Here is a 72,089-nt window from a genome sequence, read left to right as displayed (position 1 = left end):
ATAAGCCACAGTCTCTGCATAGAAAATCAAAAGGTAACGAACAGTCCAGCCGGGCTTACCACATACTGTATCCAAGGAAGGGAGCTGAAATACCATTCCTCACATCTCCTTAAACTGTAATTGCTTCACATACTGCTGGGCTTCCTCAGCAACTCAGAAGTCATGCCGTTTTCCTTGATACCATATTCGAAGTTGAGCAGGGTAGTGCAAAGGAAACTGGATATTATATTGAGCCAGACAGGAACAAAAGGAGGAGAATTTGCATCGTTGCAGCATCACACAGTTAGAAAATCTTGGAAGATCAGCACTTTGTGTTCCTTGTAAAACAATAGTTTGTTTTGTTTTTTTTATAAAAGGCAAGAACAATCAATCCGTTATTTGAGAATTGAGACAATTTAGCGATGACAATTCTGGGCCTGGATCTCCCTGGCACCTTAGGCCCCATACGGTGAGCTCTTTCAAAAATCATTTTACCTTGAAGTTCAGAAAGGCCCAAATCTGTTAATAGTCAGTTTTCCGATAACTTTGCCACATCAATAGTGGAATCATCCTCCACTATACTAACAAAAGGTAGATTCTTCCTGCGTGCTCAGTTTCAAAATCATCCAGCTTCACGTTTTTTTCTTGCATGTCTTTTTCAAGGCTGTGCACCCGTTTTTCTAACTGCAGGACAGCATCTTCCACATTAGAAATTCTGCCCTCGGCATGATCCAAACGAGGATCTAGCTCTGAAAGAGAGGACTTTAATTCCTCTATTCGTGTGGAAATTTGAGCGAAACGATCATCTAAGGCCGACACAACAGCCTCTATTAGCTTTGTCACAAGTATGGCATCCAAATCCTCTGTTGACACAGTTCCCATGCCATCGGCCATTTTGAGAGATGTGGGTTTTAGCCTCCCTTTTTCCCGTTTCACGGAGTGAAAAGCCATTCCCGCTGAAAAACTGTCCAAAAACATACCAGCATGTACTGTACCGTGTCCCACAGCAGTAACCCACAAAGGAGCGGATTGCACTCTAAAAAAGTGAAAAAAGGCTCAAATGAGGGAGGCGGCACCCGGCGCTGTGTGATGTATCTTACCAAGCCCAATACATCATGTGACCACACTCATGCTGGGGTTTTAATTATTTTTCTTTTTTTTTTTTTTTATTTCACACAAATACCAAGATAGGTTCACGAGTTTATGCTAAGGAAAGATACACAATTTGCTAAATAAAGCTTGGCATACAATTCTTATCATGTCCTATAGAGTTGTGTCTTATAATGAGTGTCCTGGGTTTGGGAATTCTAATCTCGAGGGATAATTCCAACAATATGATCACCCCCAGATTCAGCTCTTATTTTGCGCACAGAAGAACTTCATCCCCTGGATTATATTCTCCCTTGCAAGAAAATTTTAAAAGGAGCGTGCATGCACCCATAAAGCGAGCATTGAGCATGCAAGGAAAAATACACTCAGTTTTATATCGTGCAAGCATATCATTTAAAATATCCCTACCACGCGTATATGTTGGAGCCTTTATGCGAGTCCTCACAAGTGACCAGGGAAGGGAGAGGGAGAAGGTGAGAGAGAAAGAAAGGGAGAGACTCTGACACTCTATAAATCTTCCACTGTAAGAGGGGCACTTTCAACTCAGGGTTGGTTTTGGGGAGGGGCAGTGTTACAAGGGTCTACATACCCTTGTGCATTATGCAGGCAATGTAACACCACCCTCCCAAAACCCATCCTGAGTTGAAAGTGCCCCTCTTACAATGGGAGATATATAGAGTGTCAGATTGTTTCTCTCTCTCTCCCTCTCCTCTCTTTCCGTCCCCCAGTCAATTATGAAGACGCACATAAAGGTTCCAACACATACTCTCTCCAAGATCCATCTGGCCCAAAGTCTCCAGACTTGTTCCTCATCAGGACCAGTAGTAAAGTGATGTAGGTAACATGGCACACATTGCCTGGCCAGCCTTGAAAAATTTGTGGGTTATGCATGTAAGTCTTGGCCCCACCCTTTTCTGCCTTCTTATTCTTGACACATGTACTTCCCACCTTCTTAAAATACATGTGTATGGGGCCGTTTTTGCGTGAGCAACACTTTTAAAATCTACCGAGGAGTCACGTGATGTGGTGAGCCGAGAAGGAGGGTTTCTTGTCGGCTCCAAGTGCCTGCTCCCACAATCAGATAAAATCCTCACCGATTCCTCGGACTCCAGCGGAAAGCTTTACAAATCTGAGTTAAGCATATGTCAATAGTGCATTATATACAAAGAACCTCCCTAACGATGACAACTAAAGGAGGTAAGAAAGAAAAGGAAAAACCTCATGGCCCAGATCCCAAAATGGCAGTCGGCAATGATATTATGAGTGATAACCCTCCTTCAACGGTAACTATTGCTGACATAAGAGACAATCCTAGCAGCGTAAGACAAAAAAATTGGCTGGAATCGCAGCCCAACTCTCTGAAGTAAATGCTACACTTACCAAGTTAGCTCCGTGACTGGATCAAGTCGAAGACCGCATATCTGTCCTTGAAGATGATTCTCTAGCATCTGCCAGTAAGATGGTGGCCCAGGAAAAAAAGATTACAGAGTTCAGTGATAAACTAGACGACTTGGAGAACAGAGACAGGCGTTCGAACTTGTGTTTTCTGGGCATTCCAGAATCTGTTGAGGAGAAATGAAATACTTAGGTATTAAAATCCCAATCAATGTAGATAAGGTTTATAAAGCAAATATATTGTTGCGTTCATGCCTCTTCTCGCCCCTCACTCCACCCTCTCTACCTTGGGAGCGACTCCATTCGGCTCTGACGGACAGATGCAGCGGTGGCTTCTCCCTGCCTCTTGGTCCCGGTGTCCCCGGGCTGGCTTGACGCTATAGATCCATGTTCCCGATGACGTAAGGGCGCACGCACTCCAGACTTTGTACTAGCAAGGGCACGAACCTCGGGGGCATCCCCCCGTAGTGACATCATCCAATTTCACTTTAAAAGGTCTTTGTTTGCTAATCTCTAACGAGTTAGCAAGGAACTCCAACAGGACTTGCTTCGGCAGTCCATGATACTTGCAACAACTATCAGAGTCAGCGAGGGGAATCCTTCTCCACTGCTCGGCCTTTTCAAACTTACCAGGAGTACCTGCTCCACGGGGGCTCCACTCTCTCTTCTTGATTTCAGATTGCCGGAATACTCAGAAGACTCCTCATTGCCTGGAAGCAATCGCAGACGAGAACTCAGTGAGTTCTATTGTAGATAGGAATTGGTACTCGCTCCACGAGGGCCTACATTCCTATAGCTCTGAAGACGCCCTTCCATCCAAGACGTTATCACAGGTACGGAGATCGAGAGTTATATTGGCAAGATTGCAGATAGGAACTGGTACTCGCTCCACGAGGGCCCATGTTCCTAGAATCCTTTACAGACTCTCTTCTACTCTAGAAGCCATTTCATATACAACTATTGTGAGTTCTTATTACAGACTGTTTATAGGAACCAGTGCTCGCCTACGGCTCCTGTTCCTAAATGTATTGAAGACTCTTTGTGGCATAGAGACCATTGCAGACATCTACTATTGTGAATGTACCGTCTTGTATCCAGTATATCCTGTCTACTCACTATTCTAGTCTCTCTCTACAGCTCAGCGACCCAGAGACTATATTCCAGTATCAGAAGGACTTCAGCCCCACTGGACACATCGACTCACTACTGCCACCACTGGTGGTTCAGCTTCCAGCCTAATAAAGAACTATTGTGTTTATTTCATATTCTAGCCTAGCCAGTGGTTCCTCTCAGGATCTCCTCCTGGGGGTGCTGTCATCTGCCATTGGCCCAGGGATTCACCATTTCCTCCAAGTGGTTATTCCTTACACTACTGTCACTCTGTGGGAGCCAACCACTACTGACCACTACCACCGCTTACGGAAGCATTATATAGATAGCTACCTTCTCTTTTCTATGGGACTTGCCAGCAGCCTATATACAACAGATTGCTTCTCCGTAGCGGAGGCATGATAGATTGCTATCTCAGTAGTAAAGTACAATATATCTATTGTTAGCTCCTCTTCTCAGAAGAGTATCATCGAACAGACTGCCAACTCCTCTTCCCTGGGGAGTTGACCCATAACAGATTGCTACATTCTTCCCTTACAGAAGCATCTAAAAGAAAATTAGGTCCTTACCTTTTGCTAATTTTCGTTCCTGTAGTACCGAGGATCAGTCCAGACTCCTGGGTTTTGCCCCCCCCCCCCCCCCTCTAGCAGATGGAGACAGAAGTTTACAAACCAAACTCCACCTATATCTAGGCTGGTGCCACCTACAGTCTGGCAGTATTACTTAATGTCAAAGCAGAAAACACCGCCAATCTACGAAACTCCATAACAATTCACCTCAACCGCAACGTTAACCCCCCCAACTGGGGAACCGAACTCGAGGTATGAACAGTAACACATCAGAAATGAAACATATACGGACTAGACAGGCCCTCCGGCACCACCTGAAACTTGGGCGGGACTCTGGACTGATCCTCGGTACTACAAGAATGAAAATTAGCAAAAGGTAAGGACCTAATTTTCTTTTCCCTGTACGTACCGGGATCAGTCCAGACTCCTGGGATGTACCAGAGCTTACCTTACTTGGGTCGGGAGCCGGAGAGGCCTGCTCTAAGCACCCCTTCTCCAAACCCCGTCGACCCTGGAGCGTGAACATCCAAACGATAGTGCCGTGCAAACGTGTGGACCGACTTCCATGTGGCCGCTCTACGGATCTCTTCTGTAGGAATGTGATGGCATTCCGCCCATGATGCGGCCTGAGCGCGAGTAGAATGAGCTCGCAACCCAGCTGGCAACGGCCTACCGTGCAAAAGGTACGCCGACCGAATGGCCTCCTTCAGCTACCGAGCAATTGTCATCTTGGAGGCTGCCTTCCCACGCCTCGGACCCCCATAGAGAACGAAAAGGTGGTCCGACATTCTGAATGCATTGGTGACTTCTAAATACTGCATCAAAGCACGTCTGACATCCAACTTACGGAGATCTTTAGCCATAGGATCCGAAACCTGCGCCTGCCCAACCGCTGGCAGCTCAACCGTCTGATTCATGTGAAACGACGAAACCACTTTGGGCAAAAAGGAAGGCACCGTCCACAACGAAATGCCCGAGTCTGAAATCCTCAAAAACGGCTCCCGACATGACAGAGCCTGCAATTCAGAAATCTGTCGCGCCGAAACCATGGCCACCAAGAAAACCACTTTCAGTGTTAGATCCTTGGGCGTCACCCTACGAAGAGGCTCGAAAGGCGCTGTACACAAAGCTTTAAGGACCACATTCAAGCTCCAGGACGGACAAGGCTGCCTAAACGGAGGCCGCAATTGTCTCGCCCCTCTAAGAAAACGCACAACATCCGGATGCGCAGCTAATGTTGTACCATGAATCCGTCCCCTTAGGGACCCCAGCGCTGCCACCTGTACTCGCAGCGAACTACAGGAAAGACCTTTGGACAAACCTTCCTGTAGGAAAAGAAGTATGTCCGGAATGGCCGCACGAGTGGGCCCCACTCCGTGCTCAATACACCAGGACTCAAAAACTCTCCATACCTGGACATAAGCCAAGGACGTGGACTTTTTACGGGAACGTAGTAGAGTAGCGACCACCGGCTCTGCGTATCCCTTCGACCTCAACCGTTTCCTCTCAAAAGCCATGCCGCTAGACAAAAGCGATCCACCAGGTCGAAACAAACGGGCCCCTGATGCAAGAGATCCGGTAGAAACGGAAAACGAAGTGGCCCCTCGATCGCTAGATTTAGAAGATCCGCGAACCATGACCTTCTTGGCCATTCCGGAGCGACCACTATCACTTCCGCTGGGTGCTGCTCGATCCGACGCAACACCCTGCCGATGAGAGGCAATGGAGGAAACACATAGAGGAGCACATCTGTTGGCCACGGTACCGCCAGGGCGTCCACTCCTTCCGCCGCCGTCTCCCGACGACGCGCAAAAAACCTTGTAGCCTTGGCATTCTGAAAGGTAGCCATCAGATCTACCGCCGGTGTGCCCCACCGAGCGCAAACGAGTTGGAAGGCTTCGTCCGCGAGCTCCCACTCTCCGGGATCCAGCCAGTGGCGACTGAGAAAATCCGCCTGGACATTCTGTACCCCGGCTATGTGAGAAGCCGCAATATTGGCCAGGTGGGACTCTGCCCACTTCATCAACACCCAGGCTTCGGTCGCCACTGCCCGACTCCTGGTTCCCCCCTGCCGATTGATGTAAGCTACCGTGGTCGCATTGTCCGACAGGATCCTGACCGATCGACCTCGGAGCACCAGAAGGAACCGTAAAAGAGCCAGTCTCACCGCTCGAGTTTCTAACCGATTGATGGTCCATGACGCCTCCCGCAGCGACCACTGGCCCTGGACTAACTGTCCGCCACATACAGCTCCCCATCCGGACAGACTGGCGTCTGTTGTGACCACCGTCCACGCTGGTGTCTCCAACGAGACCCCCCGACTCAAGTTGTCCGGACAGAGCCACCAGGTCAAGCTGTCCCTGGCATCCTGGGTCAGTGGCAATGGGAGGAAGAAATCCTCCGATACCGGTCGCCAACGGGAGAGCAACGCTGACTGTAACGGACGCATATGAGCGAATGCCCATGGAACCAATTCCAGAGTGGAGTTCATAGACCCCAATACTTGTAAGTAGTCCCACACTACTGGCATCGGTAGGCCCAACAACCTTCGAATCTGTCCTTGCAACCTCACCATGCGCTCCTGCGTAAGTGACACCGTGCCTTGACACGTGTCGAACGACGCTCCCAAATAATCCAGGGATTGTGACGGCTTCAGATGGCTCTTGGCCACATTGACCACCCAACCGAGTGATCTCAGCAGCTGGAGGACTCGCTGAACCACCGCCTGACAAAGTACTTCGGTCTTGGCCCGAATCAACCAGTCGTCCAAGTATGGATGCACCAACAGCCCTTCCTCGCGAAGTCTCGCCGCCACCACCACCATAATCTTGGTGAACGTGCGAGGGGCCGTCGCCAGACCAAATGGCAACGCCTGAAACTGGAAATGCTGACCCAGTACCGCAAACCGAAGAAACTGCTGGTGGTCCGGCCGTATGGCAATGTGGAGGTATGCTTCCGTGAGATCCAGGGAAGCCAAGAACTCCCCCTTCCTTACTGACGCGATCACCGACCTCAATATTTCCATTCGGAACCGAGGAATCCTGAGACACTTGTTGACCGCTTTGAGATTGAGAATGGGACGGAACGTTCCTTCTTTCTTGGGCACTACGAAGTAAATGGAATACCGACCTTGTCGGAGCTTGTCGGGAGGTACCGGAACAATTGCCCCGAGATCTCGTAGCCGAACTAGGGTTGACCGCACCGCCTGATGCTTTTCTGAAAAACCGCAAGGCGACACCAGAAAACCTCGGGGTGGCCGGTGTGAAAAATCTAACGCGTAACCGTGTCTTATCACTTCGAGCACCCACTGATCGGATGTGATTCTGGTCCATTCCTCGTAAAACCGGCATAGCCTGCCGCCAATCTTGAGTACGACGGAACGGACCGGCTTCACATCATTGTGCAGGCTTCCCACCTTGCACATTCGGACTGGCTCCCAGACGACCGAACCGGCGCCCACGAAAGGACTGAGAATACGACTGTTGCCGGGTAGCACTATGTCGAAACGAGGAGGCCGAACCTCGAGCTGTCCGTGGTCGGCGACCACCACGAAAACGCGGACGAGAGGCTGGTGCCCCACGGTACCTGGGCCTATCCTCTGGCAAGCGATGCACCTTATTCTCTCCTAAGGATTCAATCAGATCCTCCAACTCCTTGCCAAATAACAACTTTCCCTTAAAGGGTAAGGAGCCCAACCGTGCTTTGGACGTCCCGTCCGCCGCCCAATGACAGAGCCATAGCAGCCGACGCGCCGCTACCGCCGACACCATGGTTCTGGCCGAAGTGCGCAACAGATCATAAAAGGCATCCGCACTATAGGCAATGACGGCCTCCAAACGACTTGCCTGTCTTACCTCATCCGACAACAAGGACTCATTGGCCAAAAGCCCTGCTCTCAGAGAAAAATTACTGCAAATCGCCGCACGAATACCCAGCGCCGAAACCTCAAAAATTAGTTTAAGCTGAACCTCTAACTTTCTATCCTGCAGATCCTTAAGCGCAGTACTGCCAGTCACCGGGATAGTAGTCTTTTTTGTTACCGCTGCCACCGCCGAATCAATTTTCGGTAAGCGTAACAGCTCCAGCACGTCCTCCGGTAGAGGATATAATTTATCCATGGCCTTAGCCACTTTCAGACCCAACTCTGGAGTATCCCACTCCTTAAATAGTAAATCCGACGCCGAGAAATGTAATGGAAACGCTGAGGAAGGACCCCTGAGCCCCAACACAACCGGATCCGTCTGCCCAAGACAAGATTCCACCTGCGGAAGCGGTATTCCCAGCTCCCCCAGTATTTCCGGAATGAGGGGCCCCAGTTCATCTTTCCGAAACAACCGGACAACCTTTGGATCATCCCCCTCAGCTCCGTGAGGTACTGCCGAGTCTTTGGACCCTGTGTCACCGTCACCTCCCACCCCCCTCGGGGGTTGGGACGGGAAATCCTGGTCCTCCATTGGCTCTTCCGGATCTTCGGAGTCCATAGAGGAGTCTTGTTGGCCCCCTGCCCCCCGGGAGCGAAGGGGCCGGACCCTGGCCTGGCCCTCCATCCCCGGCCCAGACCGAGCTCTTTTCTCTGTCGTGGGTCCCAGGTCCGAGGGCGAATTCCCCTGGGTCCGCTTTCGGGCCATGCGACGGGCCTTAAAGGCTTTGTGCATAAGCAGCACAAAGTGGGAATTAAAGGAGGAGTCAGAGGACCCCTCCTCTTCTTCCTCTTCCAGGGAGGAATCACATCCGGTGGGCCTCGCAGGCCTCCTCCCCCCAGCAGGTCCCTGCTGGGGTGACAAACGCGGCGGGGCATCCCCGACCCCGCTCTCCCTCCGGCCCGCGCTTTTCTCGGCTCCCCGAGGTGTCAATATGGCCGCCGTTCCCGCCAAAAAATCATTCAAAATGGCCGCCGCCGCCAATCCCCCCGATCCTGCTGAGGAAGTCGGCGTGGACCAGGGACGATATTGCCTACCGGCCCGGACCCCCGACGCCGACGCCGATCCTCCCTCACCCCCTCCTAGGCACCCGGAGCCCAGGCTGTCCCTGGACAGCCGCACCGCCGCGGACCCGCAGGCCCGGCAAGCTGATTGCCGAGGCATGATCGCGATCACCATGAAGAGAAGAGCCGCGCGCTCCAACGAGCCCCGAACAGCCCCCCTCCCCGCCGCGATCGGAGAAGAGAGCAAGAGAGAGAGCACCACGGCGGAACGGAAAAGAAAAACACAAAACAGAAATTTTAATTTTTTTTTTTTTTTTTACCTTTACATCGGGTCCGGAGTCAGCTGGGGGGAGTGAGCCGGCACCACCGGTATCACCCCCAGCCCTGCAATGCCGGTATGGGGCTCCCCCACTCCTCGGCTGCCTCAACCAGGGGGAACGGTCCCCTCAGGACCTACCCTCCCCTGGGAGGCGGGGGCAGGGACCAGCAGGCAAGCCTCTGTGGACCTCCCCCTCTATTCCTAACACCTACCTTTTTTTTTTTTACTCAAAAATTGTCTTTCTTCCTATTTCTTTTTCTTTTTTTTTTTTACAATTTCCTAAGCCCTAGGCCGAAAAAAACACACAGACTGTAGGTTTTGCACCCTCTCCACCTGCTAGGAGACAGAAGAATACTGCCAGACTGTAGGTGGCACCAGTTTGGTTTGTAAACTTCTGTCTCCATCTGCTAGAGGGGGGGCAAAACCCAGGAGTCTGGACTGATCCCGGTACGTACAGGGAACAGCAGTTCACTAACAGATTACTAACTCTGCTCTTCTGGCGGGGTAAGCACTATAGATAGCTAACTCCTCCCCTCTGGAGGAGCAGATCATGACAGATTGATACGCCTCCCCCTTTCAGGAGAAAAGTAGAACAGATTGCTAACTCTGCCCTCCTGGCGGGGTGAGCGATAACAGATTGCTAATTCCCCCCCCCCCCCCCCCTCTAGAGGAGGAGAGCGTAACATATACAACCATTACTCACTCACACAACAGAAACACTAGAATGATGGCAATCGTTACCCCTCTCCCTGATTGGAAGAATTCAACTTTTTAAAATGGTGCTTCTCCCTAAATGGCTGTACATACCACAGATGATGCCCCTCTGGATCACCAAACGGGACCATAAATTATTCCTCAGAGCTCTCCGTTCTTTTCTTTGGCGGGGGAAGCGAGTTAGAATATCTATGGAAATCCTCATGAGACCTACAAATGTGGGCGGACTTGGCTGCCCCAATTTACAACTTTATAATTCAGCGTGCAGCCTGAGATATGTGAGAGATTGGCTCTTTACTATCTCTAACTTTATTCCCTGTCAAAACCTCTTGAAGTGGTATGGAGTCTCCTTGCTAAATTCCCTTCTACAAGTGGAACGTCATCTAACCCCTTCAAATATCCAACATATCTCATTTAGTACATGTAGGAATGCATGGAGATAACTTTGTAAAATTCACCATCACCCAAATAGGTTAACATCCCTAATAACAATAGCCAATTATTCACTTTTCCTACCAGGCCTGAATGAAATGCCTTTTAGCAGATGGTGTTGACAAGGACTCATATACATTTACCAATTGTTTGATATGTCCTCCGAACGATTTCTCTCTTTCGTTGACCTATGCCAAAAATTTGCATTTAATTGAATATAAACAAAAGCTGGGTCAATGGTCCTTGGCTAAGATGGAACTTTTCAAGATTAGATCTAGGGGTATAGCTATGGGGAGGGGGGTGTCTTAGGGGCCTGTGCTCCCTCACATTTGGCTCAGGACTCCTTCCCTACAAGCAGGATCATGTCATATCCGAGTTAGTCCTTAAAGATGTAGCAGTTATAGGGCCTGGAGGCAATGGAATCACTGTCAGCTCATGATCCTCTGCAGCTTTAAAAAGGCTAACTTGAACAGAGAAACACTGTCCTTCGGGCTAGTCCTATAAAAATTTGATGCCTTTTGTCAGGTAATTATCCATCCTCCTCTCAGCACCTTAAAAGTTCAAGAATGCCGGGTGTGGCTGGAAGTCAGTTTACATAGAAACATATAAAATGACGGCAGAAGAAGACCAACTGGTCCATCCAGTCTGCCCAGCAAGCTTCACACATTTTTTCTCATACTTAACTGTTTCTCTTGGCTCTTAGTAACCTTATGTTCTAATTCCCTTTTCACCCCCACCATTAATGTAGAGAGCAGTGCTGGAGCTGCTTCCAAGTGAAATATTAAGTTTGATTAGTTGGGTAAGCGGCAGCATAGCTCTCTGCCATGAAGCAGAGGGCAATGCTGGAAATGTGTGAAGTATCAGTTTTTCTTTTCCCCTGTCATTGAAGCAAGGAGTCATGCCGGACATGCACCGAAAGTGAAGCATGCCTTGAAAGTCACATTAACTATCATCAAATATTGAAAAGCCTAATAATTGGTAATACCTATAGCCCATGAACCCATCCCTGTTTTTTTTTTCTTTTTTTTTTTTTAATTGGGAGATGGATGCCCTTCATCCTACTCTGTGAAGGTGGACACCTACCACCGGCCACTGGCATCCCGCTCCGTTAATGCCTCTGTGGCCACTGCCGCTCCATGCAGTGTTTTACTACCTGCTCTTTATATGCGTCCTCTAGAACTGATGGATCCCATCCCTGGGTTTTTTTATTATTTATTTAATTGGGAGATGACAGCCCTCCATCCTTCCGCTCCGTGAAGGTGGACACCTACCACTGGCCACTGGCATCCCGCTCCGTGAATGCCTCTGTGGCTACTGCCGCTCTGTGCAGTATTTTACTACCTGCTCTTTATATGGACACCTACCACTGGCCACTGGCATCCCGCTCCGTGAATGCCTCTGTGGCTACTGCCGCTCCGTGCAGTATTTTACTACCTGCTCTTTATATGTGTCCTCTAGACCTGATGGATCCCATCCCTGTTTTGTTTTTTTTTTTTATTTAATTGGGAGATGACAGCCCTACATCCTTCCGCTCCATGAAGGTGGACACCTACCACTGGCCACTGGCATCCCGCTCCGTGAATGCCTCTGTGGCTACTGCCGCTCCGTGCAGTATTTTACTACCTGCTCTTTATATGCGTCCTCTGGACCTGATGGATCCACAATGTTTATCCCATGCCCCTTTGAAGTGCTTCACAGTTTTGGACTTCACCACTTCCTCCGGAAGGGCATTCCAGGCATCCACCACTCTCTCCGTGAAGAAATTCTTCCTGACATTGGTTCTTAGTCTTCCTCCTTGGAGCCTCAGCTCGTGACCTCTGGTTCTGCTGATTTTTTCTGTTGGAAAAGGTTTGTCATTGTCTTTGGATCGTTAAAGTTTTTCAAGTATCTGAAAGTTTGAATCATATCACCCCTGCTCCTCCTTTCCTCCAGGGTGTACATATTTAGATTCTTCAATCTCTCCTCGTATGTCAACCGATGAAGACCCTCCACCTTCCTGGTCGCCCTTCTCTGTACCGCCTCCAACTTGTCCTTGTCTCTTTGTAGATACGGTCTCCAGAACTGAACACAGTACTCCAGGTGAGGCCTCACCAAGGACCTGTACAAGGGGATGATCACTTCCCTTTTCTTACTCGATATTCCTCTCTCTATGCATTCCAGCATTCTTCTGGCTTTTGCAATCGCCTTGTCGCATTGTTTCGCCGACTTCATATCATTAGACACTATCACCCCAAGGTCTCTCTCCTGCTCCGTGCACATCAGCCTTTCCCCCCCCATCGAATACAGTTCATTCGGATTTCCACTCCCCAAATGCATGACTTTGCACTTCTTGGCATTGAATTTCAGCTGCCATATCTTCGACCACTCTTCCAGCTTCCTTAAATCCCGTCTCATTCTCTCCACTCCTTCCGGCGTGTCCACTCTGTTGCAGATCTTAGTGTCGTCCGCAAAAAGACAAACCTTACCTTCTATCCCGTCCGCAATGTCGCTCACAAAGATATTGAACAGGACCGGTCCCAACACCGATCCTTGCGGTACACCACTTAAAACCGCTCTCTCTTCAGAGAAAGTTCCATTTACCATCACGCATTGTCTTCTGTCCGTCAACCAGTTTGCAATCCAGGTCACCACTTCGGCACTCACTCCCAAGCTTTTTGTTTTATTCACCAGTCTCCTGTGCGGAACCGTATCAAAAGCTTTGCTGAAATCCAAGTAGATGACATCTAGCGCTCTTCCTTGATCCAATTCCTTGGTTACCCAGTCGAAAAAGTCAATCAGATTTGTCTGACAGGATCTTCCCCTGGTGAATCCATGCTGCCTCTGGTCCATCAATTCTCCGGACTGTAGATAGTTCACTATTCTCTCTTTCAACAGTGACTCCATTACTTTTCCCAAGGGATTTGTAGCCACTGCTTTGAAGATCCACAAAGAATTGGGTAAAGGATTGGGGAGGCTAGAAACAGTGCCCTCCTCACATTTTAACCTTGAGACACCCCCCCCCCCCCAAAAAAAAAAAATAATTCAGTTCTGGCTATGCCCGATTGGCACTACTGATTAAAAACTTGCTAATTTAACCCAGTGTTTCATCAGTTTTTCAAGCCCAAGGCACCACTCCATTAACAAAACTGTTGTGTGTCATACCAGCTTCCACAGGGCAAGCCATGCAGACATGGAGAGGACTCAGGTGGTCAAAAGAAGAGCTAGGGAAGCACTAAAAGATCTACAAGTCTCTCTTTTAAATTTTAAAACAAGGGGGAGAGAGGGCAGAAACACACATTAACCCATCACAATGGAGCAGTTCCCTCTATATACAACTGCACAAGAATGGAGGAGTCGGTGTGATGGAGGCAGCCGGCTCGCAGGCCAATGCAGAAAGCTGAGTGTTCAAATTGTGCCCATAGTTTCCTAGTGCATAAGCTACTTTATTTTTTAAATTCCCTATGCAGTATGCTAATGTTATGCTAATGCATCAGGAATTAAAATGTGCGCATACACAGAAGCTGAATGCACATTTTAAATGTGTTTGGCATTTTGGGTACAGGGAGGGAGGGGGGGGGATAGCATAGTAATGACAACAGAAAAAAAAATAGTCCATCCAGTCTGCCCAGCAAGCTTTTTATTGTAGTAACTGCCGCTCTGTACAGATTACTCCTATGTTTCTGTTAAGAGTAGTAACTGCCGCTCCATGCAGGTTAACCCAAGCCTTTTGATAAGGGTAATAACTGCCACTCCGTGCCAGTTACACCTAAGCCTTATGTTAAGGTTAGTAACTGCCACTCTATGCAGGTTACCTCCAAGCCTTATGTTAAGGGTAGTAATATTTACATTCAAAACCAAACAACGGTCAAATCCATAACAAAATTACTGCTAGAACCATTTTTATGGGGTATAGAGTCTTCTTGATAATTCAAACAATGCTGCTTGATCATGCTTTGCTTTTGGACTTGCCCATAGAAGCAGTCCTGTGCTTTTTTCCTTAATGTCTGCATATCAGTAGTCCAGACCATAAAAGTCAGGGCCCAGTGTTGGCTATCGTCTGAATCCAATTCCCCCCCCCCCACCCCCCCCCCCCCCCCCCCCCCCCCATCCATTGAAATGGACAACGATGTTGCAGTTGCATCAAAAGCATTAAGGCTGATTGGTTAAGGGTAGTAATTGCCACTCCATGCAGGTTACACCCATGCACCCTTTTCTTCATTTCCACCTCTAGCCTTTAGGGATATGCAGTGTTTATCCCACGACCTTTTGAATTTATTTATTATTTTCATCCTCACCATCTCTTCCAGAAGTGCATTCCAGGCATCCACCACCCTCTCCATAAAGAAATATTTCCTGATATTGGTTCTGAATCACTCCCCCTGGAGTTTCATATTGTGACCCCTAGTTGTACAGTTTCCTTTCCAAAGGAAAAGGTTCAAAGTTCATGCTTCATTAAAACCTTTCAGGTATCTGTACCTCCTTTCTTCCTTCAGCCTCTCTTCAGAAGTCTTCCAATACAGACCCCCACATAAATTTGGTCGCCCTTCTGTGGTCTGCCTCCATACTGTCTCAAACCTTTTTGAGATACGGGCTCCAGAACTGAATACAGTACTCCAGGTAAGGGCTCATCAAGGACCTGTACAAGGGCATGATCACCTATTTTTTACTGGTTATTCCTCTCTCTATGCAGCCCAACATTCTTCTGGCTTTAGCTATCACGTTGTCACATTGCTTCACTTGCTTCAGATCACCAGACACTATTACCCCAAGGTCTATCTCCCAGTCTGTGCACATTAGTCTGTCACTCCCCATCGCATACAGCTCTTTTGGATTACTGCACCCCAAATGTATGACTCAGCACTTCTTGGCTGACAAATCTTCAACCACTCTTCAAACTTTCTTAAATCACTCTTCATTCTCTCTACTACTTCAGGAGTGTCCACTCTGTTACAGATCTTAGTATCATCCACAAATAGACTAACTTTACCTTCTATCCCTTCCACAATGTCCCTCACAAAGATATTGAACAGAACCGGTCCCAAAATAGATCCTTGTGGCACTCCACTTAACACCATTCTCTCTTCAGAGTAGGTTCCATTTATCATTACACACTGTCTCCTGTCAGTCAACCAGTTTGTAATCTACTCTACCACCTTGGTGCCCACTCCCAAGGTTCTCATTTTATCCATGAGCCTCTTATGGAGGACCTTTGAGTCTGAGGGAAACCGAGAGGCTGATAATTCGAAAATATTGATTTCACAGTACTGGCACCATCTAAAAAGATTTACTGAAACTGATCTCTGGACAGCTTTGGCCCTGAGTGTTTCTGACTCACTAGTTCTTCTAGTTGCAAAAGAGGCTCCCTCAGACCGAGTAAAATTTCCATTGCTCTGCATTGGGGAGTGATACTTAATGCCTTCATTTGCATGGGATTTCCATGTGAGGGCACTAATTAGAACTTACAGTTTTATATGCACATTTTATGTGTATAAAACTCCTTGCTGGATTGGCAATAAGGTTTATGCACACAAAGGGTTTGATTTTAAAAGGAGCGCGCACGCGTCCATGTACACACCGTTCCTGGTGCGTGCACATGGCCGTGCCGATTTTATAACATGCGTGCGCACAAGTTATAAAATCCGATGGCTGCATGCACATGCTAGTCCTGGGGGAATTCTGTGCTACTGCGTAATGCAGAATTTGCGCAGAATGCTCCCCCTCCCCCCCGCGCAGAATTGCCAAATTCTGTGCAGAAAATGGCAGAGGAGACCCCGGCATGCCGCGAATGGAGCACACGCCGTTTGCGGCGAATATGAAGGCCCCGGCATGCCGCGAACGGAGCGCGCCATTTGCGGCAAAGGTGAAGGCTCCCATGTGCCTTGGGACCCGCTCCACTCACAGTGAAGATGAAGGCCTGATGACAGTGAATGTGTGTAGAGAGGTGTGTGTGTGAGGAGGGGGAGGGGTGTGAGAGCGGGGAGGGGATGTGAGAGGAGGGGATGGGGTGTGAGGGAGGGGAGGGAAGGGTTGGTAGAGAGGAGGGGGAGGTAAAGGGGGAGGGTAACAGAGAGCAGGGGGAGGGAGTGGGAGGAGAGGAGAACAGGGGGGTGAGAGAAGAGGGGTGTGAGAAAGCAGGGGGGGTGAGCAGGAGGGTGTGAAAGAGAGCAGGGGAGGTGAGAGAGAGCAGGGGGGGGGGATGCTTGAGTATGGGTGCCAGAGAGAGGGAGCCTATATGAGGAGATTGTGAAGGAGTGTGTATGTGTGTGAGAGATTGGGAGCTGGTGTGTATGAAAAAGGGATCGTGTATATGTGAGGGTACTAGCCTGTGTAAAGGGATTGTGTATGTGTGAGAGAGAGCCTATGTGAAAGAGTGCATGAGAGAGAGACATAGGTAGCCTGAGTGAGGGTGTATGCGTAAGAGAGAAAGGGAGCTTGGTGGGTGTGTATGCAAGAGAGAGGGACCCTGTTTGAGGGGATGTGTGTGTATGAGAGAGTGAGGAAGACTGTATGAGGGTGTGTGTAAGTGCACTAAAGAAGAGGGAGCATGTGTGTGAGAGAGGAAGGGACAGAGGGCGCCTGTATGACAGGCTGTACTGAGAACGGGGTCAAACTCTGGGAGTGGCAATAGAGTGGAAGGGGTTGAGCTTAGAGGCGGAGGGGAGAGATACTGGCAGGTGGAGGAGTTGCGGCCTGAGAGAGCAAAGTGGCCAGGGGAGTAGGGAGAGCGAGTGGAAGGGACACTCTTACAGTGACTTTCTAGGAAAATTCTGCTCAAAATATTTAAAATTCTGCATCTTTAAATAATAACTCATTTCTGTATTAATTTAAAATCTAATTACTTAAAGACTGTCATCTAAATTGTGTTATTTTAACCAATATAAAGTTTGCAGAATTTTAAGTTTTTGTGCACAGAATTCCTCCAAGAGTAACATGTGCGCTGGATTTTAAAATCTGCGTGTGCATGTGCGGGTGGCCCACGACTCATGCATGCGCAAGGGGGGGGCGGGGATTTTGCAATCTATGCGCAATGACGCAATCGGGCCTTTACCCAATTCCCTCTCAGTGCACTCCAATTAAGGAGTGGACTGGGAGGGACCTTTCCTTTACCCTCGTTTACCCTTCCTCCCTTTTCCTCTCTCCTCCCCGCCCGATATACTAACTATAACTAGGATTTGGTTTTTTTTTGTTTCGTAACTTACCTGCTCCTTTGGAGCAGAAGTTACGCATGCTCGCCAGCTGCCGGCGTGTGCTTGCCCAGGACAGGGCCTAATGGCCACTGTCCCGGCCAGCTCCTGCCCTGCCCCCTTTTTTAGGCTCGGCACTTCTGCGCATATTGGTGGTTCTGCGCATGGTTGGGCCTTTTAGAAAATGCACGCAGCGCGCAGGGCCCAGCCACACCCATAACCCCCACTTTTTATGCGCGTGGCCTTTTTAAAATTGGTCCAAAAATGTGCACACAACTAAAGGTAAAACTGTGCATTCTGCTGTATGCACCTTATTGAATCAGTCTGTCAGTTACTTACCTGGGCTGCCACAGCTCCTCCATTGCTGCTGCTCCCAACACTCACTGAGTTATATCTTTTGCTCAGTGCACACTCAGGCGGGGGGGGGGGGGGATAAGAAAGGCTGGAAGAATTCAAAGGAGGAAGTTCAGGCAGTGTTGTATGCACTGCATATGCCACAGAAAATGGGGCCTGGCTATCCATGTCCTGAATGCTGTTCATTAATTACTAAACTCCAAGGCTCATGCTATAAATAGGGAAAGAGGTATGCAAGATTTCATATATTCTCAAAAGAAGCTCCTACACGTTAAGAGCCACCACTGGTAACTCCAGTTGCTGAGTGCAGAGCCTAACTGCCGGTCTAGATCTGCGCATTTAGGAAGTGGCACACCTAATCAGGTCTAAAGGCACACTGGTTGGAAACACTCATTTAATTCTTTTTCTTGCATGTGCAGAAGCAAAGCAATTTAACAACCTTTCTTTTATAGTATTGTTTACTCTCTCCTTCCCCCCCCCCCCCCCCCCGTTCAACACATAGTGTTATCTGTTTACCCCGAAGTGTTTTCTGTTAAAACCATACTAGAAAATCAGTATCAAAACTTCCATAGACACGAAGCTATCAACCAATAGCGACCAGCGTCCAGCGCCCAGCTACTCAGCGTCAGCCACGCAGGCGCAATGCAGATACTCAAACATTATTCGCGAAAGAGAGGCGCGGAGAGGCAGGCACTGGTTGGCGGGGGCGCGCACGTATAAGCGGACGGCGGCGGGGAGCGGCACGTCAGTTGCGTAAAGCGAGGTGGACTGCAGGATGGAGGAGGACGTATTGACAACGCTAAAGATTTTAATCATCGGGGAGAGCGGGGTGGGCAAGTCCAGGTGAGGGGTGCTGAGGAAGGGCTGGGACGCGGAGGCGGGGTAGGGCCCTGGTCATTGGGTCTTCGCCTCCTTGGCACGGTTTCAGCCTTGTTTGTCCCTATCGCGTCTTGGTCTCTTGCCTGCTCTGAGCCTTGCAGGCCGATGGGCATGGTGGGGTGGTGGTGGTTCTGTGAGGCCGGCAATGTTTTCTTTGCTTTACTATTCCAGTGACGAGGAGGTGGTTAATGCTGCTGCACGAGGACTGTGACCCGAGCTAATAGTCTGTCTTATTCACAAAGCATTCTATTAGCTACAGAAGTCCGCTTAGATCAAAATGGCTGTGTGGACAAATGCTTGTAAACATACCTCAGTACTGCAAGTCATTTCCTGTAATCTGGATAGTTTAGAGTTTTATGGTGAGGGGGATGGTGGGAGTTGAAATAGTTTTCCTTATCTTTAAATAAGTCCTTTATGTGGGTCAAGTATTGTCTCGGGCTCGTTTTTCGAGTTGCGATGTTGCTGTGTATGCATGTTAGTTTTTAGTACAGTCATTTGACTTTGAGAAACCCGAGATGAGGCAGAGCTTATAGTGGCTATCTTAAATAGACGGAGTAGCACCTATTATCTTAATGATAAAACATCTACAAGCCTTGTGCTTGTGATTCTTTTCAGAGTTACTGTAGGTAAAAGTTCCCTGATGCTTCACTGTGAATGCTGACTGAATAAAATTTAGACATGGGGACTTGTTAGTCAATTGATTGTCTAAATGCTTTCTGCTACTTTAATCTTGTCCTAAGTTTAATAATTTTGGGATTTGTGGGTGCCTTTTTGACGTTCATCTAGTAGGTGTACATAGCATTAGTGTTATACATAATATTGTTAATGTGATCCAGCAGCTGGAAATAAAACTTTATTAGTATTTTGTATTCCATGCTCTTAGGTAATTTTCAAAGCAGGTATGATGGTAAAAGCATATCACAGTAATTTTCAAAAGCCCATTTATGCATGTAAAACCTTTGACAATTCAACCCTATAGAATGATTTTTAGAGGGATTGTGCATGTAAAAGCAGTTTTTAAAAGCCTCTTTATATGCATAAAATTCTTAATCTTGTGTATGCCACAGTTTATTATTGGAGTATTAAGTAATTTTCTAAGAGGTGCAAAATAGATGAAATTCTTTATTTAGCATATCAAACCCCAAATTAGCCCCTTTTTTCTTTAATATAAAAGTGTGTCCAGAAACAAGCAAAAATGTTTTATTTTTTTATCTGATGCCCCACAGTGAATTTGTGTTAGGTTCCTCAGGCAGCTGATGTTGACAGGGAGGTGATATTGCCCCTTTATAAGTCCCTGGTGAGACCTAATTTGGAATACAGTTCTGGAGAACCCCTTCAAAAGGATATAAATTGCTTAGTTGGTCTAGAGGATGGCTGCTAAAATGATCAGTGGTCTCTTTCTATTCTCATATGCTTTAGAACACTTAAATATCTAAACGTATACTCTAGAGAAAAGGGTGGATATGTTAGACATTTAAATATTTCAAGTGTTTTCATGCTAAGGAGACTAGCCTCTTTTTTTCAACAGAAAGGATGCTCTAGAACAGGGGTTCATGGTATGAGGGTAAAAGGGGAGAGTCACGAGTAATCTTAAAAAATATTTTTATATAGAGAGAGCAGTGGATGCATGGAATGGCCTCCCAGGGAGGTGGTGGAGACTAAAATGGTATCTGAATTCAAGAAAGCATGGGATAAAATACAGGGGATCTCTGGAGTGATGGGAATTGAAAGGGTTACGTAAATTGGAATGGTAGGTTAAATGGGCTATATGGTCTCTTTCTTTCTGCCATCATGTTTCTATGTACTGTTATAGCTCAGTTTCCACAGTGTCTTGGTGCTTATTTTGTAAGGTTATGTTGAATGTGTGAGATGGTGCAATAGTCTTGTGATAACATTCCAGAGCTGAACATTCTTCAGTAACTAGGTCATGTATTGGTCTAAGTGCCAGATCAAAGTTGACAACAGGCAAACAATACTTCATAAAATGGTACTGCAGCTGGTCAAGAGTTTCCAGAGAAAAATTACACTTCTGGAAATTGTATATAACATAGTATGTGGTGAGCAAACATTTTCAGCCATGACCTGCTTCATTCATGGAATTGGTTAGGGCCTTTTCATGATGGGTAGGGTGTGTGTGTGCCCAAAAACCCCATTCTGTCCAGGTCAGATGAATACATATACATGAAGGGTATTAACCTGACCTGGACAGAATGCTTTTTGCAAGTGTGTGAAAAATAAGGTTGTCTAATAAAATAAAATTCACCAGGCAGCCATACAGTGGCTCAAAGCCCCCATTTTTTGTTTTTTTAAGTTGTTGAAAGGAGTAATTTTATACACTCATATAGTACAGAGGCACCTGTACCCAGAAGGAAAGGCATAGGCAGACAGATTACAACACACTCTCCACGCTATATCCAGACACACAGGCTATGACTTACTCTGAGGTGTAGTTAAGTTCTTGCCTCACTGGTGGGTTAACAGAAATTGTAGAACTTTATATGGTTTGCATTAATTCCATTTAATACTGAACTGTTGTGTATGCATTTGCATACAAAGCAACTCAGTAGCATGAACTAATGTGATAAAATTAACTCAGACTATTACATACAAACAAGTATGTAAAGCCTAGTTCAGTGTCTTAAACTCGGGTTTAATGCATGTTAATACACTTTTTTTTAGGCTCATTGCACTTTAATACATTGGCCTCTGTCATATAAGTTTAAGAAAAGTAACAGAATATCAGGAATGGGTAACAAGTGTGACATACTAATGAGATCATTCAAGTTCAAGCAAACATTTTGTGTATCTTTTACAGTCTTCTTCTAAGATTCACAGATGATACATTTGATCCAGAACTTGCAGCAACAATTGGTAAGTCAATCTGTATTAGATACAAAGATATGTATACTATAAATGATTTTGACACAGTCTGAGTAGCTCACTTAATGGGGGGTGAATCAAGCAGTGGTAGTGCTAATGCGCATGATATTTTGTATCTCCCTGCCCAGGTTTCCTCTTGCAATGACCTTCTTTTCATGCATGAATAATGCAAATGCTTGCAAAGAAGATCATTACTAGTCAATTCAATATAAATATTTTATTGTGGGTTGACCAAGAAGGTGGTCAGCTGTGGTAAAATAAGTACACCTATTTGAAATGTGTTAAATATGCAGTGGGAGGCCTGGGAGTCTAATGCAGATCCTGAGGCTCCCACCCACATTTAAAGTGGCAGGAAAAAAACAAAACATAGTGGTGAATGAGGAGTTTGAGTGGGGGGTCAGTGCTGACCTCTGTATAAACCTGCAAGGGAGTCTGTTGGATGTTAGATGATTGAGGGGTTAAAGGGCCACTTTGGGAAGATAAGGCCATTGCGGAAAGATTAAAGGATTTTTTTGCTTTGGTGTTTACTGAAGAGGAGGTTGGGGGGGGGGGGGGGAATACCCTTTCCGAGACGTTTTTTAGAGGGTGGTGATTTGGTTCATTTCTTCTGAATCATGGTGAACCTGGAAGATGTGGTAGGCCACATTGACAAACTGAAGAGAAGTAAATCAGTTGGACCGGATAGTATACACACCAGGGTTCTAAAAGAAGTAAAAAATGAAACTTCAGATCTATTTTACATTAATTTATAACCTAGTATTAAATCATCCGTTGTACCTGAAGACTAGAAGATGGCCAATGTTATCCCGATTTATTTAAAAAGGGATCCAGAGGTGATCTAGGAAACTATAGACTGAGAGGCTGACTTCAGTCCCGGGAAAAACAGTGGAAACAATTATAAAGAATAAAATCACAAAACATTTAGATAAGTTCTAGGACACAGCCAGCATGGATTTACCCAAGGGAGGAAGTCTTGCCTCACAAATCTTACACTTCTTTTTGAAGGGGTGAATAAACGTGTGGATAAAAGTGAACCTGTTGATGTGTGGTGTATTTGGATTTTCAGAAGGTGTTTGACAAAGTCCCACATGAGAGGCTTCTAAGAAAACTAAAAAGTCATGGGATAGGCATTTTGTAGACTACAAGCTGGTTAAGACAGGGATCAGAATAGGATTAAATGGTCAATTTTCTCAGTGGAAAAGGGTAAACAGTAGAGTGCCTTAGGGACCTGTACTTGGACTGGTGCTTTTTAATATATTTATAAATGATCTGGAAAGGGGTACGACAAGTGAGGTGTTCATATTTGCGGATGACACAAAATTATGCAGAGTGGTTAAATCTCATGCGGAATGAGATAAATTGCAGGAGGGCCTTGTGAGACTGGAAGATTGAGCATCCAAATGGCAGATGAAATTTAACGTGGACAAGTTCAAAGTGATGCTTATAGGGAAAAATAACCCATGCTGTAGTTACACAATGTTAGGTTCTATCTTAGGAGTTACCATCCAGGAAAGAGATATAGACATCGTAGTGGATATAACTGAGAGATACAAGAATCACTACAGGTTTCACCACCCCTATTTCTTTCTTCTTGTCGCTCTCCCTATACATCCTCACTATTCATTGCTATTGACTTTCACATATAACACACAAACAACTTTGTTTGGTAATAAAAAGGCTGCAGTTTATTGTAATACCCAAGCCCTCAAACTTTTAACACAATACAACAATACCCCATTCTTCTGGTCACCTGATGGTGCACCCCACCTCTTCCAGTGGTAGCGCTCCTGGTGCCATAACCCCCCGAGCATCGGCCCCCCTCTTGCTCGTTGTCCATCTAGTGCAACAGCCCCCCCGCGTTGCACGAGATCCCCCCTTATTTTTCAATTTTACCAGTACAACCAAAGCAATAACATTTCTGGGCTCGGGTTTTCCGCCATAGAACAATCGACAACACCGTTGTCATTGTCCCCCCCCCCCCCCCCCCCCCACTGCGGCCCTTAATTTCCTTAATAACTCGTTCCAAACCTTCTTGCAGTGTATTATTGAACAAATCAATACCCACTGCAGATAAATGTATGCCATCAGACCTGAAGTATCCTGGAATGACCACCCTCGCCCAATCATGTGGCACCCAAAACCCCCCTTCTTTCACTAACCACTTTCCTATTTGCCTGTTTAACTTTTTCACTCCTCTATACCATAGCGGACATCCCAGGAATTTTAACCTTATTATGATATCAGACCACCCCAACCGAGTGACTGGCATCACATTCAACAGTTGGCTAAAGTCTTTCTTGATTTTTACCAACAACTCTTTACAAGAGCCCTTTTCCACATCATTCCCACCCAAGTGAATCAGCAAAATTGCTGGAAGATCATATGCCAAAACGCATATTTGCAAGAAAGGTAACAGTCCGTCCCAGTTCATTCCTCAGTGACTCAGCCATCTGATCTTCCAGTTATGCTTGTCCAATTCCAAATTCACTCCATACGGCCTCATCTCTGCTCGGCTTGCCGCCCAGTGTATGAAAGAATGGCCCACCACCCATACACATTCTTGTTCCCCTTGCCACTTTCGACTTTCTGTAAAAAACAAACAACAATTAATAACTGTGTCCCCCAACTCCAATCCCCCAAAAGCTGCAACCGCTACAGCTCGCTTGCTCTTCCCTCCGTCATTGATTGATTTTTATTTTATTTTTTATCTCCTCACATACGACAGGAATGCCTTGGACTTCCATCTTCCTATATTTTGTATTGCTCTGCTTGATAAACCGCTCTCTGCTGCCGAAGTCGCAGCCCCGATCCGAAAAGAGTGCGAGGTAAAACGATATGCATCCCACCCTAATAATCGCACTACTTTTTTCAAAATCTGCCCGAACTGAAACACTGTCAACGGCGACCCATCGTTATGCAACAAAAATAAACCGCCCAACTGAGGTCTCCATTCCACGAAACGCCGCACATTCAAAACAGGACACACCTCCGTATCCAAGGCTGGCACTAAAGTGACAAACTGTCCCCTTCCGTATTGATCCGTCTTGGAACGATGAATACAAATAGTGACTGCCTTATTGCTGACCCATACGTTTTTTGCTTTTAAACCAGAACCCTCCACGTTTATTCTAGAAGAAGCAACCAGCTCCCTCACCCTCATTGCCTCGAAAAATGCCAACATAAATGCAGTTTGAAACAAAACCACTTCATAATCGGACCAGCATACCTCATGCAAACAACTGACTATCGTCCGCAAGTCATCATACCTGATTGGCAACCTCTTATCTGGCAAAACGCCATTATCCCTTCTCCATCCTGCTAGAATTCTTTTAACCAGGAAACTAGATACCGGAGACCCCCATCCCTTCAATTTCTGAAAGAAGGAAAACCCCGCTAGATAAGAACGCACCGCAGTTAACGAGTATCCCATATTCCTGGCCCACAAAATAAAGCGCACGATACAGTCCACTTTCGCATCGCCATCCGTCCAACCTTCCCTTTCCAAATATTGCGCTACCATTGTGTAACCTCTAATATAAGAGTTCCATGTAGATGGAGCCAAAGACTTCTTAATCAGCGACCACACTTCCCCCGACCCAACAGCCACAGATGCTTCGGAAACCGCTCTCCTTCGATATTCGCTTCCGGCGCCAGATCTCGAAATTCCTGCCACTTGAAACGAGAAAGTGCATCGGCTATTACATTCAATTCCCCTGGCACATGTCTCGCCCTAATGGTAACGTTTAACTCCAAACACCTAAAAACCAATTCCCTCAACAACTCGGACACCTTCGCACATTTAGCGGATAACCTGTTAATAACCTGCACTACACCCAAATTATCGCACCAAAACAAAACTTTCTTATGCTCCAACTTCTCTCCCCATAAGCACAATGCCACCACTATCGGGAATAGTTCCAAAAAAGTGATATTCTTCGTTAAACCTTCCGATTCCCACTCCGCTGGCCACTTTTCGGCACACCATCTTCCCTGAAAATACACTCCAAAACCAATCCCCCCGGCCGCATCTGTGTACAATTCCAACTCTCTGTTTGAAACCTCTGCAGATTGCATGACACACACACCATTAAAAGACTCCAAAAATGCCTCCCACACTCCCAGCTCTTCTTTTATTCTACGAGTCACTCGAATGAAGTGATGGCCAGCTCTCACTCCCACAGTTGTACTGGACAACCGTCGAATGAACGCCCTCCCCATTGGAATTACCCTACAAGCGAAGTTCAGTACCCCTATGAGGGACTGCATCTGCCGCAATGTCACTCTTACCGCCCTTCTCACTACCCTCACCAATTCTTTTAAACGACAAACCTTTTCGTCTGGCAACCGCGGCTCCAAGGTCTCCGAATCGAGTTCTATGCCCAAAAATACTAAACAGGATGCCGGACCCTCTGTCTTCTGACGCGCTACCGGTACTCCTAGTTCGTCTGCCACCTGCAAAAATCCGTCTAATTGTCTTTGACATACATCCGAACCAGCTGGCCCAACAAACAAAAAATCATCTAGATAATGTAGCACCCCTTTACACCCTGTCTTCTGCTCTACTACCCAATGTAAAAAGGTACTAAACGCCTCAAAAAAGGCGCACGATACCGCACAGCCCATCGGCAAACACTTGTCGAAATAAAACCTACCCTCGAAAGAAAAACCCAACAATGGGAAGCAACTCGGATGAATCGGCAATAACCTAAAAGCTGACTCAATGTCTGCTTTTGCTAACAGTGCTCCCCGCCCTGCTAATTGCACTAAACTAACTGCTTCGTCAAACGAAGCATAACGAACCGAACAGAATTCTCTGGGAATGAAGTCATTCACTGACCTACCTCTCGGATGGGACAAGTTCAGAATGAAACGGAACTTACCCTCCTCCTTCTTAGGAATAACTGCAACTGGGGACAAGTGCATGTTACTAAACGGCTGAAAACCAAATGGCCCTGCCACCCTTCCTAAACTAACTTCCGCCCCAATTTTTTCCCTTGCAATATCTGCATAATCCCTGGCTGAAAGAGCATTCCTCCCTTTCACTCTGCCCAGTGGGCCTTCATAAGGAATTACAAAACCCTCTTTAAACCCCTCATATAAAAATTTGGCTATGTCTCTCTTAGGATAAAGATCTAACCAATAACTCATTGCCCCAAGAGACACTGGCGACCTTGCTAACTGCAACCATTCGCTAGGATTTTCCCCCTCTACCTTGCTGTCCGCTAACTCCTTGCCCGCACTTGATAGCTGCATGTGCCCCCCCACATATGGCACATACATGTCTGAATTTGCAATCGGGAAACAGGCAGACCGCTTTGTTAAATCTCCAACAGGTATCATTACCACCCCCTTTTCCCTTTCTACCCTGCCCCCCCATGCTACCCTGTCATCCCGCCCCTTTTGCCGCAGGGAATCCTTTATATGTCATTTGTGTGAGCCACAAATTGATATCCTGTCCTCCCCAAGACATTGCTTTATTCCCGGCCATTTTGTCTCGGAATTTCTCATCATAGTTGAGCCATGCCCAACCTTCGTAATCCCGAAACGCTCCCAATATGCTGTCCGCATAGGACAGCAAAGCCCCATATTGCGAGGAATCGTAATGCCCCACCACACTAGCTAATCTTAAAAATCCCCGCACCCAATTAACAATATTCTTAGCTACCTTTACCTTTCCAGACTTACTATGCTTCTTCTTATCCTCCTTCTTACTCTTCGTCCCTCCTCTCCTGCCCTCCAGTAAGCTGAAAATATTCACGTACTTCCTCTTACGTATTTTTCCCCGTATCTTCCTGGGAACTCCCTCCCATAACTCAGCTAATGTTGCACTAGCTGAATGTCCCACCCCATGTACCGGGCCCGCTTCTAACGCAGATTTATATCTCGGGCCAGACTCTGATGAGTCCTCAGAGGAATCCGAAGTGCTAGATGAAGAACTGGAAGATGAATCCCTCTTTCTCTTCCCCTTCCTCTTTTTTTTTTCTCCCCATACTCTCCTCCGCATTCTCACCTGGACCTATTGACACCGTGATCCCCGGATCCACCGCCACCTGCCGTCCGCCGTCCTCCCTTCCAAACTCCAGCTGAGTTAACTCCCTCCGTAAATCTCTCTCTCTCCAAGCATCTCGCGCTGACGTACCCGGGCCATCGTCCTCATCTGCATCTGCAAGGAAAGACACCTCCCTGCCTATGCTAGTGCCCCAACCCCCTCCCCCGCTCTCAATATACTTACCACCAGCACTCCAACCCTTGCTAACATTAACCTTCAAACTCCTGCCAGTAGTAGAATAGGAATCATGCACCTGCGAAGTGCTTTGACCTGCCCCACTCATTCCTGTGACACTACCCAGCCTGGTAGGCAGTCCTCCAAAACCCTGATCATCCCTACGCACACCTCCCGCACTTACCCCACGCTCCTGCTGCCTCTGTAACTCAACATCCCCGCGTATGTCTCCACCCATAAAGGCTTCCCCTGGTCTCACCCCTATTGAGGCTCTGCTAACTGCAAAAGAGGCCCGCGTTGTGCTGGGGGCCCCAGCTCCCCTGAGACCCCTAATGACCGGCTGCACATACTCACCTCTGGCCACTTTCCCGCGAGGAGGAGAAATGCTCGCTTTTTTCCAAAGTGCCTGCCCACCGCGAGCAGAAAACGCTGCTGGGGAGACCCTGCCGCGCGCATGTGCCCTGGGTCGGCGAGAAATGCTCGCGCTCGATCGGACGCGAACCCATGCGGACCGGAGCAGCAACAACAGACACAATCCCCAGGAGGGGTTTTTTTTATTTAAGCGAGCGCTGCCCGAGGCTGGGGCCGCGCGCGCGTGACCGGAGGGGCCAGGCAGAGGCGGCGCCGGGGCAGGAGGAGGAACTCCCTCCTCAAGGAAGCTGAACTCCATGGCTGAAGCATTAAGGGAGACCTCAGGGACGTCTCCCGGCGAGATGCGAGGGGGCCACTCTCCCCCGATTCCGCCGTGAATAAGGACGGAGACGCAAAACCGCCAGCCTGGGGGAAATCACCAGGAGGGGGAGGAAACCGGCGCGAAGGAGCCGCGAGGCTAAGAACCGGCGACGCAGCTCGCAGCAGCAGGTGAGGAGAAGCGGAGGCATTAGAAGGAAGGGGGGGGGGGGCAGAGGGCGGGCTGGGCCGCAGGAGAACGGCTCCCCAGGAGGCGGGGGCGTTCTCTGACTTTTTTAGGCATGGCCCCGGCCAGAGGCTGGCGCAGGGAAAAAAGGCCGACTATAACTACCAATATAAAACAATTTTATCCCTTTCCCGTTGAAATATCCCTAAATAACTATCCTATATTATTTATTTATTTATTTTAACAATGAGTAATCCACTGTCCCCTCCAGGTACAAGATATATCTCCAAACAAGACCCTCCTCAATTTCTAAATGAATTAACGACCACCTTGCCCTCTTCCCTTACCAGGGTCCCCTGGAAATCGTCCTCTGTGCCTCAGCTGTTCCTCACCCACTGCCCGCCAACGGTCGCCCATCAATACCTTATATTATCTTCACCCAATCCCTATGCTCCTTTTGAATCCCCTCTCTTCTATTGGATGACCTGTCTTTCACCTCTCTTATCCTTCTTACCCATCCCCCCCCCTTCATCAAAACTTCCATTCTCTTGACTCCAGTTATCATCGCAGCCCAAGACAAGCTTGCGCTGCTTCCCCATACATTGAAATCATTGGCTCAGTGTGCTGTGGTGATCAATAAAGCAAATAGAATGTTAGGAACTACTAGGAAGGGATTGGCAAATAAAACGATGGATGTCATAATGCCTCTGTATCGCTCCTTGGGAGATCACATCTTGAATACTGTGTACAATTCTGGTTGCCACATCTCAAAAAAGATATAATTGCACTGGAGAAATTGCAGAGAAGGGCGACCAAAATAGGGCAGCAGTTCCATGTCCCTTATGAGGAAAAACTAAAGAGGTTAGGGCTCTTCAGTTTGGAGAAGACGACTGAGTGGGAGGGGGCGGGGAGATATGATAAAGGTCTACAAAATCATGAAAGGACTTGAACAAGTTAATGTAAATCCACTTATTTACTCTCTCAGAAAATAGGACCAGGGGGCACTCCAAGAAGTTAGCAAGAAGCTCATTTAAAGCAAATCGAAGAAAATGTTTTTTCGCTTAGCATGTAGTTAAACTCTGGAATTTTTTGCCAGAGGATGTGGTTATACCAGTTAGTGTAACTGGGTTTAAAAAAAAGTTTGGATAAGTTCTGAGAGGAAAAATCCTTAAACTGCTATTAATAAGCAATAGTAGCTTGAGATTTATTTAATGTTTGGGTACTTGCCAGGTATTTGATGTGGATTGGCAACCTTTGAAGATTCTGGGCTTGATGAACCCTTGGTCTGACCCAGTATGAAATATATTATATTTATTTATATTTATTTATTTAGTGCTTTTCTATACCGGCATTCACGGTTGGTCGTATCATGCCGGTTTACATTGAACAAGGTGTGAACAATAATAGTATAACATACAAAACTATAACATTAGCATAAACAGTACAAAACTATAACATTAGCATAAACAGTACAAAACTATAACAAGTGCACAGAAAAGATGAAGTTACAATAAAACAGGGATGATTCAAACTGGGAGTAGAAGAAGAAGATAGCAGATTAACATAGCTGGTAGAAAGTTGCAGTAACTAGTAGTGTCTGGATCAGTTTGAGGAGGGCAAATCATTAAGGGTCCGGAAAGGCTTGCTTGAACAACCATGTTTTGAGTCTTTTTCTGAAGGTTAGAAGGCAGGGTTCCTGTCGTAATTCTAGGGGGATGGAGTTCCATAGTGGGGGTCCTGCTGTGGAGAAGGCCCGATCTCTCAATGTTATATGTTAGGTGGCTTTGGCGTGTGGTACTTGTAGATATTCTCTGTAAGCTTCTATAATGGGTCTGGAGGAGTGTTTTTTGAGAGTTATTTGTAGATGGAGTGGAGCAAGTCCATGAATAGATTTGTAGATTGTGGTGAGGGATTTATGGATTATTCTGTAGTGGATTGGCAACCAGTGCAGGTCTTTGAGGATGGGAGTAATGTGGTCTCTTCTCCTCTTGTTTGTTAGTATTCTGGCTGCAGTGTTCTGGATCATTTGGAGAGGTTTAGTATGAGATGATGGGAGACCTAGTAAGATAGCGTTACAGTAGTCTATCTTAGCGAAGATTATTGCTTGCAGAACTGTTCTATAATCATGAAAATGAAAGAGGGGCTTTATTCTTTTTAGTACATGTAGTTTGTGGAAACAGTCTTTAGTTGTTTGGTTAATAAATGATTTTTAGGTTTAGCCGGTTATCTATAGTAACTCCTAGGTCTCTTACTTTTGAGATTTGCAAGTTGGCTGGCGGGTTCATAGTGATGTTGCTGTTTTCTGTAGAGATGAGCAGGAATTCGCTTTTTGATGAATTTAGAATTAAGTTTAAGCTGGAGAGTAGGCCGTTGATTTCTTGAAAACAGTTTTCCCAGAATTCTAGAGATTTGGTGAAGGATTCTTTGAGGGGGATCACGATCTGGACATCGTCGGCATATAGGAAGTGTTTTAGGTTCAATTTGTTTAACAGCTGGCAGAGTGGGAGAAGGTATATGTTGAATAGTGTGGGTGAGAGTGAGGAGCCCTGCGGAACTCCTAGCGAGGAAGGGTACTGGTGGGATTCTTTATTATGGATTCTAACCTTGAACCCTCTGTTCTCTAGGAATGTCTTGAACCAGGTTAGTGCTGTTCCTGTAATACCGATGTTCACCAGTGGTTTAGTAGTGTGGCGTGGTTTACGGTGTTGAATGCTGCCGAGAGGTCCAGTAAGATCAGTAGGAAGGCCTGTCCTTTGTCGAGGCCCATAGTGAGGTAGTCTGTCAAGGAGATGAGTAGGGATTCAGTACTTGAAGCTTTTCTGAATCCGTATTGAGTAGGGAATAGAATTTTGTGTTCTTATATATGTAACATAACATATATATTATATATGTTATGTTACTGTTAACCACTTTTGGCAAAAAGGAATTTTGGATTTTCACTTGAATCAGTTAATTTCCCTGCCATCTGTGGATAGGGAGAGAGATGTCAATATTCCTCCACTGTTGTGACCCTTGGATGTCAAGACATCGTGAGGTATCTGGAGGTTCTTAAAACTCTCAGGAAGATGGATCGCCTGTTTGTCCTCCACGGAAGAAGTAAACGGGGCAAGCCAGCTTCGTGGGCTACAATAGTTCGCTGGATTAAGGAGGTAGTCACAGTTGCATATATGGATGCTGTGCAGGTTAGGGCTCATTCCACTAGGGCAAAGGCTGTGTCATGAGTGGAGGTTAGATTGTTGGGCTCCCATCAGTGTTTGCTGAGCTGCGACGTGGTCCTCCTTACACACCTTATCCAGGCATTATCTGGATCTGTAAGCCCGGGAGGATGCAGCCTTTGCCCATGCGGTTTTGACTGGACCATGGGCAGCCTCTGCCCTGTTCGGGAGTAGCTTTGGCACATCCCACTTGTTCTGGATCCACTTATCTAAATGCTAAGAAATGGGAATTCACTACTTACTTGATGATTTCCTTTTCTTTAGTATAGACAGGTAGATCCAGCTTCCTGCTCTTGGCTGCTGGTAGGTCGTGCTGTTGTCCTCCTGTGTGGCTGCATGTTTCCAGGGATTACTGGTAAGTGTTAATACATTCTTGGTCTGAGCTCTGTGTTTCCTGTTGGCTGAGTACTGGAATGGTTATCTGTTAATCACGTTTTGTTAGTCTGCCCACCGTTGGTTTTTGCAGAGAATACTGGTGGGCTGATGGCACTGCAGGATGCTGTGATGTCAGCTTTGCTCAGTTTCCATCTGTTGGTAGAGGTGCATAACCTATTTGTTCTGGATCCACCTGTCTGTACTAAAGAAAAGGAAATTATCAGGTAAGTAGTAATTTCCTATTTTTCTTCATCAGCCTCTAAATCATCCCGGTTACTTCTGAGTCTCACAATGCACTTTTGCCCTTCCTTCTATCATTACAATATTAGTCTTCCTGTTTTACCCTATTTACTATTTTGCTTCTATTTGAATTTTTGCATTCCTGATTACTTTCCCAGCTTCTCTTCATTTTTTTCAGATATTGTCACCTGTCTTTCTCTTTCTGCAATCTCTTTAGTTTATGAACGCTAACCTTTTCTCTTACCTCTTCAGCTACTTCTTTAAAAAAGTATAATGACCTCTTCCCTTTATTTTCCTAACAAAAAGATTAGTTGCCCTTTATGATACCTCCTTTTTAGTTTTCCCATTGCTCTTCTATTTCTCCTAGATTTTCTCATCCAGTTGACGACTACTTGAAGTACCCTGAAGTCTAGGACTCTTACCTTTTTTATAATGAACTTTCACCTCTTGTCCTAATATTGAACTACACTATCTTTGGATGGTGGATCCCATATGATCATCCACTACAACATCAGAAATACTGACCATGTGTTAGCCTTAGATCCAGTGTTTCCCCTTCCCATGTGGGTTCTGTTACCAGTTGACTTAACAGTTCTTGCAGAGAATCTAGGATATCCCTACTTCTAGAAGATACTGCAGTTAGGATGTCCTGTTCAATATCTGACAGATTGTAATTCCCTAGCAGTAGCATCTTCCCTTTTCCAGCAATCCTGTGAATATCCTCAATTAATTCTCTGTGCATCTAGTCTGTTTATGATGGAGGTCTGTATACTACACAGTCGTTAAGTCTACATTCAAAACACAACAAAATGATCTCGTTGTTGTCTGTGGTCTTAATGACTGTGTATGTTTCACTGTATTCTGACAAGATTTGTGGATTGGCAGACTATACCTTTTGTAAATAAGGTGACCTGAAGTAGAGGCCCAAGGTTTATAAGTACTGCTGTCTTGTTTTCACTCTTACATTTGTACTGGAGGAGGCTTTCTGAAGCTTGGTACAAATAGCTGCGGGGTGCCCTGTGGATTATTTCCTTATCTGATTAGTTTCTGGCCATGTATAGAGTTTAGCCAAGTCAACCTTAAAGTAGCTGCGTGCTATGTGAACCAAACAGAATTGAGGAAGACAAAATGGATGCTACAGAACTGTATTGAAATGGTCCTGTTTGTTCAATAGCAGTCAGTCTGTACAGCTGAAATTAGATGACATAGCCAGACATAAACTTGTTGAAGCGGCTGATGCTTTGACAGGCGTATCCATCTAAGCAGCATATGCTGGTCAACAAATTCTCTGCCAGTTGATATGTCAGTGGACATGTGCTATGTGCGAATCTGCCTGCTAAGAAGAAAAACAACTTCTAAACCTATCAGTTATGTCTACTTTGGTTGCCGGGCATTCATGTGTAGAAATCCATATGGCCCTTAAGTCTAAAGAAATAATTAAGACAATGGACCAGGCTCCCTGTTTTGCAACTGCTTGGGGCCCCTGGCCTGTCTGTAACTTATTGCAACCATCTAGTTGCAAAGTCCTGCCTGTAATCTTATTGGATTCTGCCTTCAGCTTGATGAAAACATATCTTTAAGTCTCTGGTCTGCTGTACCTGATTGATTGAAGACACCTCTGGACTACATGGCATTTGTCTGTTGCATAAAACATGGTTGTAGCTGGAATCCCTGCACATTAATGGTCCTGAGACCAGACTTTGAATCACACAGCCAGGACTGCTTCAAAGAGAAATTGCTGTACTCCTGCAAAGCATGCATAAGATCTGGCTAGCTTTTTTTCTTATGCTGGGTATTCAGTTGGCAATGTATCAGTAAAGTACAAGTTAACACAACCTATAGCAAATTAATCTTAAGGCATATTTGGACCAAAAATGCTTCCTTCATGTAAAATCAGTGCCTAATGTAATGTGAGCTATTGATTGCCACACTAAAACTCCTAGAAACCATGAAGTGTAAAATAATCTAGTCTCTGAGAAGTCAAGTTTTTTGTTTTGTTTTTTTCTGGGATCTAAGCAGTGTCGGATATCTGTAAGCACATCTACCCTGCACATAAGAGTATAATATATATGCCATACTGGGTCAGACCAAGGCTCCGTCCAAGCCCAGCATCCTGTGTCCCAGTGTCCAATCTAAGTCACAAGTACTTGGAAAGTACCCAAATATTAAATAGATCCCAACTATATCTATATGCAACTATTCCTTATTAATAGCAGTTTATGGACTTCTCCTCAAGGAACTTATTCAACCCTTTTTAAACCCAGTTACACTAACTGCCATAACCACATCCTCTGGCAATTATTTCCAAAGCTTTAACTATTTTCTCCGTTTTGTTTTAAATGAGCTACTTGCTAACTTCATGAAGTGCCCCTAGTCCTTCTGTTACCTGAGAGAATAAATAATTTACATTAACCTGTTCAAGTGCTTTCATGTTTTTGAAGACTCTTATCATATTTATTTATTTATTTAGGGATTTTATATACCGATTTTCTTGATACAGATCAAATCAACTCGGTTTACATAGAACGATAGTACATTAACAGTAACTAGTCAAACCTCAAAAGAGGAGACAGATTGGGAGCAGAAGGTAAAAGTTACATTATAACAAGGGTGAATAACTTGGAATTGGAAATGAAGAGACAGATAATCAAAGTAGAGAGAATAACAGAGAGAAGGGGCTTGAAGCCAACCTCAGGAGAATAACTCTAGCATTATAACGTGATTATATGACATTCTGCTAGTTATTGAAGTTATTATATCCCACCTCAGTCGTTTCTTCTCCAAACTGAACAGCCCTAACTTCTTTAGCCTTTCCTCATAGGGCAGCGGTTCCATGCCCCTTATTTTGGTCGCCGTTTTCTGTAATTTTTCCAGTAAAACTATATCTTGAGATGCAGTGACCAGAATTGTACACAGTATTCAAGATGGGGGGTGTCTCACCATGGAGCTATAGAGGCATTATGATATCCACTGTTTTATTTGCCATTCCCTTCCTAATAATTCCTAACATTGCTCATTGTGCTGTGCTGATCATAAAAGCAAACAAACAATTTCAATGTATTATCCACTATGACACCTAGTTTTCTTTCTTGGATGGTAACTAAGATGGAACCTGACGACATGTAACTACAGCAAGGGTTATTTTTTCCTATATACATCACCTTGCACTTGTCTAAATTAAATTTCATCTGCCATTTGGAAGCCCAGTCTTTTAATCTCATGAGATCCTCCTGCAACTTCTCACAATCTGCTTGAGATTTAACTATGCATAATTTTGTCATCCGCAAACTTGATCACTTCACCTTCCAGATCGTTTATAAGTATACTAGCCATTAAGCCCGTAACCGGGCTACGTTAACATTTTTTTTCGGTCCATTTTCGAACACAGCACCCTTCTACACTTTTTTCTCCCTCACTCATTCACTTCGGTCACTCATCCTCCTCTCCCACGGTCACTCACCCCTTCCCTCCTCTGTCTTACTCACCCTCTGTCTCCCCCTCCCTCCCCTTCTCTGTCTCTCCCCACCCTCTCTCAATCTCATCCCCTCTCAGCTCATCCACAACCCCTTCCCTCTCCCTCAGCCCTCCTCCACTCACTTTTCCTCTTCTCCACAACTTCTTACCCTTCCCACTTACTCACATCCCTCTGTCTCCCACTGCCCTCCTCCCCTCTCCTCTCCCGCATTCTCCTCTCCCGCATTCTCCTCTCCCACATTCTCCCTTCCCCATCCCCTCCCAGCTCATCCACAACCCCTTCCCTCGGATGGCGCAGAGGGAAGATCTCCGGGGGGGGGGGTGTCCCTCCCTCGCACGCGCCACTGCCATTTTTTTTTTTCAGGCACGCTCCGCTCTGACCGATGTGCTCACCCGTGCATGCGCAGTAGAGCTGCTCTCTACTGCGCATTTGCAACACGTCGGTCAGGGCTCCTTTATCTAGTAGATTAAATAGCACTGGTCCAAGTACAGATTCCTGAGGCATTCCACTGTTTACCTTTTTCCACTGTAAAAACTGACCATTTCATGCTACTGTTTACTGACTCTTAACCAGTTTGCAATCCACAAGGACATTGCCTCCTATCCCATTACTTTTTAGTTTTCTCAGAAGCCTCTCATGAGGGACTTCATTGAATGCCTTCTGAAAACACAAATACATCACATCTACCTGTTCACCTTTGTCCATGTGTTTATTCACCCCTTCAAAAAAAAAATGTAGGAGTTCTGTGAGGTAAGCCTTCCCTTGGGTAAATCCATGCTGGTTGTGGCCCATTAAACCATGACTAAATGTTTTGTGATTTTATTCTTTTATAAGTTTCCACTATTTTTCCCAGCACTGAAGTCAGGCTCACTGGTCTATAGTTTTCCAGATCAGCCCTGGAGCCCTTTTAAATAGCAGAATTACATTGGCCACCTTCCAGTCTTCAGGTACAATGAATGATTTTAATAATAGGTTATAAATTGAATTAGGTCTGAAATTTCAGTTTTTAGTTCTTTCAGAAACCCCAGGGTGTATACCATCTGGTCTAGGTGATTTACTACTCTTCAGTTTGTTAGTCTGGCCTATTAGATCTTCCTGGTTCATCGTGATTTGGTTCAGTTCATCTGAATTGTCATCCATTCCGGAGACAGTTTAAGGGAATCTCCTCAACATCCTCCTGTAAACACTGAAGCAAAGAATTAGTTTAGTCTTTCTGCGATGGTCTTGTCTTCCCTAAGTGCCCCTTTAGCCCTTTAATCAATCATCTGAAAGTCCAACTAACTCCCTCTCATGCTTTCTACTTTGGATATATTTTAAAAAGTTTATTTTTCCCTCTGTGGCCAAGCTTTTCTCTTAGCCTGTCTAAAGAATGTATTACATTTAACTTGCCAAAGCTTATGCTTTATCCTTGTAGACATGTCCACATTATTAATGCCACAGTTATGTTTTATACCATAGGGGCCATTATACTAAGGTGAGCTATTAGCTCATATTTTAATGCAATTTCTTAATATACACTGTTTTTCTTGAGTTTACTGTTAGTGCACTAAAACAAGTTTGTATACCAGGCATGCAAAATGCCTTGAAACTTCACACTTCTGTGTAAATGATCAAGCAAAAGAATTTTAATGGGGTAGACTTGGTATTTACTTCCTGAGAAACTCAGTGCATTATTTAGTGCTGTTCATTTAAATCTGAAATTTGAACTTTACTTTTATGCTGAAATAAGGTTTTTAAAAGATTTTTGTTATGAAAGTCGATGAGTAGAAGGGTACAAGATCCAGGGCCTAGTTGTGTAATGCTTTCTTTCAGCTTCACCTGCATAACCTTCTGCCTAGACTACTATTATCATAAAGTGCTCTAAGCATTACTTCCTATAGACCTTAAAACAAAGGCACTGGACTTTGAAAGTCAGTATTTTCCTTTTCACAGACACTTTCAGGGAGATAGCTGTGGATTATAAGTAGCAGCCTTGCCAACAAATATATTCAAAAGCAAGACAGTGTGAGAGCCAATCGGAACAGAGTTTCAGAAGTTTTTATCCAATTAGCAATGGAGAGCAAATGTTTAGAACAAGATTGCCTTCCATTCAGGAGGGAGATGACAAAAGAGAATGAGGGCCCACTGCTCTCTAGGATTGACAGTGTTGGAACTGAGACATAAGGAGAAAAGAACCATATTGATTTCCCAGTGCGGGAAACAGCCTGAGACATAGTAGTCAATCCAAAGACAACGACAAACCTTTTCCGTCAGAAAAAAATCAGCAGAACCAGAGGTCACGAGCTGAGGCTCCAGGGAGGAAGACTAAGAACCAATGTCAGGAAGTATTTCTTCACAGAGAGTGGTGGATGCCTGGAATGCCCTTCTGGAGGAAGTGGTGAAGTCCAAAACTGTGAAGGACTTTAAAGGGGCATGGGATAAACACTGTGGATCCATCAGGTCTAGAGGACGTGTATAAAGAGGAGGCAGCAAAACACTGCACGGAGCGGCAGTAGCCACAGAGGCATTCATGGAGCGGGATGCCAGTGGTTGGTGTTCCACCTTCACGGAGCGGAAGGATGGAGGGCTGCCATCTCCAAATAAAAACAAAAAACAGGGGTGGGTTAAGAGTATGTAAAATTAACGGTGAGTTCATAGGCTATAGGTATTACCAGTTATTAGGCTTATTCAATATTTGTTGATGGTTAATGTGGCTCTCGCGGAAATGGGGCTACTACCTGGAGATAATGCCTTGCCCTTGTTCAGTGTACATGCACAGGGTTGATGAGACTCTATCATGGCTCTGGGCTTCAACAGCAAGAGGTAATGTGGAAGAAAAATAAAATAAAAAAAAAATTATTCACAGGGAAGCGAGGTGTAGCTGGGCCGATACTTTACTTTCAATGCATGTCCAGTGTAGCTCTCTGCTTCAGCGAGGGAGAGAGTCTGATACTTCTCTTTCAAGCATGGCTCTCTGCTTCAGCAGCAGGGGGAATGTGGAAGGGAGGATCGGGGTGTGGACTGCAACCAACGGGGTCTGGATCATATAGTCTGGGTGGACAGGGGCAGGGGTGTGGCCTGCTTGTTGCAGAGGTTGCTACCCCTAATTGAGCTGGATGTTCACATGGATGCAGATCTGGCGATGCTCTCTACATTGGTGGTGGGGAAATAGGGCTGGAGGGTACTGGAAGCCAAGATTAACAGGTGTGAGAAAAAAGGAAGAAGAAAAAAATAAAGTGCGTAGCTTGCTGGGCAGACTGGATGGGTCGTTTGGTCTTCTGCCGTCATTTCTATAAGTCAGCACTGTTACTCCACAGCAACAGTATTAGGGTTCATGTACCCACAGCTCTCTATCTTCCTAAGGATCCAAATCAGCTAATGTGTGATTTCCCCCCCCCCCCCCCCCCCCCTCGCCAAGAAGCTGAACTGAAGGAAGGGGAAATATGTGCAGCCAGATTTCACTTTTCCCCTGCCCAATGTGGGATGAGTTTTGTAGCTTGCATGAGGAAGTGGCACATTATTTGAATTACAAGTACAGTATTTAAGTCAGGTTGCACAATAGACTAGAGAATTGTGTAGTGGGTAGGCTGACTGGTGGTTATGTCATAGAATACACAATGCACTTATAAGTATAGCAGCTTTACTTATTCTGAGAACAAGCAATGAAACATATAAGCTTAGTTTGATTAAGAATATATACAAAGATATTTCCACATCAGTTTCCAGAGTGAGTCTCTTGTATCTTGGAAAATCGGAAATGAAGCACTGGAGATTAGGAACAGGTTATCTGTCACTTTAACATTTAACAAGCTTTTCTTCTGAGCTGTTCTTTCTTATGATCTAACCAGTCTGTCTTGACTTAGATTAAGAAAGTTAGCATAAGACCAATGCCCCAATTTTTAATCTGGGCGTTGAGGCCTCAACTGTCTGTGCTAATGATATCCACCACAGTTAGGTGTGGTTAGGTTGCTGATGGCCTGTTTTCCCTATTATCTACACAGCCTCATGAGTAACTGCCAGTTAATATATCTGATCTCATGACTCATTTCTTGTTAAGCAAGCTAAGAAAAATAACATTTATTCTCAGAATTTATAAGCCTTTTGTCAAGCAATTACACTAGCTATATTAGTAATTCTTTGTTCCATTAATTTCTATCATGTTACAAAGCTCTTCACATTAAATAACTCCTTAATTTTTCCATAAACTAAAATATAAAAGCATTGCCAAACTATAGCTCTAACAGTTATCTTATAAAAATGTTTTGGACTTGTGTAAAACTTGAGTATATTTTCTTACCAGAGATTACAACTTTGACTATGTTGTCCTTTAATCAATTTATTGAATTACCGTATTTTTCGCTCCATAAGACGCACTTTTTTCCCCCAAAAGTGGGGTGAAAATGTCTGTGCGTCTTATGGAGCGAATATAAAAAAAACCCAACAAACCCATCCCAACCATTTAAAATTAATTAACTACTCCCCCCCCCCTCCCCCCACACACACAATGGATGGCACCGGCCATCCATTGCTCCTACCATGTGACGGGCTGACCAATGGCACCGGTAGCCCCTGTGACATAGTAATTGCAAAGGCTATCAGCACCATTTTGAATATGGGCAACTGATGGCCCGAGTGCAGGAGATCGCTCTCACACCCCTGCTGGACCACCAGGGACTTTGGCAAATCTCGGGGGGGGGGGGGGGGGGGGTTTGTAGTTAACTTTAAACGGTTGGGATTGGGGGTGTTGGGGTTTTTTTTCCCCCCAATAAAGAACGATAAAACATTTTCTGATCTGGGGAGTGGGCAGAAATGGCCCTCCCCAGACACGAAAATGAAATGGGGACCAAAAAAAATGTTATGCCCTCCCCTAATTTGCTCCATAAGATGCCCAGGAACATAGCCAGTTTAGCACACCATTATTTTTTTTTAATTTTTTATTTATGCTGATTTTAACAATCTTACATAGAAGAAAATAAACAATTGATTACAGATTTTCCATACTGTTATATCAATAATAATAACTTAGGTATATATATCTCTAATCTGCAGTAAGAAATGTGAGAGGTAATGCTCCAGGATTGAGAGAGAAATTTGAGCGGTTTAAGGAAAACAGGAATACCTTTTACAATTGAAAAGGAAAAGACAAAGCACACCATTATTTATCTTTTTTTAATTTTCCCGCTCTGAATCCTAGGTGCATTTTATGGTCAGGTGCGACTTACGGCACTCAGAGTTCATTCACCTCTGACAGGCCACAGTACAGCAGAGGCATCTGGGTATTTTTGGTTGTCTGAGCGGTCAGACAGATGATGAAATGCTAAGAGAAATCAGGGAAGCAAACCAATTTGGCAGTGCAATAATAATGGGAGATTTCAATTACCCCAATATTGACTGGGTAAATGTAACATCAGGACTTGCTAGAGACATAAAGTTCCTGGATGTAATAAATGACTGCTTCATGGAGCAATTGGTTCAGGAACCTACAAGAGAGGGAGCTATTTTAGATTTAATTCTTAGTGGAACGCAAGATTTGGTGAAAGAAGTAACGGTGGTGGGGCCACTTGGCAACAGTGATCATAACATGATCAAATTTAAAGTAATAACTGGAAGGGGGACAATAAGTAAATCTGCAGCTCTAACACTAAATTTTAAAAAGGGAAACTTTGATAAAATGAGGAAAATAGTTAGAAAAAAACTGAAAGGTGCAGCTGCAAAGGTTAAAAGTGTTCAACAGGCTTGGACATTATTTAAAAATACAATCCTAGAGGCGCAGTCCATATGTATTCCGCGCATTAAGAAAGGTGGAAGGAAGGCAAAACGATTACCGCCATGGTTAAAAGGTGAGGTGAAAGAGGCTATTTTAGCCAAAAAAACATCCTTCAAAAATTGGAAGAAGGATCCATCTGAAGAAAATAGGATAAAACATAAGCATTGTCAAGGTAAGTGTAAAACATTGATAAGACAGGCGAAGAGAGAATTTGAAATGAAGTTGGCCATAGAGGCAAAAACTCATAATAAAAACTTTTTTAAATATATCCAAAGCAAGAAACCTGTGAGGGAGTCGGTTGGACCATTAGATGACAGAGGGGTTAAAGGGGCTCTTAGGGAAGATAAGGCCATTGCAGAAAGACTAAATGAATTCTTTGCCTCCGTGTTTACTAATGAGGATGTTGGGGAGATACCAGTTCCGGAGATGGTTTTCAGGGGTGATGACTCAGACGAACTGAATGAAATCACTGTGAACCTGGAAGATGTAGTAGGCCAGATTGACAAACTAAAGAGTAGCAAATCACCTGGACCGGATGGTATGCATCCTAGGGTTCTGAAGGAACTCAAAAATGAAATTTCTGATCTATTAGTTAAAATTTGTAACCTATCATTAAAATCATCCATTGTACCTGAAGACTGGAGGGTGGCCAATGTAACCCCAATATTTAAAAAAGGCTCCAGGGGCGATCCGGGTAATTATAGACCAGTGAGCCTGACTTCAGTGCCGGGAAAAATAGTGGAAACTATTCTCAAGATCAAAATTGTAGAGCATATAGAAAGACATGATTTAATGGGACACAGTCAACATGGATTTACCCAAGGGAAGTCTTGCCTAACAAACCTGCTTCATTTTTTTGAAGGGGTTAATAAGCATGTGGATAAAGGTGAACCGGTAGATGTAGTGTATTTGGATTTTCAGAAGGCGTTTGACAAAGTCCCTCATGAGAGGCTTCTACGAAAACTAAAAAGTCATGGGATAGGAGGCGATGTCCTTTTGTGGATTACAAACTGGTTAAAAGACAGGAAACAGAGAGTAGGATTAAATGGTCAATATTCTCAGTGGAAAAGGGTAAACAGTGGAGTACCTCAGGGATCTGTATTGGGACCGGTGCTTTTCAATATATATATATAAATGATCTGGAAAGGAATACGACGAGTGAGGTTATCAAATTTGCGGATGATACAAAATTATTCAGAGTAGTTAAATCACAGGCAGACTGTGATACATTACAGGAGGACCTTGCAAGACTGGAAGATTGGGCATCCAAATGGCAGATGAAATTTAATGTGGACAAGTGCAAGGTGATGCACATAGGGAAAAATAACCCTTGCTGTAGTTACACGATGTTAGGTTCCATGTTAGGAGCTACCACCCAGGAAAAAGATCTAGGCATCATAGTGGATAATACTTTAAAATCGTCGGCTCAGTGTGCTGCAGCAGTCAAAAAAGCAAATAGAATGTGTTAGGAATTATTAGGAAGGGAATGGTTAATAGAACGGAAAATGTCATAATGCCTCTGTATCGCTCCATGGTGAGACCGCACCTTGAATACTGTGTGCAATTCTGGTCGCCGCATCTCAAAAAAGATATAGTTGCGATGGAGAAGGTACAGAGAAGGGCAACCAAAATGATAAAGGGGGTGGAACAGCTCCCCTATGAGGAAAGGCTGAAGAGGTTAGGGCTGTTCAGCTTGCAGAAGAGACGGCTGAGGGGGGATATGATAGAGGTCTTTAAGATCATGAGAGGTCTTGAACGAGTAGATGTGACTCGGTTATTTACACTTTCGAATAATAGAAGGACTAGGGGGCATTCCATGAAGTTAGCAAGTAACACATTTAAGACTAATCGGAGAAAATTCTTTTTCACTCAACACACAATAAAGCTCTGGAATTTGTTGCCAGAGAAGGTAGTTAGTGCAGTTAGTGTAGCTGGGTTCAAAAAAGGTTTGGATAAGTTCTTGGAGGAGAAGTCCATTAATGGCTATTAATCAATTATACTTAGGGAATAGCCACTGCTATTAATTGCATCAGTAGCATGGGTTCTTCTTAGTGTTTGGGTAATTGCCAGGTTCTTGTGGCCTGGTTTGGCCTCTGTTGGAAACAGGATGCTGGGCTTGATGGACCCTTGGTCTGTCCCAGCATGGCAATTTCTTATGTTCTTATGTTCTTATGGAGCAAAAAATATGGTCTCTATGTATAACTGAAGAGAATGGTTTGCTGTTATTGCATTTAGGTTTATTCCATGTTTTTAAGTCTGCAAATTTAAGTTGTTTTTCCTTCAAGTATCCCTGATCTTTTCTGTGTGTAAAATCTCCTGAATACATATACTGATGGCCAGTGTGCCTGGTGAATATAAAGTAAGATTTGTTCTAGAATAAAGGTGAAAACTTCAGCATCTGAATAGAGGGAAAAATCTGAATTTTTTTTTCCCTCCCTGGATCAAAGAATTTGTTTGCTATGTCTTTCATGTGATTTCCCCCCCCCCCCCCCCCCCCCCACCTGCCTGGCCTTAAATGTTGCTTTAATTGGATGTTTAAAAATGGGATGACTTAAAAATAAAACAAAAAAAGAACCCCAGCAGTTAGTACACCATAGAAAGTAAATATCTAATAACCCCGTTATAATTAATTTATATGATCTTTAGATATTGGTGGAAATTTTAAGGAACTTTTCCATTGTTGGCATTAGAGCACTTAATGCACTAATAGTATTGTAAGTCAAAGGCAAAATAAGAGAGAGAGTGCTAAAGGTGTAATTGTTTCAAAATTAGCCTTGAGTTCTCAACCAGGTCAACTTTGGCCCCTGTTACATTCTCTTCTTTTTCTGAAATCACAATGCAGGAAATTGCCCATCTTCTCCTTCACATGTTTTATTTGGTCCTCTAACCCAATTCCCACTCTGCTCTGTTTCCCCCAGTTATCTCTTCCATTTGTCACATCCTCACTCTATCACTTTCCACTCAAAGGCAAAGGATTCTGCTGCTTCAGTTCCAGCATCAAGGAGTTCCGATGCGCATTGAAGGAAGGCTGAGCAGCATCAGCAGTGGTCTTCATAGATGTACAATGCTGGGAGTGGGGATGTTCTGGCTACATTTTGCATTCTCGTGAAGAGAGCTCATCCTTGATGCAGACCCAGGAACTGAGACCTCTCACCAGGTGGCTGCCAAAGTTTTTATACTTTACTTCCCAGGAAAATGTGGCTGCTACTTCTATTCCCCCCCGGTCTGTGTTGGCATAGGCAGTCTTTCAGGAAGAGCTGGATAAGAAGATCCAGCAGGCCTTGGGCAAGGCATTGTGGTGCATCTGTGCTCTGGAATTGATGGGATCTGTATTGATGCAGGCTAATGTCCACCACTGTTTGTATCCTTACAGCTGTTGCTTGACTCCTTGCAGCTGCCTGGTGATCTTGTACCCAGTGGAAAATGAACTTCAATGTTGGTTGCACAATGGTGACTTCCAGTCATTTAGGGGAAGGAAAGGGAGCTTCCCTGAGGCACAGCTGTTCTCTGGTTCTAGGCTCCAACATACAAGTACGCACCTTTTTGGTTCTTCACCCCTGGCAGACCAGTCAGGCACAGATTCAGAATATTCCAGAGGTCTGATTACAGATCTGGAGATGTCTCTGAAGAAGATGAATCAATAGCTCTCCCCTCGCCTCCAGAAATAAGGAAGTCTCCATTGGAGGATCATTTTTTTATTTTTTTTTTTTTTATGGTGGAGGTCATTCTATTTCCTTTACTGAAGGAGAATGCAACCAGAAACAAGATGCTGAATATCATCCAATTCTTAGAACCTCCTGGCAGTACGAGTTCATGAAATACTTTGAGGTAAAGATGAGAATGGGGGTGACACACCCCCTCTTCCCCCCCCCCCCATGGCTCCACTTAAGAAGGCAGATGTGATTCTTCTTGTCCAGAAGGTTCCCAGATTCGAAACAGGGAGCTACCATAACAATCTGTGGTGGTTGATCTGCTTGTAAGGGAGCCAAGAGGACTAGAACTCGTTCTCTGCCCCAGAAAAGGATTCTAGAACCTTGGATATTCTTGCGAGAGAGGTGTTTCATGGAGAGATGCTCACATAGCTTCTTATTAGCTTTTCATGGGCCAATGTAAGAGGTGGCTGAGCAGCTGCCTTAAATGCAGTGTGATGACTTCAGTCACTGTTCGGTAAGGGAATGGAGGGTGGAAAACACATGGTCAGGTCGATCTCTGTTTTCGAGACTGTATCTGCTGTGGCGATGTTGCCCACAGGACTCGCTTAGCTGCAGGCCTCAAACCTTTGACCTGAGATCCAGGAAAGACTTGGGGACAAGTGGTAGTGCAAATCCATGAAACCTGTGTGATGCTTCCACAGCCAGCCACCCAGCCAAAACCCGGTGTGGGATTTTTACTGGATCAGAGCATAGCCTGTACCCATGTCAAAGGACCCTGTCAGAAGCAGGTTGATGTTTTACATAAACCATTGGCCCATTGTAACTTGGACTCGTAGGTCCTCAGCATAAATAAAGGATACAGGTTACATCTATTGAGTGTCCTTCCAAATTGTTCTCCAGACTCTGCTTGGGGGAAGTCGCCACATCAGGAATTGGTACAGAAGAAGCTCACAGCCCTCTTATAGACCAGAGTGGGTGAGCTCATTCCAAAGAGGACAGGGATTCTACTCCGGTGCTTCTGATGCCAGAGAAAATAAGAGGTCTCATCCCATTATAGACTTAAGGCCTTGAACCAGTTTCTGAAAAAAGTTCAAGATTTCTCTGAGCACATTAATTCCCTTTTTGCAAAAAAGGAGACTGGTTGTGCTGTCTGCATCTCAAGGATGCCTACACCCACACAGATATTTGCTGGTCAGAAAATATCTGATTTGTAGTAGGATCATCACCTCTTGTATCACATGCTGCCTTCCGGCGTAGCATCTGCCCTGTGTGTCTTCACAAAATTTAATGCCTTCGTGGCGGTGCATCTACACAAACTGGGGGTGTATATGCTCTCCTATCTGGATGGTTGGCTGGTGAAGAGCATGTTTCAGGTAGATACAATAGGATCAATATGCAGAATAATCCCTGTGTTGGAGTTAATTAGGTTTGTCATCAACTACTCAAAGGCCATCTTAGTCAGTCACCTCAATTGGCATTTATCTGAGTGCTGCAAGGTACAACATGGAGAAAAAGCTCGCTTTCCACAGCAAAGAGTTATTACATTGATATCCACAGTGAAAAGGATTCAAGCGGGTCAGCAGGCATCCACATGAGATGTTGTAGTTGTTGGGCCTTATGGCATCGATGCATGTTCCTCCCTTGGCTCATCTCCATGTGAGGAGAGCCCACTGGACCCTCCAATCACAAGCCAATCGGGAACCCTGAAGACAGCATTTGCATCACGCAGCTGCAGTTTGTGATTTTAACTTATTCACCTTCTCCCAAATTTTATCATCAGCTAAGTGTATAACCATACCCTAAGCTTCTGCCTAAGGTGGTGTCAGAATTCCATCTTAACCAGCCAGTCATCGTCCTAACATTCTTTCCCAGGTTATTTGTCCACCAGCATGAACATGTAGTGCACATTTTGGGCTGCAAGAGAGCCTTGGCCTTTACCTGGAGCAGATTGAAGCCAATAGAAAGGCCTTTTTGTTTCTTATGACTCCAACAAACTGGGGACTGCCATGTGCCAAACATGCTTTTTATCTAGCTGGCTAGCAGATTGCATTGCTTCCTGTTAAGCCCAGGCGGGTCTGAATCTGGTGGGTTATGTCAAGGCTCATAGTGTCAGAGCCATGGCAGTGTTGGTAGACCACTTATAATCTTATCTCCCTGGAGCAGATATGCAAAACTAGGATATGGAGTTCTCTCGATGCATTTACATTGCAATACTGTTTTGGATAAGGACTCCTGCTGTGACAAGTTTAGCTCTTTGAGGTGCAGAACCCAACTCCATCCCTCCTCGTTCTCTTTTGGAGCAAAAAAGAGAAAATATAGCAAAAAGGCTTGTTGCCAACAAAAATGGTTGTGCTCGTTAACCCTATTTTGTTTTCCCTTTTTTGTATTTGAGGCAGTTTGTAGCTAAGTATTCCCCACTTGCCATCCTGCTTGTCCTTCTAGAAAGCAGAGTTGCTTACCTGCATATGTTGTTCTCTGAGAACAGCAGGATATCACCTCATAAAACTCACCCACCTCTTGGAATTGGCTTCTTCTAATCTTTATTTAAGGGTTTTTATATACCGCAGTACGTAATGAAATACATCACCGCGGTTTACATTTAACAATAATTTAGCAACAGGCTTTACATTGACATTATTAATAGGTATTAAATATACTAAATTCCATATAACAGTTTTGACGGAAAACAGGCTGAACAGACTGTTCAGCCTGTAATCTTAGCTAAGAAATTAGACTAAGCATGCATCCATGCAGTGGCCCCCTATTGTGCCATGCTGCACATGCCCAGTAGATCACAAAGTTCTAAAAACTTTAACATAAAAGTTCCGGGCTAGGCTCCATCAGATGTCACCCACTTGTGAGAACAGACATCCTGCTGTCCTTGGAAAGCACAGTTTACATGTAAGTAACTCTGCTTTATGTACATGCTAAATCCATATATTTGTATATAGTTTAAATATTCATGCATTATACAAAATATTGTAAAAGATATGCAATAAAAATTGCCTATTCTGTGAATTTGAATGATTATAAAACTCTTATGCAAAAGCATCTGAACTTGTTGCAACATCTAGAGAAATCTTTTGCAGTTTGCTAAGGCAAAAATGTTGGACCAAGAAGTTACCTTCAAAGTATGTGAGCAAAGAAAAAAGCAGTGGTACAAATGTGCTTACAAATATATACCTTTATTAGCTATTTGTTTTTTCAGAGCATTTGTATCTGTCCATTTTCTTTGCAGAATTTGCTAATCTTTGTTGCAGAATCTATCCATAGTCTTCTGTAGAAAACTGGGGGCTTTGTTCGTAGTATCCTTTCTGTGGGTCCTTGAGGCAGGTTGTACAATTTTTCTTAAACTGTAACTTCTTTTCTTGCAGTAGACTGAAAATATCTTACTATTTCTTCATTTGTAGTAACCTTCCAAAACTTCTCTCTGTCTCTCGGGGTTGTCGCTTCAAATAGTTTAGTGTATACAATGATGAATAAACCTCACTCTTAAGGCAGGGTATTATGGGTATGTTTTCATTCTCATATTTAGTGCTCATGCTTAATACTTTCATTGTGGTAGGGAGCCACCTCTTCAGTATGTGCTCAGTGACTATAAAATCCATAGCTGTCTAGGTATGAAGTGTGTTCCAGCATGTTTGAAGTTACCAAAATGAGAAATTTTGCTTTCCTGGCGTGTAGCCAGATGGACTCAGGACAAATGGGATAGTATCCGCGTGCTAGCAGTTGGAGACGGATCTGACGTCAGCACAGGGGCGTGTATATATCCCCACAGGAAGCGCAGCTGTTCAGTAATTTCCGTCTCCAAAGCAGTTTGGAGTGCCTGCACGCTGGTTCAGCGTGCTTTCCAAGACTACTTTCATTTTTGTTTTCTTCTCTTCTAGATTCTACTTTTTGAGCCCCGCGCTCCTCAGGGGCCGTTCTGGCCGTGCCCCCCAGTTGAGCTTCCCGGGGTGACTGCCGTGGTCCCCCGGAGGTGTAAGTCCTCGGTTCAGCCGAGGCCCTCGCTCCCGGCGTGGACGAGGTAGCGGGTGCAGTGCCTCAACCGCGGCGGTGAAAGGTATCGGCCCTTTCCCCTCGCAGCCGGAGACCGCCTGTGATCCTGCCCGGCGGCGCTGAAGATTTGGTACGGCGTACGTCTCTTCACCCAGGTCTCCGCTATCTAGAGGACCGGCGGCGTGGCAAGCCGTGGAGGACGCCATTTGTGGCCTTACTCAGGTATTCCGCGCCTGTAATGGGCGCGGCTTTTATTTATTTTTTTTCTTTTTTTCCTCCTTGTTCTTGCTTCTTGGCTGCCACTGTGAGTATGTGCCGCATATTGCTGCTGTATGTCTATTGCCTGCCCTTACTCAGCGCTTGCTGCCGCTTACTATTGCTATTGTGCGCTTGTTTTGCTCAGCGCCTATTGCTGCCGCTTCCTATTGCTATTGTGCGCTTGTTTTGCTCAGCGCCTATTGCTGCCGCATCCTATTGCTATTGTGCGCTTGCTCTATTCAGCGCCTATTGCTGCCGCATCCTATTGCTATTGTGCGCCTGTTCTAGCCTGCGCCTATTGCTGCCGCATAGGAAGCGCATGCTTGCTATATTCTGCTCATGGATCAGCTCGCAGCCGCGGCCGCAGCTGCGCCGCCACTTGCCCTAGACGTTTTCAGCTCTGGGCCTATGCTCCGCGTGCCACCTTCGTGCCACGCGCGGTACTGACCCCGACTCCCTGTGTACCCAATGTGCGGCGGCCGGGGGACCCTCCGGCCAGGACCAATCTCAGCCGCAGTTTTTTGATAGTTCACCTGCGGCTACCCCGGATTTGGGAGGCGGTCTCGACCGCTCGGGAATCCCGGGGGATCTGGTACCCCGGCGTTTTGAGGCGGCTTCCACTTCCTGGGTGGATCTTTTTCAGGGAATTCATGCCTTTGTCCAGATGCAGACGGCTTCGCGTCCTGCCCCTACGGTCCTTGCTGCGCCTGTTCTTCCGGCGGTTGCTGCGGTTCCTGTGGGGGCGGCGTCTCCGGCGCATACTGCGGCTGCCGCCATGATGGCAGCCTCTAGGGATCCGGTTCCGGGACCCTCGCAGCCTTCTCGGGAGCGGGACCTCCCGCTATTGGACAGTCCCGATCACTCGGACCAGGAGATTTCACCGGACGAGTCCGAACTCCCGGACGAAGGGGACCTCCCCCCGGGGATTGCGCCATACAGGACTATGCGGCGCTTTTTCCCTAAGGAGGACCTCTCGGACCTCGTGTCTCAGTGTCTGGCGGAGTTGGAGATCACTGGACCCAGTGCTTAGATTCCTTCTGCGCAGAACCCCCTGCTGGAAGGTCTTCGTCCTACAGCCCGCCATTTTCCTTTCTTGCAGGCAGCTCAGCAACTCATTGATTTGGAATGGGCAGCACCGGCGGCCTCATTTCAAGGGGGCCGGGCTCTGAAAGGCATGTACCCATTGGCACCGGCTCTCCAGGACCTCCTGGCATGCCCTCAGGTGGACGCCTTAATTAGCGCTGTGGTCAAGCGCACTACCATTCCTGTGGAAGGGGGTTTGGCCCTCAGGGAGCCCCAGGACAGGCGGATGGACGCCATTCTGAAGCAAAATTTTGAGGTGGCAGCTCTTTCTTTGCGGATTGCGGCCTGTTGCACGGTGGTCACTCGTGCCTGCTTGTCTCAGGTCCGGAACAACGCTCCGGCGGCTGACATGGAGCCCGCTCTTTCCTTCCTCACCGATGCCGCATCGGATTTGGTTCGAACCACGGCTAAGGGGATCTCGTCTTCCGTGGCCGCCAGGAGACACCTATGGATCCAGTCATGGTCCGCTGATACCCCTTCCAAGTCTCGCCTCACCAAATTGCCTTTTCAGGGCTCGTTTCTGTTTGGCAGTGACCTTGATAAGCTAGTCGCTACCTGGGGTGCCTCTCCTGTGCCTCGCCTACCAGAAGACCGGTCCAGGAGGGGACAGCGCTCCGGTCCCCGGCCCTCCAGGGGCAGGAGTTCTCAGCGATTTGTTCCATATAGAGGGCGCTACCAGACGCTGCATCCTCCGGCCAGGAATCAGTCCTTTCGGTCCAGGCTGCGCAGACGGGGGAACGGGCCGGGCGGGGGTCCCGGTCGCATCCCACAATGAGAATTTGCCGATTCATCTGGGGGACGAAGCCATAGGGGGCAGGTTGACCCTCTTCTACCCCAGATGGGTCGAGATCACGTCGGACCAGTGGGTCCTCGCAGTTATCCGAGAGGGGTATTATCTGGACTTTCATCATCTTCCTCCGGACAAGTTTGTGGAGTCTTCATGTTCCCCGCTCAAGAAGGCAGCATTGGAGGCCACCCTGACGAGGCTCCTGCCCTTGAACGCCATCCTCCCAGTGCCTGCCTGGGAAGTGAATTCTGGACACTATTCCATTTATTTCATAGTACCCAAGAAAGGGGGCACTTTTCGGCCTGTGCTGGACCTCAAATCCCTCAATCGGTACTTACGGGTGCCGAGGTTTCGCATGGAAACTCTGCGCTCCGTCAAGGCCGCAGTCCAGCCCGGAGAGTTCCTCACGGCATTAGACCTGTCCGAAGCCTATCTTCATATTCCGATACATCCAGATCATCAGCGCTTCCTACGCTTCAAGGTTCTGGACCGCCACTTCCAGTTTCGAGCTCTCCCCTTCGGGTTGGCCACCTCCCCAAGGACATTCACCAAGGTGATCGTGGTTGTGGCGGCGGCGCTCAGGCGGGACGGGATCTTGGTCCATCCCTACCTAGACGACTGGTTGATCAGGGCGAAATCCCGAGTGGAGAGCCTGCAGACAACCGACAGGGTGATCGCCCTTCTGGAACGCTTGGGCTGGGTCATCAACCTCAGCAAGAGCTGCCTACAGCCTTCCCAGTCCATAGAATATCTGGGGGTACGGTTCGACACTCGGGCGGACACGGTCAGTCTTACGACCAAGAGACAGTTGACACTTCGGCAGCGTATCCAGTATCTGTTGGGAACCAGTCGGCCGTTAGCTTGGGATTATCTGCAAGTTCTGGGTCTCATGGCCTCCACTCTGGACGTGGTGCCTTGGGCACGAGCCCATATGAGACCACTACAGCATTCCCTGCTCTCTCGCTGGAGCCCCCATCACCGAGCCTATTCCACGCACCTCCCTCTACCAGTCCATGTTCGGACCCAGCTGCGGTGGTGGTTGCGGTCCGACCACCTGAGCAGGGGGTCACGAATGTCCTCGCCCACGTGGATCTTGCTCACCACGGATGCCAGCCTAAGCGGCTGGGGAGCACATTGCGAAGAACTCACCGCGCAAGGGCGCTGGAACAAGGAGGAGTCCACATGGAACATCAATCGCCTGGAAGCCCGGGCAGTCAGACTGGCCTGCCTTCGTTTCGCTCCACGGCTGCGGCACAGAGCTGTCAGAGTGATGTCCGACAACGCCACCACGGTGGCCTACATCAACCGTCAGGGCGGAACCAGAAGCCGACAGGTATCTCTAGAAATCACCCCACTCATGGTTTGGGCAGAGGCGAATCTACGGGACATCTCCGCCGTCCACATTGCCGGGAAGGACAATACCACAGCAGACTTCCTCAGCAGGGGAAGCCTGAATCCAGGCGAGTGGCAGCTGTCCCCCACAGCTTTCCAGATGATTGTCGATCACTGGGGGGTCCCGGCCATGGATTTACTGGCAGACAAGTCCAATGCTCCGGTACCCAGATACTTCAGCCGCAGACGCGACCCGTGCTCGCACGGCATCGATGCTCTGGTCCAGCCGTGGCCTCCGGGGACTCTTCTATATGCCTTTCCCCCGTGGCCTCTCCTGGGTGCCCTCATCCACAGGATTCGGTCACACCAGGGCCTAGTTCTTCTGGTGGCCCCGGACTGGCCAAGAAGACCCTGGTACGCGGACCTCCGACGCCTGCTGGCAGGGGAGCCTCTCCCCCTGCCTCCTCTCCGGGACCTTCTACGTCAAGGTCCCATTCTGCACGGGGATCCGGCTCAGTTCTCTCTTACGGTCTGGCCATTGTGAGGGCTCGACTGAAGAAAAAGGGTTACTCGGGGCCTGTGATTAATACACTCCTCCGGGCTCGCAAGTTTTCCACATCCCTCACCTACGTACGGATCTGGAGAATCTTTGAAGCATGGTGCGCCTCTCATGGCACCAGTCCACATGCCGCCACTATTCCTATTGTGTTGGATTTCCTGCAGGATGGGCTTCAGAAGGGTCTCTCCCTCAGCTCCATCAAGGTTCAGGTAGCGGCACTATCGTGCTATGGGCCCAGGAGAGGTGGCAAGACTATCGCCAAGCACCCTGATGTTTCTCGTTTCCTGCAAGGCGTCAAGCATATTCGTCCGCCACTAAAGTGGCCTATACCTTTATGGAACCTTAATCTGGTTCTGGATTTCCTTGCGGGATCCACCTTCCGACCCCTTCGGGGCTTGTCTCTACGGTCTCTAACCCTGAAGTTGGTATTCCTGCTGGCCGTATGCTCCGCACGCCGCGTCTCTGAACTACAAGCGCTGTCCTGCCGTGATCCCTTTCTACGTATCACTTCGGAGTCTATCCATCTTCGGACGGTTCCCTCCTTTCTCCCTAAAGTGGTTTCACAATTTCATCTTAACCAAACCATATCCTTGCCTACCACGGTAGGTTTGAAGAAATCTGAAGACGGCCGTTTATTACGCCATCTCGACGTCGGCAGATTGCTGCCCAGGTATCTGACAATGACTCAAGACCTGCGGAAGACAGACCATCTGTTCGTCCTACACAGCGGGAAGAAGCAAGGTGAAGCTGCCTCTCGGCCCACCATTGCCCGCTGGATTAAAGACGTGGTCAGAGCCGCCTACGTGGCGGCTGGGAAGGCTCCGCCTCTACAGGTTAAGGCTCATTCTACCAGAGCCCAAGCGGCGTCTTGGGCTGAATCCCGGATGCTGTCACCGGCGGACATCTGTAAAGCGGCGACATGGTCCTCCCTCCATACCTTTTCTCGGTTCTACCGTCTGGATGTCCAGGCCAGGGAGGACTCTGCCTTTGCGAGGGCGGTACTGCATGGTCCTCAGGCAGCCTCCCGCCCAGGCGGGGTGTAAAGCTTTGGTACATCCCATTTGTCCTGAGTCCATCTGGCTACACGCCAGGAAATGTTGAGATTACTTACCTGGTAATCTTGTTTTCCTTAGTGTAGACAGATGGACTCAGCATCCCGCCCAGCTGCCTGTGTCCATGGGTTTCACTGATTCCGGGTACGCCTTTGACTTTTGTGTTCCTAAGAGCGTACACTCTGCCTATATCCACGCCTTCCGGTTGGGAAGGCTGGCGGTCTCCGGCCACTGTCAATCGGTCAGGGGAGGCCTGTTTTCACTTTTTTCTTTACTTTTCATTGAGCGTCAGTACACACATCCATAACAGCTTTTGCAAGGAAGATTACTGAACAGCTGCGCTTCCTGTGGGGATATATACACGCCCCTGTGCTGACGTCAGATCCGTCTCCAACTGCTAGCACGCGGATACTATCCCATTTGTCCTGAGTCCATCTGTCTACACTAAGGAAAACAAGATTACCAGGTAAGTAATCTCAACATTCATGTAAAGTGTGGCCATCTTGGAACCAGGGTACCTTTAGCGTGCTCTAATTCGTATATGAATTTTTTTTCTCATTTGTTTAAAAACCAGAGTTGATACACACTGTGGATTTTATTAAATTGATATAGGTTTGATATTTTAAAATGTTAGGTTTATAGATATCACAAAAGTGGCTTAAAAACCCTCACTGTTATGAATTCACATACAAAAAATTATCCAAGTGAGGAAACACACCAGATTGTTAATATAATATTAATATCGGGAATTAGTATCAGAATTAAGAGTACTTTTAATACAGTCTCCAGGCTCCTGCCCACGATGGGCTTCAACCAGTCTTAATTCTGATACTAATTCCCGATATTAATATTATATTAACAATCTGGTGTGTTTAGTAAGAGGTTTCCTCACTTGGATATTTTTTGTAGGTTTATAGATATACCACTTCTTTAAGATTTTACTCTACGGGAGTGTATAAAGGATAGTAAGAAAAATAGATCTTATCCTTAGCTTCAACATAGTGTTCATCCTATCCATTGTACTACTGGGTCTGTAGGAGGGCAGAGTATTCTGTAAGAAGGGACAGAATAACTAAATAGTCCAGGCTGTTAGGAACAGAGTAGCCTACCACTGAAAATCTGGGCCACAATTCAACCACCAGAGGATTCAGCCCAAAGTATTTGCCTAGTCTTTGGTTTGAAGACAAACTTAATCTGATTTGGGATTCTTGTGGAAACATTTAGCTGCCTTAATCTGGTTCCAGCCTGTTTATGAGAGACCTGCTTTACTGTTAATTTATGGGGGTAATTTTGTAATTGCCACATAGATTTTAAGGCAATTATCTACACACATTACAGCAAATGTTTTTTTTTGTTTTTTTTTAAACAAAGGGAAGGTTATGCACTTTTGAAATTATTCCACCAAAAGTATCTGCACACATTTACACCTAATAAATGCAGTGGGTTTTTGCATGTACTTCAGAAAATACAAAAGTGTGTGCAAACTCTTCCCAAGCTTTACCCTCAAACACATTTGCTTACAGCAAATAAACTGGTCTGCATATGGCAGACAGCTTTTTTTTTTGTTTGTAAAAAAAAAAGAGGGTAAAACTGTTTTACCTGTGGAAATAGCTTTGAAATTACCCTCTATAACTACGGCTGTGGTTTCTTCTTTTGTGTGTGATTATGATGTACTGTGTGTTAACTTGTTACTTTTTTTCTTTTTACATTTATTTTTCAGGTGTTGATTTTAAAGTAAAAACCATTTCAGTCGATGGGAATAAAGCTAAACTTGCAATATGGGTAAGTCTCTCTCTTTATTGGAGTACAATAAGTAGATAAGATTTCAGTTTGGTTATACTGTCAGCAAGGCTGACTTTTATATTCCGCTTAGAATGGTAACCTATGTGGAATATATAAATCTTTAAGTGATATCCAGGATTGGAGTACCTAATAAGAGAGGTAGACTTGAATATTGTTACTGTCGCAGAGAGATGGTGTTACAAATCCCATGGCTGGAATATAGCAATCGCAAAACTCAGGTATGCTCCACAATAACTAGTATCTAATCATGGAGGATCCTCATTGGGCAAGCTAAGACTGTTAACTTCTGAAAGGCTGTGCGTTCAGTATATCTTCTGGGCATTAAAATTAGCTACAGGGAGGGTAAGGGTCGGGGTGAGGCAAGAGGGCAGGCCCTGGTAGTTTTAAACACTAACCAAAAAACAGACGGGGAAGGGCTGAGATTGGCACAGGTCCTGACCCGTATATTTACAGAAGAAGCTTTAAAAGAGAAACTGCAGGCTTGGCCCAACAAGAGGAAGGACACCTTTTTGTTTTGGCCACAATTTTTTTTTTTTTTTTTTTTTTATCTGGCTAACTCCTAACTATCGGAATTAGCTGGATAAGTTATTCTGCTAACGCCCCAGAATACTCCCAACACATCCCATTCTTATTTGGCTGTATCTTCAATGGATGATGACATATCAGTCTAATTTCTTTAGCTCAATAAGCAAGGGAAATATTCAAAACCTAGTCATTTGAGAAGAATAACTTGAGTGATCCATCTAAATAGTTTTGAATATTGACTTCTCTATTTCTTAGACTTTACTAGAAACTGTTAGGAAATGGAGATCTCCTTTTATTTTAAAAAGCATTAGGGAATGATTGAAGTGTTGCAGTCTAACTGTGGGGTGGCAGGCTTAGAGCTTCTGGAGGCTTCTCTGTTGCCCTGAAGATGGTACATCTCTGGGTAGAACTGGCCTAAAGTAAAGATGCCTCCCCTCCAAATCCAGAGTCTACCAAGTTTGTCCTCACTCACACAAATGATCTGAGAAATAAGATCAGGGCTGTAAGTCAGAATAGGCCCCCAAAATGCAGAACACCTTAGTTTGAGCAATGTGGCTGTCAGAGGAGGCGGACAAGAGGAAGAAAAGAGAAAAAAAATCTAATTAAATCTTTGTTCTGATACTTTTTTTTTTCTGAAGAATTTAAAGTAATTTACTGTAATCATTATGAAAGCAAAAGAATAAGGTACAAGTCGAATTGTATGTCTGTATCTTACAGACAGTGCCCCTGGTCCCTGCAGCAGGTCTTAAGATCTGTGGCAAGAGTTTTGCACAATCTTAGGTACACATTTAAAATGTAGCTTTTTTTTTTTTTTCTTAAGTCATTTTCTAATGTGTCCAGTTTATTTGGTTCTTTACTAGAGGAAAAAGTATCTTCTTGATTGACAATGGAGACAGGAAAAAGGATCTGGAGGATGGGAAGAGGATTTTTTTTTTTTTTTTTTTAAATTTGAGGGATCTCAGGCAGGAGAGAGAAGGGATAGAGGCAGATGGATCTGGAATCTACTCTCACCACGTCCCGTCCCCCCCTTCATTAATCCTCTCACACGCCATGCTCCTTTCAATTCCACCACTCACATATGCTCTCTCCATACCTATCTGCTCCGATCCTTTGTCACCTAATTCATACCCATAGCTCCTTGATTCTCTCCCCCTCCCAGTTCCCTCAGTCACACTCGCAGCAACTCTGATTCTCCTACATCCTTTCTGATCTCCATATTTTCTCCCCACCCCCTACTCTTGACCCCTCGAAGATGAAGGGGCTGGTGGATGAGGGGAGGAAAGAAAAGGAGACTCATAGAAGGGGGGGGATCCTGGATCAGGAGAGGGAGGGGTGACGGATCCACTCATCCTTCCTCCAAAAGAACCCTTTACTCGGTCATTCTTATACCATACACCATCACTCACTCTGATTCACTCCTTGAATTACTTCCCCTCCCCCATGTTCCCCCCTCAAATATTTAGTCCGCACCACCTCTAATCCCCTCGCTCATACATATATTTCACATCCCCTCCATACTCTATCTTGCAGCTAGGCTGAAACCCTTTCTCTTTCCTCACCCATATGGGTCAATCCCAGGATCCTGATGCAGGAAAGGAGAAATGAAGGGCTGTTCTGCAGTACCAGCGAATATGGGAGATTGAGTTGACCCAACAGGTGGATACTGTACACTCGAGCAGAAGTTGTGTCTACTGATTTAAGAAAAGGTGGAGGGAACAAGCAACCAAGCAAAGAAAGATGAGATGAAAGAAGCTAGAGCAAGCCAAACGAGAAGAAAAACCTGAAAATGTTAGGAGTCTACTTGAAAGCAAAGGAGCAATTGTAGGAAAGAGAAGTGCATCTTCTATGTGATACTAGCCTTGGCTGAACAGAATTGCAGCATTCTTCACCAATGGGGTGACCAGGCCTGCTTCATTTTCCTGTGCAGCCTGGGACCATAGTATAGGATTTTGAACCATGAGGCTGCCATAGTGCAGAGCAGCTTAAAATGAGACTCTAGCTCCAGACTGCACAGGAAGAAAAAGCAGTCCACATTGTTGCTTTGTTGCTGCTTAAATGCTGTATGAATAATCTAGGAGGAAGGGAGTAGATTAGCAGTGGTTGCTATATTTTTGTGATCTGGTCCCTGGTCTCCTGCGGCAAATGCAGAGAAAAAGCAATTCCACAAGAAGGGCTGGATTTAATGTCCCTTGCTATGGAATCACAGGAGATTAAGGATCCTGCTTATAACCTGTATTAAACTTCCCCTGCTGTTTTGGTATGTGCAGTTCTATAGCAGCAGGTAATCAACAGGGTATAGGGTTCCCAGATATGATTTTTTTTTGTCTGCATTTCTGTATTTTTATGTAAAAGATACTTTGTATTTTCATTTTTGAAAGTGTGGTTAGGAGAGAAGTGAAGGTTTAAAGGACTTGAATACCACCTTCAGGATTGTGGATAAGCCAGATGAGCATTAAGTAATCACAGCTAGTGCTTTTAATAGGGAAGCAGAATAGCAGCAACCCTAACACTTAAGATGTTTTCATTATTTACCTGTGTAATTTTCTAAATGTGAATCCTAATGATTACATGGCATTATTATGGCATATAACTTCTACTTTAATTTGTGAATGATTTTAAAGAATGGATAATTTTTAGGTGGGGTAATCCTGCAGTAGAACACTACAGATTCAGCAGGGGGAGCTGTAAGCCAGTACAACAGATCTCAACCTTTTTGGCTAACTGTTCTCTTCAGATTCTTGCAGTAGAATGTTTAGTAAACTACTTCTGTTATGCAGCCGGCAATATAATTATGAAAATGATTTCTAATTTAATTTCAGGACACTGCAGGACAAGAGCGGTTTAGAACACTGACTCCCAGTTACTATAGAGGTGCACAAGGTGTCATACTTGGTAAGCGCACACTTGTATAGTACATGTACTGTTTTTTAAAGATTTTCTCTGATGTTCAGACAATCTTCTTGAGGAATTTTATGTAGTTAGAATGTTTGCATTAGCTAACAAGGGGCTTTTTGTTTTCTATCATGTACAGTCATTTCTGTAGCTTTGTAATGTTTAATGAAATAATTGTTTTAATATGCAGTTAATATGGTAAAATGCATTTTAGGAAGAAAGTCATTTGATCTCATAAACCAAAATTAATGCAATGCAAGTGTGTACTTGCATGACAACTTGAGAGTGGATTTTATGGCTCCATAACACCCCCCCCCCCCCCCCCCCCCCCCCCCCCCCCCAACAGTGCTTATGTGTTTACTTTGTCCACTTACCCATCACTACTTACTACCTATGACATCAGTGTCATGGGACAGATAAGTGGAGAAAGTGAAACTATAAATGCTTTTTAAGCCTAAAATGTGCTTAAAAATAAGTTGCATGCTTTTTAGTTTTGGTCGTTTCTGTTCATTGATTACAGAATACCATTGTTTTACTTCTCTCTAGATTTAATAGTCATTAGACAAAAATAACTGAGAAACTGTTTGCATTTTGTTGGGTTGCCATTACTGCAGTCTGACTAAAGTTAGCTTGAAAACTTTATATAGGACATCCTTCCCCCTCCCATTTATACATTTGTCAATCATGCATTTCCTAAAATAAGAGCAAGCTGTTGCATACTATTGAATTTTGTTTTGGGAAATTTTGGTGGTATTGTATTTTGAAGCATTTATTTTTTTATATTGGTTTAGTTTTATTTGATTTACATTCCACCTTTCAGTAACTTCAAAGCAGATTACATTCAGGTACTGTTGGTATATCCTTGTCCCCAGAGGACTCACAATCTGTACCTGAGGCAATGGAGAGTGAAGTGACTCTCCCAAGGCCACAGGATCAGCAGTGGGATTTGAACCCTGACTCTCCTGGCTCATAGACCACTATTCTAATCACAAGGCTGCTACTCAATTTAGAAGAAAAAACTGTCACCTGCTTTGTGGATAGTGGCCTCAAACAAGAAGCCTGGGAGTGAGTGCCAAGGTGGTGGCGTAGATTACAAAAAGGTTCACTGAAAGGAGGCAGAGTGTAACAGTAAATGGAACTTACACCGAAAAGAAAACAGCGTTAAGTGGAGTGTCACGGGGTTCAGTATTGGGACAGATTTCTGTTCATTATCTTTGTGAGCAACGTTGCGGAAGGGGTAGAAAGCAAAATTTGTCTATTTGCCTTTGATACTAAGGTTTGCAATAGAGTGGACACACCTGAAGGAATGGAGAGAATTAAAAATGATTTAAGATAGCTTGAAGAGTGGTCGAAGACTTGGCAGCTGGGATTCAGTGCCAAGAAGTGCAAAGTCATGCATCTGTGGTGCAGTAATCCAAAAGAGCTTTGTACGATGGGGGATGAAAGACTGATGTGCACGGCAGACCAAGAGAGAGGGATCTTGGGGTAATAGTTTCCAGAGATCTGAAGATGACGAAGCAATGTGACAAGGTGATAGCTAAAGCCAGAAGAATGCTGGGCTGCATAGAGAGGAATAACTGGTAAGAAAGGAAATGATATTGCCCTTGTATGGGTCCTTGGAGAGGCCTCACTTGAATACAGTTTTCCGTTCTGGAATCTGTATCTCATAAGGGACAAAGACAGGATGGAGGTGGTCCAGAGAAGAGCAACCAAAATGGTGTGAGGTCTGTATGAAAAGACCTAGGAGGAGAGGCTGAAGGAGCTAAACATTTATACTTCTGATGAGGAGGTGCAGGTAAGAGATGATACAGACCTTGAGATACCTGAAAGATTTTAATGATGCACAATCTACAAACCTTTTTCCAATGGAAAGAAATCATTAGAAGGTAAGGGTCATGAAACAGAACTCCAGGGAGGACAACTCAGAACCAATGTCAGGAGGCTGGTGGATGCCTGGAATGTCCTTCCAGAGGAAGTAGTGAAGACGAAAACAGTGAGAGAATTCAAAGGAACAATGTGTGGAGAGTAACAAAGAAATGGTAGAAATATTAAACAAATACTTCAGTTTGGTATTCACTAAAGAAGACCCTGGAGAAGAACCATTGCTGGTTAACAAGACCATAGATGGGGGTGGGGGGGGGATGGAGTAGACAAAACTCCCATTTACAGAAAGATGAAAGGATGGAAATGAGTGCATGGGGGGGGTAACTTGCTGGGGTGAGTGGCAGTTACTGCCCTTAACCGTCCTCGCTCTCTGCTTCAGAGGCAAGGAAAAAGAGGAATTGGATTCAGACAGCAACCAACAAGGCCCCCCAACTTTTACGGTCTGGGGAAACAAGCAAGGGGGTAACTTGCTGATGCGGCAGTTACTACCCTTAACCAATAAGCCTGATACTCTTCAATGCAATGCAACATTGCTCTCTGCTTCAATGGCAAGGGGTAATGGGGAATTAGATTCCAACAACCAACTAGGGCCTGACTTTTATGGTCTGGGAATTTAAGTGTGGGTGAACCTGCACCGCAGATTATGAAAATTCAGCCTTAAGAGGAGATTCCTCTTTCTTCCCTAATAGAACTTCAGATGCATTGCACGTTTGTGATTATACTTTGACATCTATCAACTTGTTTTTACCAACCCTCTTTCCCATTCAGAAGTGGTAACTATTTATTTATTTTTAATTTTGTACTGCTTCTTTTGATCTTTTAAATATTTTCCCATCATATAGGTTCTCCTTGAATGACAGCGGGACACATAGAAATAGTGAATTTATAGAAGGAAAAACAAGGATTTTACTTCATGGTCCCCATGGTGGCTCTGCTTCCACTTACTTGCAATTTAAAATTTTTTGAACAAACCAAAAGATATTTTAGACTATGTTTAGACTGCACAGCCAATTGCTTGCACTTAATAGAAATGACCAAGAATCTTTATTTTTAGTTGATTAGTGTCCCCATGTGGTGGGGGGGGGGGGGGCCCGCCCTTGCAGTCCTTTTCAGCAATGCAACATAATCTGAATATATATAAAATATTCCAAATGCAAAGTGTGTCTCTTTATTTAAACACACTCCACTAGAATTCAGCATATTGTCAGTGTTTAATTAGGAGACAGTACTAGCATATAACAAGCTGCTGTTGATAAACATGTGCGTGCAAGCTTACTGTATCGGGGGTGACTTTCCGAATGCATATCACAAGTGCTAAAGGCTTATGTAGTTTTGTGTGCCTGAACCTGTTCTGAAACAAATTTCCTTTAACTCTTTTTTAGTATATGATGTGACAAGAAGAGATACGTTTGTTAAACTAGACAATTGGCTAAATGAGCTGGAAACGTACTGCACGAGAAATGACATAGTTAAAATGCTAGTTGGAAACAAAATTGATAAGGTAAGAAAATAGTGAAAAATGTCCTTGCTTATTAGTTATGTTCTTCTACCATTGGTCTTATCTAATGTACTGTAACTTCTTCTAGGAAAATCGAGAAATAGACAGAAATGAAGGCCTGAAATTTGCCAGAAAACATTCCATGTTGTTCATAGGTAAGTTGTGGGGGGAGGGGCAGGGGTGTGAGATTTTTTCCCCCTCTAGATCTCATCAGTCTTTGTAACAGTAATGAAATAATTGTATGAATCAATCCATCATTTTTGTCTGCTTTTCATTTTCTTATATGTACACTCTCTCATCATTGCTATTTCATTTGCTAACAAGTGGGGTTTTTTTTTTTTGTTTCTTTTGTTTGTTTTTTTTAATTATGTCCCCTTCACAAAACAAAATCTTTTGTTTAAGGTGGTAGTGAATGCCCTACATGTTGTACAGATTTTTACTTGTTAACAGGGTTGATCTTTTGGGGTAAGATAGGGATATTACATAAAACATTTTGAAATCCATCATACATTTTAACCTGTTCTTGGAATCTGTCGTTTACTAACATTTAATATTTGAGTCTTTGGAGATAGTTGTACACCTAGCATGCTAGCTCTTGCATGCTAGCCACACTTAAGTTTCGTACAGTAAAGGAAAGAAGAAAATGCCCCAACCCGTTGTGGGCTCAGGCTGAAATTTTAATGTCAAGATACTAGAAAAAAATGAAATTGGAAGACTTTACATATCCAAAATGTTGAATACTCCTCTGGTACTGTTGTGATCAGGACTCTGCATTATTTGAGTGTTGCATTTTTGGGGGAAGTGGGTGTGAAGGTTTAGTTTAGTGTTTCTAAACTGTTCAGTCTGCAGAGAAAGCAAAACAGTTCCTTGCCAGGTTGGCCGGTTTAATGAAGTGGAAAAGAGCAGTTAGGTATTTCAGGATGTTTTGCATTGGGCCTAAAAGGGTTCAAAAATTGATGCTTCAAGGTAAATAAACTAATAACCTCTCTATCAGATCTTTAGATAGTTGTATTAAATTGAGCAAAATGATTTGAACGATGTAAAGTAAAAGACTATATTCTGAGTATGACACACAGGATAATGGAATGAAATAGCACTTTAACTCATTCTTGATGCAGTTGTGTTGACCTAGAATAGGTATAACTGTAAAAAAAAAAGAAATAGATAATACATGAATGTAACCTAGACCATGTATTAGCGGTTTATATTAACCTAGAATGGGAATGTTGAACTTGAAACCGAATAATGACTTTGTAAACAGGCATATTAAACACCTAAATACATAAAGCTCTTAAAAACAGACACTGTATTCTTTAAAGCTGTGGAAAGGCAGAATTTTGATTTGAACTGGAATTCAGTTAGGTTTGCATATCTAAGGACTACTTAAAAAATTTTATATCCCACACTGTCCTAAAATTATTAGGCTTTATGTTCCATTTCATGGCATCTATCTTCTTTGTTCATCCCAAAGATAAACATGTTTGGGGGGGGGGGTTGTCTTTATTTCAGAGGCAAGTGCAAAAACGTGTGATGGCGTGCAGTGTGCTTTTGAAGAACTTGTTGAAAAGATTATTCAGACTCCTGGACTTTGGGAGAGTGAATCTCAGAATAGAGGAGTCAGGTTATCAAACCATGAAGAAGGCAGCAGAGGAGGAGCCTGTGGAGGATACTGTTCAGTGCTGTAATTTCAAAAGTTCTACATCCTTTCTTATTTAATCGCATAGTAACATTTATTTCTGTATATAAATTCAGTAACTGCTCACTTAGGGGACTTGCAGTTTGCACAAACTTATTTTGTATCATGGTAGCAAGCTTTTGTAGGACAGTGTGTGCAGCAATCTTCCCACTTGAAAATGTCATGGTAAGCATGCAAAATTTCCAATATTCAGGATTTTTCTTGTAGCATACTTGGTTGTGTATTAGCAGGTGCACCAAGTATAAAACTTCTTTCCATCATGTATTGTCATATTTTGTTTTTTACATCTGTTTAGCAAAATCTACTGTTACAGTTTCTGCTTTGTCTTGTCTCATTTTTTTGTTATTTCATTAAATGGCTTTGTGTGCACAAATCCCGGAAATAATTAAAATGTTATCTGCTGCTGTTAAATTAATGCTTTTCATTACAAGTCTGACATAAACATGCTCAAAGAATTCTGTTTGACAAGTTGGACTTTTTTTTTTTTTTTAAGCAGTTGACAAGTGTTTTTTGGCTCGGCTATACCTCATTTCAAGTATCTACAAATAACTACAGCATCATTCTATCCTTTAAACCCTGTAAATTAATTTTTTTCTTAACAAATATTGTATTGCATTTTGTTTATACGTTCATAGGTTCTATCTGGTCCACATTACCTAGTACTGTGCTCCCTTGCTTTCAGCCTGCACAGGAGTGAATCTCCCTGTCCTTGTCAGCAGCTGCTAGCTACAGTATAGATGACTGAGGCAAGAGAGGGTGGTACATTTTTCAGGAATGTTAAATCTTGCAATATTTAAAAGGGATTATCTTGTATTTAATGGTGACTTTTATGCCCAAGTAAACACTAAGAAGAAACCATGCAGTATCACAAAAGTGGTTATGAGAATATTGTAGACCTGGCAATGCTGATTAAAACACTTGCTTGAAAGTGCTGTAGAAGCTGGCTGATTGACTTAATAACCATATGCAAGATACCTGTAAATTCATTGTTAATGCATCATACTTGAGGACCCATTTTTTTTAAATAGCTAGTTCACTAGACAGCTTGATGACTTAACTTTTATTCCTTTATGAAGATTTCTACACTGCTGTTTGGATACATGTCTAAAACGATTATTCAGTTTTACTTCAGAGGTGCTGAATGGTGTTTCTTACTGTAACTCTGCATCACTTTGAAGATATATTTTTGTGTGTATTGCTTGGTGGTTGTTAGTCATATGAATTGTATCTGTGTTGGACATATGAAGATATGTAGTTTGCAGCTTTATATTGATAAAATGTCTGATAAAGCTGAATTCCAGTTTTGTTTTGGAGGATACCAAGAAACCAATCACATTAGGCAGTCATATTGATAATACTGCTGCTGAAGCATGGTTCGTTTTTCAAAAATTGCAAGTATTTCATTTGGTTTACTGTGTAGCAAAATGTAATAATGCAGGCAGTTTAAAGAAAAGTTTACATACACAATACATTTTTGTCACAGTATTCAGCTTTCTGACTTCTTGCTATGCTAAACTTGTATATTGCCATTTACATTTTCATTACCGCTAATTCATAACATTGCAAATGTGTGGGCAGAAGTATTTCTGGTATTCAGACACTAAGGCAGTATGTTTAATGTGACTCATTAACACAGCATAAAAGGCATCTGGTGTGTTGTGGGGAAGGGGCTTCTTGCATGTATAGGTTATGGACCTTATTCATTCCTGAGGATCTAGACATATCTCCTGCATAGAAGGAATTTAGTATGCCAGAAAGGACTGAATTTGCTAAGCATTTTGGCATTCTTCAGCATGTAACTTTCATAGATGCAGAAGATAGGCAAAGGCAATTGCATTTACATTGTATATGAGCTAATTTGTTGCCTTTTGTGTACATACCAGCATTACACAAGTGTTTTTGTTTCACAGTTTTGAGTTTTCTTTAAGCAAATAAATGTGACATCAAAACACTTCATTCTTCTTTGTTTACATTTTGGTAGATTTGCATTAGTACTGTAAGGGTTACCAACTGTGTATATGTAACTTCTAAATGTTCATATTCTCTTAGGACAGCAGGATGATGGGTGACATCATCAGAAGCAGCCCAGCACAGAAAACATTTATCAAAAGTTTCTAGAACTTTTAACAGGCACACTGAACATGACCAACATGCCACTATCGGTGCATCCACACAGGCTCCCTCTTCATGGGGGGAAAAAAGACTGACTCATGGTAGTGGAGCTCTGCTCTTAGCTCATCCTTTCAAAGTATTTTCTTGGTCATTTTCAATGTTCTCGGGGCTGGGTCCCTCTTCTTTGGTCGGGAGTGTCTAATGTCCGGTAGGTGTTCAAATTTTCCCTCTGTGTGGTTGATGGCCACAGAGTGGCAACTTGCCTGAAGATGGCATTAGACCGTTTTGGCTATTTTTCATGGTGTGTCCGGTTTTCACCGATGTCCCCAGTCCTTGTGGACCATGTCGATTACTGAGCCACATGAGGTCAGTATCCTCTGCCTAGGGGCGTCATACGATGTCTGAGGATGCCATCTGTGACCAGATGACCCCCACACCCCAAAGGCCGTTGTGCCTGGCTGGATAAGATGGAAAAACTTTTTGCCAGAAATCCATCTACTCTGGCATCAGGGGCATCGATACCTAGAGGCTGAGGGGAGCCATTAGTTACGCCATCCCTCTCTATGCCTCTGGCGGGTCCCTCTTGTGAGAGGAGCTAGTGATGGCCTGTTTCTGGTGTCGTCACACTCTGATCTCAGGATCTTCACATTCCTCTGCTCCAGGGACAGACCTGGCCGAGCACCAAGGGTAGTCCCACAACCATAATCACTGGTTGCTGTCTGTGCATGGCTCCAGGACTGGTGCAGCATTGTCGACAAACCCCCCCCCCCCCCCTCCCATGGGGAAGAGGTACAGTCCTCTATCAGACCTGGGAGTCCAAGGTGTTTCCCCACCGGTTGTGGTACTGGGCACTGAGCCTGTGATAACACCACGTCTTCCATCTGTCCTAAATACAGCGGACTTTCAGGAGGAGCTGGAGCATAGGCTTCAGCAGGCGATGCTCTGAACCCTGAGGGATATTGAGCCGCTGTTGGCACCAGTTCCTGTGCTGGAGCATGCGCTGTCTTTTTTGGCGCCCCTGCTAGAGCCCTAGACATCCTTCTGGGCGTACATCCAACGCAGCTGCTGCTTGAGGGACCATCTGTTCCCCGATGGCCACATATTGCTGCGCCCCCCCCCCCCCCCCCCCCCCCCGAGCGATTCCCATTGGGTCCTCCAAGGAGGAAGAATCCATGCGGCCGTGCCCTCAGGGCCCTTAGTGCCACAGCTGGGCTTCCCTGTACCTGGGCCATCAGGAATCTGTGTGCCATCATTGCCCACAGTGCCCTAGATGCCAAAACAGGCTTGGGCAGGGACCTTAGCAAAGAGGAGCGCACGTATGATCCCTGGAGCGATGACACATCAGTCTTCCTTGGAGCACTCAGATGACCTTTCCAAGCCCTATCTGCTGGATGAAGGGTGTCTGTTTCCCCCGGAGGCTCTTTCCTTTGCAGGCTTCATCCGGGCGCTGGCCGAAGCCATTCCAACTCCTCGCTGAAGAGGACAGTCGGCACAAAATGCTTGGAGGTCTTCCAGTTTGAGGCCCCAAAGGAGATAGTTGCTGTCCTAATCCATGAGATCTTCAAGGAACTTCTCCTTAAGAACTGGGAGCACCCTGTTCTTCTAGTTAGTCAGAAGGCGGACACCATTTTCTTGGTGCAACAAGCCTTGAGAGGCGCCACTTCCTGCACCAGTCTGTGGTGGTGGTGGTGGAGTCTGCCCTCAAGAAATCAAAGTGCTTTCGCACTCATGCCTCTGTCCCGTCAGGTTGGGAACACCGGCCCTTAGATGCTCTAGGTAGGAAGGTCTTTCAGCGTGCTATGCTTATCGCCTGTATTATATCCTCCCAACTGTATATGACCTAATACCACCGGAACCGCTGGAAACATGTCCAGGAATTGCCCAAGTACCTACCCCAGCAGCAGCAGGATGCTTTCATGGCAGTAGTGTAGCAAGGCAGGCAAACGTGAGGTATGTCCACCTATGACATATTTGAAATGGCGGACAGGGTGGCTGCAGCAGGCATTGGTGCCCATAGAATGGCCTGGCTTTGTGCCTCAGACATTCAGTCAGAGGTCCAGGAGAAGCTGGCAGATCTACTCTGCACAGGGGCGGATCTCTTTGGAGATAGTTAGGGATGCAGTGGCCCAGTTAAAACCACCATGAGACTGTGCAACACCTCTCTGTGAGTACCTCATCTGCTATCCTCAATCAGGAAATCCTTGTGACAGGGCTCCAGGAAGTCCTTTTATTGCCAGAGAAGGTACTACCCTCCTGCCTCATGTCCACGCACACCACGTGCCAGCTCTCGGGATAGCTCATGTCAACAGCAGACACCCAGGCCTGATCCTGCCCCCCCACAGCAAAGCCCCACTACAGGGTTTTTATTGTGGGCAAGGGAGCATGTGCCAGATGACCATACCATCGGCTCGCGGCTACGTCTGTTTGCGGACCTCTGGGCCAGCATTACATCAGACCAGTGGGTTCTCACCATTGTTCACCGAGGGTACTGGCTGAACTTCAGGGATGTCCCTGCAGACTCTCCCTCATGTCCTTTGGGAGTGTGTGCCCTCCGAATGGCCATCACAGTCAAAACTAATACCCCCCTCCCCCCCCAGCGGGACTGGGGCGTTCTACTCTTGGTACGTCCTGGTACCAAAGAAAACAGGGGCCCTGAGCCCTATTCTTGATCTGAAGGCCTTGAACAAGTTTCTTCAAAGAGAAAAGTTCAGGATCCCTCCTGCAAAAAGACTGGCTCTGCTCCCTTGACCTAAAGGATACCTATGCCTACATGCAGATCTTCCTAAGCCACAGGAACTATCTCCACTTTATAGTGGCCAAGGACTGTTTCCAATACCGTATGTTTCCCTTCGGACTCACTTTGGCCCCATGGATCTTCACCAAGTGCCTGGCGGTTGTGGGGGCACACCTGTGCCAGCAAGGGAGTACATGTATTCCCCTATCTGGATGATTGGTTAATCAGAAGCAACACCCAGCAGGGGGTACTCCACTCCCTGACTCTAACTGCCCATGTGCTGCAGTCTCTGCAGTTTGTCAACTACCCCAAGTCCCATATAAGCCCATATCCACATCTGGGCTTTATTGGAGCCAGGCTGGACACTGTTCAGGCCCAGGTGTTTCTGCCCCATGACCGCGTGCTTGCCCTGGCATCACTGGCGGATTTGGTCTGCTGCAGTTGTCTCTGGTTTCTGCTAGCCTGTTGCTCCATTTTCTGGGTCACATGGCTGCATCTGTTACCCTATTCACCCACTTGTGTATGGGCAGTTCTCAATGGCCCCTGCGCTCTCAGTGGCTGCAGGCAACCCAGGACTTCACTGCATGTGTCTGTGCTGCACAGCCTCTTCAGGCGTCTGTGTCTGGGTGGCAAAATCTCTCCAATCTAGAGTGGGGACTTCCATTTCAAGCCCCCCCCCCCTTGCACCAGATTGTGCTCACCACTGATGCATCTAACCTGGATTGGGGGGTGCATGTGGACAGGGTCGATGAACAGCACAGGAAGCTTGCTGCCAGATCAATTTCCTGGAGCTCTGAGTGATCTGCTATCCTCTCTGGGCATTTCAGGATCGTTTTGTTTTGGATCAGGACCGTTTTGTGGGACAATTGGGTTGCGATGTGGTACATCAATAAACAGGGAGGCCTGGGCTCCTTCCTCCTTTGGCAGAAGGTGGTGCAAATATGGTCCTAGGTTCTATCCCACGGCATGCTCTTCTGAACGATCTTATCTGGCTGTGGCAGACCAACTGAGTCGGGCATTCCAGCCACAGGAGTGGTTGCTGAACCTCTTCGTACCGGCCTGCATCTTCCGCCTGTAGGGAATCCTGAATATGGATCGCTTTGCCTCCCCTTGCAGGAGCAAAGTAAACCACTTCTGCTCCCTGTATAGGAGTGATGGGAAGCCAGCCTTGGATGCCTTTTGCTTGCTACTGGGCCAAGGGTCTTCTGCATATGTATTCTCTGCTTCCACTGGTAATGAAGGCTCTCATGAAGCTCCAGCAGGACAAGGGGACCATGATCCTAGTGGCCCTGTATTGGCTGAGGCAGGTCTGATTTCCAGTCCTGCAGGACCTGTCTGATAGAGAGCCTATCTGCTTGGGGTCCTCCCCATGATCTGATCAGGGCAGGCTCAGCCATGCAAATCTCAGGTAATTGGTTCTGACAGCCTGGATGTTGAGAGGCTGGTCCTGCAGTCCCTCGACCTCTCTGATGCAGTGTCCTAGCTACTGGTAGCTTCAAGAATGTCTTCTACCAGGAAGTCTTAAGGTTCAAGTAGAGAAGGTTCTCAGTGTGATGTGGAGGGCATGGCATGGCATGGATCGGATCCATTTGCCTGCCCCATGCTGCAGTTGCTAGACTACCTGTGGCACATTAGAGGCTGGCCTGAAGACCAACTTGGTCAGGGACCACCTGTGTGCCATCAGCACTTATGATCAAGGTGTTGGTGGTATGCCCATCTTTATGCAGCCCGTAAAAGGGTGATTTATGTGAGTTGCTTCAAATGAAGCCCTCCTATGCATCGGCCTGTTCTGTCCTGGGACCTCAATGTGGTGCTAGCACAGCTCATGCATGACCCTTTCGAGCTATGTGATCCTGTGATCTGAAGTACCTAACCTGGAAGGTTCTCCTCCTTGGGGTGGCCACTTCAGCTCGCAGAGTTAGAGAGCTGATGACGTATTCGCCCTACATGCAGTTCTTTCATGATAGGGTGTGTACGCAGGACCACCCCAAGTTTCTGCCTAAGGTGGTGACTGATTAAGATGAAAATGAGTCTATTCTGCCCACCTTTTTCCCAAGACCTCATTCTCACCAAGACGAATGGGCTCTACACTGTAAGAGGGCTTTGGCCTTCTATCTGAAACATATTGCAGGCCACATGTAGTCTATGCCACTCTTCATATTTGCCAAGAACAGAATGGGGTATTGCAGTGGGAAAACAAACTCTGTACAAATGGCTGATGAATTGCATCTCCTTCTATGCGGAGGCGGACCTTCAGTTTGGAG

At 45.4% G+C, this 72,089-nt stretch overlaps 1 protein-coding gene across 1 annotated transcript; it reads left to right on the top strand.

Annotated features, from left to right (window-relative positions):
* The first annotated feature begins 18,759 nt into the window (after window positions 1-18,759).
* Window positions 18,760-66,930, top strand: RAB18 (RAB18, member RAS oncogene family). The gene is made up of 7 exons (XM_029588640.1): window positions 18,760-18,912; window positions 21,764-21,819; window positions 56,402-56,463; window positions 59,829-59,901; window positions 63,168-63,286; window positions 63,372-63,438; window positions 64,793-66,930. The coding sequence occupies exons 1-7, from the start codon at window positions 18,845-18,847 to the stop codon at window positions 64,966-64,968; spliced, it is 621 nt and encodes a 206-aa protein (XP_029444500.1). The 5' UTR covers window positions 18,760-18,844; the 3' UTR covers window positions 64,969-66,930.
* The last annotated feature ends 5,159 nt before the right edge of the window (window positions 66,931-72,089 follow it).

This window comes from Rhinatrema bivittatum, chromosome 2 (assembly GCF_901001135.1).
Source record: "Rhinatrema bivittatum chromosome 2, aRhiBiv1.1, whole genome shotgun sequence".
NCBI classification, from domain to species: domain Eukaryota; kingdom Metazoa; phylum Chordata; class Amphibia; order Gymnophiona; family Rhinatrematidae; genus Rhinatrema; species Rhinatrema bivittatum.
Note: the sequence above shows the minus strand (reverse complement) of the source record. Positions and strands in the feature narration are given on the sequence as shown.

Bases quoted from the DNA above. Each gene is read 5' to 3' on its own strand.
- RAB18 (XM_029588640.1), top strand. From the start codon at position 18,845: ATGGAGGAGGACGTATTGACAACGCTAAAGATTTTAATCATCGGGGAG. The intron at 59,902-63,167 runs GTAAGCGCACAC...ACTCTTTTTTAG, and splicing joins TGCACAAGGTGTCATACTTG to TATATGATGTGACAAGAAGA. The intron at 63,439-64,792 runs GTAAGTTGTGGG...TCTTTATTTCAG, and splicing joins ACATTCCATGTTGTTCATAG to AGGCAAGTGCAAAAACGTGT.